Source organism: Zingiber officinale, chromosome 5A (assembly GCF_018446385.1).
Source record: "Zingiber officinale cultivar Zhangliang chromosome 5A, Zo_v1.1, whole genome shotgun sequence".
NCBI classification, from domain to species: domain Eukaryota; kingdom Viridiplantae; phylum Streptophyta; class Magnoliopsida; order Zingiberales; family Zingiberaceae; genus Zingiber; species Zingiber officinale.
Genome location: NC_055994.1, coordinates 148,081,417 through 148,152,915, shown reverse-complemented (window position 1 = coordinate 148,152,915; position 71,499 = coordinate 148,081,417). Strand labels below are relative to the sequence as shown.

At 41.8% G+C, this 71,499-nt stretch overlaps 1 protein-coding gene across 1 annotated transcript; it reads right to left on the bottom strand.

Annotated features, from left to right (window-relative positions):
- Window positions 1-34,987: 34,987 nt before the first annotated feature.
- Window positions 34,988-36,071, bottom strand: LOC121983372 (BRI1 kinase inhibitor 1-like). The gene has a single exon (XM_042536313.1). The coding sequence runs from the start codon at window positions 36,003-36,005 to the stop codon at window positions 35,112-35,114; it is 894 nt and encodes a 297-aa protein (XP_042392247.1). The 5' UTR covers window positions 36,006-36,071; the 3' UTR covers window positions 34,988-35,111.
- Window positions 36,072-71,499: the final 35,428 nt, after the last annotated feature.

Sequence of the window (71,499 nt, the reverse complement as noted above, 5' to 3'; positions counted from 1 at the left end):
CACATACGCAACACTCTTCATGTTCATTCTATTACTAAAAATTTACTTTCCGTCCGTCAGTTTGCTCTTGATAATAATGTGTTCTTTAAATTTCATCCTCATCATTATCTTGTGAAGAATCCCACAACAGGAAATATTCTATTTCGAGAAAATACTAAAGACGGTCTTTATCATTTTCAACCCACCTATACTAATGCGTTTGTTGGAGAACGCATTGATAAATTCTCTTGTCACGCATGTCTTGGTCATTCGTCTCTATATGTTGTTCAGAATATCATTAACCAATATGGGTTACTAATTTCTTTAGCCTCCTCTTCTCATTTATGTGAAGCATGCATGAAAACAAAATCTCATAAATTACCTTTTGTGTCTTCTTCTCGCACTTCTAGTTTTCCTTTAGAAATTATTCACTATGATGTGTGGGGTCCTGCTCCTATTCTATCTAATCAATGTTTTCTTTATTATATTATTTTTATTAACAATTTCAACAAGTTTACTTGGATTTTTTCCTATGAAAAGAAAGTCTGATCTCTTTGATATTTTTTGTTGCTTTCAAAAACAGGTTGAGCGCTATTTTGATCGTAAAATCCTCTCCCTTCATTCTGATTGGGATGGAGAGTATCAAGCGCTTCATCGTCATCTTACTTCCTCTGGCATCATCCATCGAGTCTCTTGTCCCCACACTCCTGAACAAAATGGATCCACCGAGAGAAACCACATCGTCATGTGGTTAAAACTGCCTTAGGTCTTCTTAATCATGCCTCGGTTCCTCTTAAATTTTGGGATGAGCCATCCAAACCGCAGTCTACCTTATCAATCATTTACCCACTCCACTACTTCAAAATAAGTGTCCCTTGGAAAGACTTTATAATTGTCTTCCAGATTACTCCTTCTTTCGTATCTTTGGTTGCACATGTTATCCTTGGCTACGACCTTACTCTAAGCACAAGTTAAACCCTTGCTCTTTACAATGTGTTTTCCTTGGTTATAGTAATTTGCATCATGGGTACCGTTGCCTCCATATTTCGACCGACCGGATATATATTTCTCGACATGTTACTTTTGATGAATCTTTATTTCCGTTTGCAGTTGCTACCTCAGATCCTCCTTCGGATAATCAAGACAACTATCTAATATCACCAAGAAACATACTAGAATCCCCACATATTGATTCATTAGGAGATATTGAAAGTACAAGGGGGGATGGTATCTTGGGTCCTACTCCATCTCCACAAGTTCTTGTAGACTCGATGGTTAGTGGTGATCCACTCTCTAGTTCTGATTCTCATTCGTCTGACCACTCATCTCCGAGTAGCTCTGATGATGATATTCCTTGACGGATGCTTCCTCTAAGCGATATTTATGCACAATGTCAACCAGTTTCCACTCATTATTCTCTTCCACGTGCTCTTATTGCTTCCTCAAATTTTGTTGAACCTTCTAGTTATACACATGTAATCAAAGATCCAAATTGGCGTGCTGGGATGACTACAGAATTTGATGCTCTTCTTCATAATACAACTTGGAGTTTAGTCCCTCGTACCCCATCTATGAATATTGTGGGATCTAAATGGATTTACGGAATTAAGTTTTGTGCAGATGGTTCTATTGAACATTACAAAGCTCGTCTTTTTGCTAAAGGCTTTAATCAACAACCAGACATTGACTTCAATGATACTTTTAGTCCAGTCGTCAAAATTACAACTATCAGATTGCTACTATCTATAATTGTAAGATCCAATTGGCCAATATGCTAATTAGATGATTCCAATGCTTTCCTTCATGGACACCTTGAACAAACTATTTATATGGAGCAACCTTTTGGATTCATCCATCCGTAACTTTCAACACATGTGTGTCAACTTCAGAAATCTATATATGGTCTTCGACAAGCACCTTGTGCATGGTTGCATCGTCTATCTACCTGGCTTCATACTCAAGGATTTTCTGGCTCAAAAATAGACTCTTCCCTATTCTACAAATGTCATGAGAATTTTCAATATTTGTTCTGATTTATGTGGATGATATATTAATAACTAATAGTGATCAAAATGGCATTACTACTTTACTACATCTTCTCCGTCAAGAGTTTCCTATTCGGGATCTTGGCAATGCTCATTTTTACCTTGGCATAGAGTTTCTCTCATATTATGAAAGTTGTCTTCTCTCTCAGAGCAAATACATTACTGAACTCCTACAACGAGCTAAAATAGATGGTGTACGTCCTATCTCCACACCAATCATTGAGGGTGGTTTCATTACACCTTCATCCTCTTCTTCGATATCTGACCCCAGATCTACCGTAGTATTGTTGGTGTCCTACAATATGTCACAATTACATGACCTGATATTGCTTTCGCTGTGAATTATGCCTGTCAATTTATGCATGCTCCTACTTGTTGGAGTGTATACTGAAAGCCTAAGCTTTGTAAACATTCATTATGAATAAAGAATCACATTTGGTCAAATTATCTACATTTGTTTGTAGTTGTTCAATTAATTTATATTGTAGATAACATAGTATGTGGTGTTACATGCAGAAGATGATGTTATCAGTACCTTATAAATTATAGACAGTAGCTCACGACCAAATTGGAAAGGAACAAACCATTAGAAGGTCGTAGTGTAATTAGGTATTAGTTTATCTTGACTATATAATTACACTAGTACACTTAGAGTGTAATGAGTAGGACCATTTGAGGTCGTTTCTTTTATACTGACTTTATAAAGGAACAAAGACCTCAGTTATTATGGAAGTGTGTGCTCTTAATCCTAATATAATAACAAGCACATATATTTGATATTTATTTCTTTAATTTATCAATGGGTGAGATTTAGTTCGATGAATCAATAAACCCGATAAGTTGGGAAATGATATCACTTATAGTGTGTGTTGTTGATTATAGAAGGAAACTGTGTCCTAGAGATACTAGGTTGATAATGCCCCAAGAGGAGCTCATAAGGATTGTCATGTTAAACCCTGCAGGTGGACTTAGTCCGACATGACAATAAGGTTGAGTGGTACTACTCTTGGACTTAGATATTAATTAAATGAGTTGTCAGTAACTCACTTAATTAGTGGACATTTGATATCTTAAACACAGGGAGACTAACACACTCATAATAAGAAGGAGCCCAAAAAAATGTAATTTGGGATTGATGCGGTAGTTCAATAATAGTTCTCTAGTGGAATGAATTATTATTGATAAAATTAAGTTGTGTGTTTGGGGCGAACACGGGATGCTTAATTTTATCGGGAGACCAAAACCAATTCCTCCTCTCGGTCTCTATCGTAGCCTCTTATTTATAAAGTACTATACCCACCTATACCCACCTAAAGGGGGTCGGCCAAGCTAGCTTGGAACCAAGCTAGGGCCGGCCTAGGTATAAATTGGGGTGGCCGGCCCTAGCTTGAACCCAAGCTAGAGGGGCCGGCCAAATTAAATTAAAAAAGAATTTTAATTTTAATTTTTATTATGTGGAAGATATAATTTATTAAAGAGAATTAAAATTAAATTATCTCTCTTGTAAAAGATCTACAAAAGATTAAAAGAAAGAGATTAGATCTCTTTCCTTATTTGTAGATTGGTGAGATATTTTATTTTCTCTTTAAAAATTATTCACATATTGTAAAATTAAAATTATGGAAAATTTTTTTTATCAACCATGAAGAGATTTTGAAGAGAAATTTTAATTTTAAAATTTCCGGAAACAAATTAGGAAGTTTTAATTGTTGATTGAAACTTGTCTAATTTGATTTCATGATGTGGCCGACCATTAGAATTTAATTGGGGAAATTTTATTTTATTTTTCTCAATTAAATCATGTCAAGGAAATTAAGGAAATTTTATTATAATTAAATTTCCTAATTTGCCTAGGCCAAGGAATATAAAAGAAGGGGTGAGAGTGCCTTCATGAGGGACAACCTCTATTATTTCTCTCCCTCTTTTGTTCCTTGGTGTGGCCGGCCATCATCATCCTCTCCCTCTCTTCCTCTTGTGGTGGCCGAACCTCTCTCTCCCCTTGGAGCTCTTGCGGTGGCCGGATACTACTTGGAGAAGAAGAAGAAGAAGGAGAGAAAGCTTGCATCTCTTGGAGCTTGGTTGGTGTTTCATTCTTCATCCTTGGTAAATCTTCTTTGTGGCTGAACCTAGCTAGGAGGAGAAGAAGGTGGTTGGTGGTTTCTCATCTTGGAAGATCGTTGCCCACACAACGTCCGAGGTTAGAAGAGGAATACGGTAGAAGATCAAGAGGTCTTTCTAGAAGGTATAACTAGTAGTTTTTTCCTTTTCCGCATCATACTAGTTATTTATGGAAATAATACCAAATACAAGAGGCTTACGTTCTAGTATTTCGAATATGATTTTCGAAGTTGTGTTCTTTTGTTTTATTTTTCCTTGTGATTTGATTGTTCTTTTCGGTTAACCTAAAGTTATTTTAGGAAATTAAATATTAGATTTCTATAAAAGGTTTTGTCTAGTCGGTGGTGGTTGCTCCCATATCCAAGAAGGTCGTGTGCCTCGCCACGTCAGTACTGGGAACCAATTATGGAAATTAATATTTAATGAAATTAATAACTTAAGGTGATTTGGGTCGAACGTGTTAAGTTTCGCAGGAGATCCAAGTCAAAACCTAAAAGAACAAATAGATTAAGTTTTGGATCAAACGTGTTAAGTTCCGCAAGCGATCCAAAATTTAATTTAAAAGAACACATGGTAGCTAGGAAAAAGTTCAGATCTTTGTACAAAATTTTTGTACAGTGGAACCTCTAGGTTTTCCGAGTAGCAACCAACACTACTGAACATCATTGGGAAGGTGTTAAGCGAATTCTTCGATATCTCAAAGGTATTATTTTACATGGTATTCTTTTATATCGTCAGTCTTCACAAGAGTTGATTGCCTACAGTGATGTAGATTGGGCTAGATCTCCCGAAGATAGACGTTCAACTAGTGGATATGTTATATTTCTTGAGTGAAATCTTGTTTCCTAGCTTTCGAATAAGCAACCTATAGTCTCTTGCTCGAGTACTGAAGCTGAATATAAAGCTATCGCTAACGCAACGTCAGAAATTATTTGGCTACAATATCTTCTTTCAGAATTATACTTTTTCCCAACTGCTACGCCTAAAATATGGTGTGATAATATTGGAGCAACTTATCTTGCGACAAATTCGATTTTTCATGCTCGTACCAAGCATGTAGAGATTGATTTTCATTTTGTTCGCGAGTGTGTAGTGACTCGACAACTTTCGATTTCTTATATCTCTACGGAAGATCAAATTGTTGATATATTTACTAAGTCATTATCTAGACAACGTTTCACCAAGTTAGCACTTAAACTCAACGTTCAGACACTCTCGTTGAATTTGTCGGGGGTAATAACAATAATGGAAATAATCTTTAATTGATTTCAATCAATTGAGGTTTATTATATTTGACACCAATCAAGATCGACATGAATTAAACAGGAAAAATAATATTTTCAAGTCTATTATATATCTATGTTTATAATTATTATAATTGTATGTTTATTTAATCTTTTCATTATTGTGTTGGACAATTTGTATAAATAAATCTATTAGATTTAGTAATAAGATCATCAAAAAGTTTTATATTATTTCTTTCCTCTACCTATTGATTTCAACAGAAAGAACAAGTCGATTTCGTGGCGAATGGTAAAGCAGAATTCCACCTACTAAGTGTTCTTTGGCCCAGGAGGTCAATCGAATCGGCAACTACGACTCCGCCAAAGAGCTCTGGGAGAAATTCCTGGAACTCCACGAAGGCACTTCGGAAGCAAAGTTAGCAAGGCAAGACCTCCTCCGAATCCAGCTAACAAACCTACAGATGAACAATGGAGAAAAGGTAGCACAACTCCAAGCATGGATCAAAGAACTCATCACTCAACTCAACAATCTTGAAGAATTGGTAACGAACTAAGATTCAATCCGGTATGCACTCAACGTCTTCCCGAGAACTCCAGAATGATCATCCTGTTAGGATCCTTCGTACGGAGGCTAGAGAGGGGGGTGTGAATAGCCGACACCAAATCGTCGCGTTTCTACAAACTAGGTTAGCGCAGCGGAAAATAACACGTAGAAACGAAGGAAAAGAAGACAAACCTCAAACAAACCGATGTAACGAGGTTCGGAGATTAGGGCTCCTACTCCTCGGCGTGTCCGTAAGGTGGACGAGTCCAGTCAATCCGTCAGTGGATGAGTCCCCGGAAAACCGGCTAAAAATAACTCCTTATGGGTGGAGAAACCTCGCCACAATACTTGTAACAACAAGAAGTACAAGAAAGCAGAAGACAATACAAGTGTAAAAACAATCTTGCCTTCTCGTCGACTGGAAGAAGCAACAGCTCCAAGCGCCTACAACAGCAGATGGTCCAACCGGAAGCTCACGCGAAGCTTTGGAGGAGCTCAATCAAAGCTCAAGCACAGCAGCAGTTAGGGACAGGAAGAAGGAAAAAGAAGTAGTAGCACCAAAGCCTTGATCCCCTTTTATAACCTGCGAACCTGCACAGCGAAGACAGAAGCCAGCGGAGAAGAAGGAGCGACCCGTTGTGACTCAACGGTCGAATGTGGACCGATCAGCTCCACCGATCGGTCCAGACCTTCCGATCGGTCCGGGAGCGATCAGCTCGGGCTGATCGGTCCCTAGACCGATCAGAATGCTTACGAAGAAAGGCTGATCGGTCAGGACCGATCAGTTACACCGGATCGGTCCACGTATCGATCCCACCTCTCGTGAGATCTCCTGATCGGTCGTGGAGACCGATCAGGCTTGCCGATCGGTCCCCGACCGATCAGTAAGCTCACGGAACCGATGCGCTTTGCCTTCTATTTGTTATCCGATCGGTCACCGCACCGATCGATACACAACGATCATCGATCGGTCTGCATCGATCCAGAGCTTGGTTTTTGCCCAAACCAAGTCCCAAGTCTCCCAAACCATCATCCGGTCAACCTTGACCTGTTGGTACATCATGCTTAGCATCCGGTCACTCCCTTGACCTGCTAAGACTCTCCACCAAGTGTCCGGTCAATCCCTTTGACCCACTTGGACTTTTCTCTTCGTGTCAAGTATCCGGTCACACCCTTGACCTGCTTGACCTTCTTAACACCAGATGTCCGATCACCCTTAATCCATCTGGATTTTCCCTTGCCCGACTTCACTCACCAGGACTTTCACCTAGCTTCACTCACTAGGGTTTTCACCTGGCTTCACTCACCAGGATTTCCAATCTGCCTGGCTTCACTCACCAGGACTTTCAAACTGCCTGGCTTCACTCACCAGGACTTTCCCGAATGCTTGGCTTCACTCACCAGGACTTCCACTTTCACCTAGCTTCACTCACTAGGATTTTCACCTGGCTTCTCTCACCAGGATTTCCCGACTGCCTGGCTTCACTCACCAGGACTTCTCCGACTGCCTGGCTTCACTCACCAGGACTTTTCCCCGTGCCAAACTCCCTGTTTGGACTTTCCCCGTGCCATGTCTCCATACTTGGACTTTCCGCGTGCCAAGCTACCTGCTTGGACTTTTCCCCGTGCCAAGTCTCCATACTTGGACTTTTCGCGTGCCAAGCTCCCTGCTTGGACTTTTCCCGAATCAGGTCAACCAGGTCAACCTTGACCTAAGGTTGCACCTACAATCTCCCAAACACCTATTCTTGTCAAACATCAAGAATACAACTCTCTTCTCGTCAAACATCGTCAAACATCAAAACACAACTCGAGTCAGGTCAACCAGGTCAACCTTGACCTAAGGTTGCACCAACACATCCTTAGTAGACGCATACTACATTTCTAAGGACTTCGTGGTAAGTACACTAGAGAATTTGTTTTCTACTTTTGAACTTCATGAAACTCGATGTGCAGATTCTAATTAAGAAATCGATAAGTCGAACAACAATCTTGCCTTGAAAGCCAAGAAGGAAGACTCTGACTCTGAAGCATCAATCGATGAAGACGAAGCAACTCTACTGGTAAGAAAATTCAATAAATTTATTAATCTAATAAATTTAATAAGTCACAGGCAAAGAAGCATTATTGAAATAAAAGGAACGTTCGATGTTACAACTACAACGAAGTAAGATACATCAAGGGTGACTGTCCAAAATTGAAGAACAAGGAAAAGGAAAAGAACAAGAACAAGAAGACAACCTGACCCAAGCATAATCTAAAGGCGATGTGGAATGACACATCATCCAAATCCGAAGTCGAAACCTATGTCGGACTAGCCCTAATGGGAAACCATCAAAAAGAAGACAAAAGCTGTTCAGAGATGAACATCGATGAAAAGGGAGGATCATCAGATGAAAATTATGATTAAGGAGGAGCATCAGAATACGAGATAAGTCAGATACATGCCTTATCTCCTGAAAAGTCGTTTAAATTTACTAAGATTCTTTCCAAGGATTTTGTTAAACTAGAAAAAGAAAATATAGTCTTGAAAAGACAATTAGCCAATGCATGCCCTTTAGATTTGTTTGATAATTTGAAATTAGAAAATGATAAATTAAAAATAGAAATAGAATATTGAAAAAATCGTGCATGCTTAAATAATCAAAATATTAGGAGATATAATAGTTTAAACTGATATTTTAAATACCATAAGGGCCAAATTAGGGCAATATCATGAAAATATATTCCACGGAAATTTTTAATTAATCCTGTAGAAAGGAACCTATTTTGGGTTCCAAAATCATATTTAGACTAATTTTTTCAAGAGTTTAAAAAGAAAAATTAAATGTTTAAATTCTTTAAGAGGCTTTATCTAGAAGTGGTTGATGATCCAATAACCAAGAAGACCTAGTGCCTCACCACAACGTAGAAGTCAATTACTGAATTGAATATTTAATTGACTTACTGTTAAGCAATTAGTGGTTATAAACATGCTTTAAAAGGTATGTCAAAATTTTTAGAAATTATTTAAAAGTTAACTTTACGAGAACTGTGAAATTTTTTTTTGCTTTAAATATGTTAATTTTTTTTTAAAAAAAATGTAAACCTTATTTTTCCTTAGACTTTTTATCATTGTTAAGTAGAATTTCTTTTGTTGTACCCCATTTTTACAAAAGGGGGAGTAGTAAAGATTAAGTCTAGGGGAGGGTAGTATGATTTAAAATTTTGTACTTAAAGTTTTTAAAATTTTTGTACTTAATTTTTGTACTTGTAATTTTTTTACAAACATTATAACTATTATTTGTTTTTAGTTTACCCTAACTTAACTTAGGTTTGATCACTGATAACTAGCATTTTTATATGTTATTTTTGTTCTTGGACTTGATATTTTTACCCTTTCATATGCTTAATTACATATTTATATCATGTTTTACGAGTTGAGATTTATTTGGAGCATCGATCTAATTTTTCCTATATTTTCTGGTATTTCATCTAAAAGGTGCATCATGTTTTGTAGGGAAGTAATCTGGACCGTTGATCAAGATCAAATAATCAAGGGTTCATCCAAGAAGTGGAGCTCCAATTCAAACCCAATCCAAAAGCCCACTCTTAAAGCCTAATTCGAAAAAAACCCAATTTCAATTTCTCTTATTGGATCCGGATCTTTTCTCTTAATCCAAAACCTAACTCCATAACCCGATCCATTAAGAAACCAAAACCTCTTCTCACACGGATGAACAGGGACGCGACATCTCTCAGCTCGGGTTTTCTTCTTGCGCGGCTAGGGCACAGCGCACCTCCTTCTTCCCTCTTCTTCCTCACCACCGGCCGGTGGCACTCTTCTCGTCACTGCCGCTAGTCGGCCATCTATCCACAGCCCACCACTTCCTCTTCCCTTGATTCTAGCGGCGTGCGACAGCAGCAATCGGACAAGCGGCAAGCGACGACAACGATCTTCACCTAGCCGGAGAGGGTTTCTCCGGCAAGACATCCACCTTCCGACAATGTCTTCCGACTGGGGTTCAAGCGGCAGATTTCAGAGGAGCGGCGGTTCTTCCATTTCATAGTAGTTCATTTTCATCTCCGGCAAACGTCCAGCGAAGGGGTTCTTCGTTGGAAGTTTGCGTTAATCCCATCGTTGTTGAAGCAAGTAGCACCTGCAGAGTTAGTTGTTGTTCATCAGTTCTGGGGGTTTTGGAGCTGGTGTTTCATGTGACATAGGGAGAGTTGGAGGAGGAAGCTAGGGCACGCGACTTCAATTCCAGCTTGACTTCCTTCATCCGGACTAGATTTGGGAAGACTTAGATCCATCTTCTATAGATCTGATCTTCTTCAAGCTCCAGTGGCCATTCTCTTCGTTCCGGCGAGTCCAAGCAGCAGATCTTCACCAGATTTCGCCAGTCACAGCTCCACCTTTTCTTCCAACAGCATATCTTCTTCCGAACAGATTCCACCAGCTTTTGATCTTTGCATTTCTTCACTTGATTCGTATTGATATGTTGATTTGTATGATTGATTGTTTGATGCTTGTACTAAATTGTTCTCCCATGTTTTAGTGCACGTACTCATGTCATTTTGATTTATGCTCGTAAGGTGTTCGACAAAATGTTTCTTACAACAGTAGGGTTAAATTCGTGCATTTTATTTCACTTAATGTTTGCTTATCTTGTCTTTTGCAATTGCTATAAGTTTTGTTCTTCGTTTAAATACAATTAGGCTAGGGTAGATTAGCTTTCTTTAATGCTCTAAGTTACATTCCATGCTTAGTTTCATTATTTGTTTACTCTATGTTGTCTTTAATTTCCTTGCAATCATAGTTTAATTAGACTAGGTTTTCTTATTTGCATCGTCTTTCATTTACTAGGTTAGGTTTATTTTATACTTTGTTATTTCATTCCTTAGATTAATTCTATTATTAGTGAAATCGTAGCGTAGAGTGACAATGCGTTATGATATCACTATTAATGGATAGATAGGATGTCTTTCATTAATTAGGATTAGCTTTCATACTTGCTTTGCTCTTTTGTTCTTTAGGTTTAATTTCATACTTGTTTTGTTATTTCATATCGTAGTTCAAAATTCAAAACCCAAACCCCCAGTTTCATATCAAAAATCCAAAAGTCATAACCAATCCTGAAGTTATCATCTTATTGTTACATTTTTTGGGAGACGACCCAAGTCATCTCTATACTACTTTAGTGTAGAGGGGTTCAATAACTTTAATTGTAATTTGATAAGCTCTCGTAGCACGACACTCGAGCTCACATCAATCACATCAAAGGGGAGAGATCGTTGGTACTCCAAGGTAGTTTTGATGTGATCAACCAAGTAAAGTTAGGTCCTGTTGATTTTCAACCCTAACATAACCAAGTGTGCAGGAACTTAAGAGCACAAGAAGTCGAGCAAAAGACGCAGCTAGCGAGAACGACGACACGGGAGAGAGCTGTTGGTTGCTACTCGGAAAGCCTAGAGGTTCCACTGTACAAAAATTTTGTACAAAGGTCTGAACCTTTTCCTAGCTACCATGTGTTCTTTTAAATTAAATTTTGGATCGCCTGCGGAACTTAACACGTTTGATCCAAAACTTAATCTATTCGTTCTTTTAGGTTTTGACTTGGGTCTCCTGCGGAACTTAACACGTTCGACCCAAATCACCTTAAGTTATTAATTCCATTAAATATTAATTTCCATAATCGGTTCCCAGTACTGACGTGGCGAGGCACATGGCCTTCTTGGATATGGGAGCAACCACCACCGACTAGACAAAACCTTTTATAGAAAGCTAATATTTAATTTCCTAAAATAACTTTAGGTTAACCGAAAAGAACAATCAAATCACAAGGAAAAGAAAAACAAAAGAACACTATATCGAAAACAAATTCGAAACTCTAGAATCGTACGCCTCTTGTATTTAGTATTATTTCCAAAAATAACTAGTATGATGCGGAAAGAAAAATTACTAGTTATACCTTTTAGAAAGACCTCTTGATCTTCTACCGTATTCCTCTTCTAACCTCGGACGTTGTGTGGGCAACGATCTTCCGAGATGAGAACCACCAAGCACCTTCTTCTTCCTTGCAAGTTTCAGCCATCAAAACTTCTTCTAGGATGAAGAGGTTCGGCCACCACCACCATGCTCCAAGGGATGCTAGAAAAGAAGCTTCTTTTCTCTCCTTCTTCTCCTTCTTAGATCCGGCCACCAAAGCTAACTCCACCATGAGAAAGTTTCGGCCACACAAAGGAGAGGAAAGAAAAGAAAGGGCCGGCCACACCCAAAGAAGAAAAGAGGGAGAAAAATAAATAGAGACATTCACCTTGAAGCCTCCTCTACCCCCTCTTTTATAATCCTTGGTCTTGGCAAATAAGGAAATTTAAATAAAAATTTCCTTAATTCCTTTGCCATGAAAAAGAAAAATTATTTTAATTAAAACAATTTTCTTTTTTTAATTGCAATGGCCGGCCACCACTTTCCCCAAAACAAGGAGAGTTTTAATTAAAACAAAAATTAAAACTTCCTAATTTGTTTTTAGAAATTTATAAAAATTTCTCCAATAATTTTCATCCCTTCATGATTGGTTAATAAAAAGAAATTTTATAAATTAAAATCTTTCTTTTAAACATGTGGATAATTTCCAAAAAGGAAAGTTATCTCTAAAAATTAAAATCTCCTTTCAATCTACAAATAAGGAAAGATATTAAATCTTTTCTTAATCTTTTGTAGAAACTAATAAAAGAGAATTTTTAATTTTTAAACTTTCTTTTAAATCATGAATATAATTAAAAGGAAAGTTTTTACCAAAATTAAAATCAACCTTTTAATCTACAAATAAGGAAAGAGATTTTAACTCTTCTCTTAATCTTTTGTAGAATCTTATAAAAGGAAGGATTTAAATTTTTAAACTCTCTTTTAAATTATATTATCCACATAAGAACAAATTTTAAAATTAAAATTCCTTTTTATTTTAATAGGGTCGGCCACATGAATTCACCCATGAACATACCCATGGCCGGCCCTAGCTTGGTCTCCAAGCTAGCTTGGTCGACCCCTATAGGATGGGTAAGAAGGTGGGTATAGGTGGGTATAAATCTCTATATACTAGAGGCTACGATAGGGACCGAGAGAAGGAATTGGTTTTGGTCTCCCGATGAAAATAAGCATCTCGTGTTCGCCCCGAACACACAACTTAATTTCATCAATAATAATTCATTCCACTAAAGAACTATTATTGAACTACCGCACCAATCCCAAATTACATTTTGGGCTCCTTCTTATTATGAGTGTGTTAGTCTCCCTGTATTTAAGATACCAAATGTCCACTAATTAAGTAAGTTACTGACAACTCACTTAATTAATATCTAGCTCCAAGAGTAGTACCACTCAACTTCATCATCATGTCGGACTAGGTCTACCTGCAGGGTTTAACATGACAATCCTTATGAGCTCCTCTTGAGGACATTACCAACCTAGTATCTCTAGGACACAGTTTCCTTCTATAATCAACAACACACACTATAAGTGATACCATTTCCCAACTTATCGGGCTTATTGATTCATCGAACTAAATCTCACCCATTGATAAATTAAAGAAATAAATATCAAATATATGTGCTTGTTATTATATTAGGATTAAGAGCACACACTTCCATAATAACCGAGGTCTTTGTTTCTTTATAAAATCAGTATAAAAGAAACGACCTCAAATGGTCCTACTCACTACACTTTAAGTGTACTAGTGTAATTATATAGTTAAGATAAACTAATACCTAATTACACTACGACCTTCCAATGGTTTATTCCTTTCCATCTTGGTCGTGAGCTACTGTTTATAATTTATAAGGTACTGATAACATGATCTTCTGTGTGTGACACCACACACCATGTTATCTACAATATAAATTAATTGAACAACTACATTTATCATAAATGTAGTCATTTGACAAATGTGATTCTTATTTCTAGATAAATGTTTATACCAAAAGCTAGGCTTTTAGTATACACTCTAACAATCTCCCACTTATACTAAAAGACTAAGCTGCCATATCTGCTGCCATACATCTGATTCCCATCCCTTCAATCATGCCCATCAAAAGCTCTTGCCTTAAGGACCTTAGTGAAAAGATCTATAGGTCATCACCTGATGCAATCTAGGCGGCAACAACTTCTCCTCGTTTATACGATTCCTCGTATTGGGTGGTACTTGCGCTCTATTGTGTTTACTTGCCTTATAGACTTATGGTTTCTTCGAGTTTGCTACTGCACCAACATTATTACAATAAATTGTAATAATTTTTGGACAAACCAGAAATCATATCTAAGTCTATTTTGAGGTTATTGAGTCATTCAGCTTTTATGGCTATCTCAGAGGCTTGCCATATACTAAGCTTCTATGGTGGAGTCCAGAAAAACACTTATGCTTATCACTCTTCCATAGTTATGACTTTACCTCTCTAAAGTAAACACAAAACCCCGAGGTTGACTTATTATTGTCCCTATCTGATTGGAAGTCAAAATCCATGCAACCCACAAGGACTAAATTAACTGCCTTGTAAGTTAGCATATAATCTCTAGTGCCTCTAAGGTACTACAATATATGCTTTACTATAGTCCATTGTCCTTGTCCAGGGTTACTTTGATATCTGCTAACTATGCCCTTGGCAAAATAGATTTCTGAACTCGTGCATAGCATACATTAGGCTTCCAGCAGTCGTAGCACAAAGAACTGCCTTTATTTCCTTTATCTCCTTTGATGTCTACAGAGACATATCTTTAGATAAAGTTACTCCATCCTGAAAAGGTAAGAAACCTTTCTTGGAGTTTTGTATGCTTAAAACGAGCAAGGATTTTTCCGATGTATGAAGCTTGGGATAAGTAAAATATTCTTTTCTTGCGATCCCTTATTACTTTGATCTCAAGAATATATACATTCTCCTAAGTCCTTTATATCGAATTGTTTGGACAACCATACCCTTACTTCTGACAACATTTTGATATTGTTTCCAACTACCAAAAATGTTATCTAAGTATAGTACAAGAAATACCACCACGTTTCCATCACATCTTTTGTATACACAAGACTTATCCGGTTACTAAATCCATAGATCTGGATTACTTTGATAAACCGGATGTTCCAAGACCTTAAAGCTTTGCCTCAGTCCATAGACTGATTGAGCTTGCACACAAGATGCTCTTAGCCCTTTGCAATGAACCCTTCTGGTTGATTTATATGGATGTTTTCTTCAAGACTTCCATTAAGGAATGCTGTCTTGACATCCACTTGCCAAATAGATAAAAGAATCCGGATAGACTTAAGCATGGCTACCAGTGAAAAAGTTTCCTTTTTCATCTAGTCTTGCTTTGAAAGTTTCTACCTTCCTGTCTATCCCTCTTTTCCTAATATAGACCTTTTTACACCCAAAGGCTTTTATACCATTTGGTGGTTCTATAAGCTTCCAGATTTTATTAGAATACATATATTCTAATTTATTCATTACTCTTTGCCAAGATATTGCATCTTTATCTTGGAGTGTTTCGTCATATGTCCGGAGATCAGGTTCATGTCCTCCAGGAATCGAGTCCAAAAACTCTCCCAAAACAAAACATGAATCTTTTTAGGTTGCCTAACAACCCTCCCACTACGACAAGACACTTTCTGCAATTGTGTATCATTTGTGATACGTGTTGCAGTTTCCTTGTGGTATCTCGTCTTGTACAGTTGGTACTAGATTAGACATGTCTTTTATTATTTCCTTAAGAACAAATTTTCTTATGGGCACATGGTTTATTACATAGTCCTTTTCTAAAAATCGGTCATTGATGCTAACAATGACCTTCTGATTTTTAAGACTATAAACCTACTTTCATTTCACTAGGATAACCCACAAACAAGTGAATTCCTGTCCAACTTATCATTGTCTCTCTTCTGCATATGTGCTGGACTACCCGAATCCGAATATGCTTCGAAATAGGCTTACGCCTATTCAACAATTCTATATGAGTAGAGAGTTCTGACTTTAGAAGGTACTATATTCACTCCCGTTTCCAGAGTATATCCTTAAAATGATTTTGATAATATTCTTAATAACTCATCAATCTACTTATTTCCATAAGAGTCCTATACCTTCCTTTTCCTACATCATTCTGTTGGATTGTACCAAGGTGCAGTTAGTTGGGATTGAATCCCTACTTCTGATAAATGACTCCTAAATTCTCCCAAAAGGTACTTGTCACTACGATCTTACCGTAGTGTCTTGATATTTTTACTTTGTCGTTTCTCCACATCAGCCTCGTACTCTTTGAACTAATCAAAGCACTTAGACTTGCAGCACATCAAGTAAATATATCCATATCTCAAATAGTTGTCTATAAAATAGATGAAATATTTGAAACAACTTCTTGCCTGGATGCTCATAGGATCACACAAATCAGAATGAACCAATTCCTATATATCTTTGGCTCTATACCCCTTAGACTTAAAAGCTCCTTGGTTATTTTCCTTCCAAGTAAGACTCGCAGGTTGGAAAGATTTCCACTACTAATGAACCCAAAAGTTCATCAGCTACCAATGAATCCTACTTAAGTTAATATAACCTAACCTTAGATGTCAAAGATATAATTGGTTCATTTTCGAAGGTTGCTTTCTCTTAAGTTAGAAGATGTGTTATTAATTTCCATTTGTTGCATCGTGGGAGTTATTGGATTATAAATTGTCAACCAACATACCAGAATAGATAACTTGCCTATTTTTCTTGATAACAACTTTGTTTATCAAAATAGACACAATATCTATTCTATAATAGTTTAGAAACTGAAATCAGGTTCTTTCTAAACTTAATATGTAAAAACAATTCCTAATAATCCAAATTTTATTCCTATTAGAGAATAAACCTCTCCCACTGCAACAGCTGCTACTTTTGCAGTAGTGCCCATGTGGACGGTGTTTTTTATTTTCATTTAGTTGTCGGGTTTCCTAGAACCCTGCAATGAATTGCAGACATGATCAGTGGCTCCCATATCTACACACCAGGTACCGGTAGATAACTCCACTAAACATGTATCAACTAATGAATAAAATACACCTATATTGTTCTTAGTTCTAAGAGGACAGTCTACCTTAATGTCTAAATTCTATTTCCAATCAATTATAATTGGGACCACTAAGTCTATCCTAAAGTATATCAGCTAGGGATTGACCATCATCCTAAGAATCACAAAAATATTTGGTTAAGACCAACTCCTTAAAAATCCCCATGAATTTTGTATGTCACGTTAGTGTGGACGTATACAAATTCAAAGAGGAAATTTTATCATTTAATTTTATTATCTCGTCAACCTTACTTTATGACAAATAAAATTAATAGTTGGTCTATCTTTAATCAAATATTTGGTCAAGACTCTAAATTTAAAATAATATTGATTCCTCTAACAATACTATTTAAATTTACCAACACCTCAAAACACCGTGAATTTTACATGCCACGTTAGTGTGGACGTATACAAAATCAACATTTGTAAGAGGAGGGTTTTACCCATTAACTATCTTGTCAACGTAACTTTATGACAAATAAAATTATCTCAAACACCGTTAATTTTGTATGCCACGTTAGTGTGGACGTATACAAAATCAATCATTTGTAAGAGGGGTTTTAACCCTTTAATTTTATTATCTTGTCAACCTAGTTTTATGACAAATTAATAGTTGGTTTCATTTGGTCACACAAATAATAACAGTGACTCCGATGGGGAGGATACTATTAGATGTGTCTAAGTGTATACCATTACTTGACACTAAGTCCATTAATAAGATTATGCCCCTTCCGTTGGGGAAGATCACACGCTCTTAATTAACTTCCTATAGTCATCCAAAATTGGAAGTCTGTTCTAGTGATCCGCAAACAAGCTCATCCGTTATGGAGGAAGGCACTCAGAGCCAACGCGCAAGCTTGTTTGCATCACTTACAAACCAGTAATGGAGACCATGGGATTTACTTAAAAATCCCTCTCCCACTTAGTTATTTATAAATGAGGAATTTTAAACTATGCTAGCCTACTAAACTTGTAAACTAACATGCACGACAATATAAAAGCAATAAATAGAAAATCTAATTTTCAACTATTATGGCTTTTATCTCTAGTTGTCCTCCGTATGTTGTCATCCCAAGCTACGCCATATTTGGCCACCACCACCGGGTCAAGCTGTCGCCTCCATCTTGCTCCTAGTTCCACTGCACCTCTGGTCCTTAGAAGGTTCCACGCTTTGCAAGATTCGATCCATGACATAAATAGAATTTTACATTTTGATCCTATATTCCATAAAAGGAATGTACATGTATCTAGATCAAAATAAAATCCTAATAAAACTAAATACAGACAGTATTTTATAATACAATCATGCACACACAATAAAATGCCCTTGACATGTCCAAGGGTCCAATCACACACATAATAACTATAAGCCATAATAGTTGGATCCTGATCCACAAAGTTAGCACATCCTACTATTATCCTGCCTAAATTATGTATGACATGTGCATAATTAAACTAATACCAAATACACAGAGGCAAAACCCTAGCTCTGATACCAATTGTTGGTTGCTACTCGGAAAGCCTAGAGGTTCCACTGTACAAAAATTTTGTACAAAGGTCTGAACCTTTTCCTAGCTACCATGTGTTCTTTTAAATTAAATTTTGGATCGCCTGCGGAACTTAACACGTTTGATCCAAAACTTAATCTATTCGTTCTTTTAGGTTTTGACTTGGGTCTCCTGCGGAACTTAACACGTTCGACCCAAATCACCTTAAGTTATTAATTCCATTAAATATTAATTTCCATAATCGGTTCCCAGTACTGACGTGGCGAGGCACATGGCCTTCTTGGATATGGGAGCAACCACCACCGGCTAGACAAAACCTTTTATAGAAAGCTAATATTTAATTTCCTAAAATAACTTTAGGTTAACCGAAAAGAACAATCAAATCACAAGGAAAAGAAAAACAAAAGAACACTATATCGAAAACAAATTCGAAACTCTAGAATCGTACGCCTCTTGTATTTAGTATTATTTCCAAAAATAACTAGTATGATGCGGAAAGAAAATTACTAGTTATACCTTTTAGAAAGACCTCTTGATCTTCTACCGTATTCCTCTTCTAACCTCGGACGTTGTGTGGGCAATGATCTTCCGAGATGAGAACCACCAAGCACCTTCTTCTTCCTTGCAAGTTTCGGCCATCAAAACTTCTTCTAGGATGAAGAGGTTCGGCCACCACCACCATGCTCCAAGGGATGCTAGAAAAGAAGCTTCTTTTCTCTCCTTCTTCTCCTTCTTAGATCCGGCCACCAAAGCTAACTCCACCATGAGAAAGTTTCGGCCACACAAAGGAGAGGAAAGAAAAGAAAGGGCCGGCCACACCCAAAGAAGAAAAGAGGGAGAAAAATAAATAGAGACATTCACCTTGAAGCCTCCTCTACCCCCTCTTTTATAATCCTTGGTCTTGGCAAATAAGGAAATTTAAATAAAAATTTCCTTAATTCCTTTGCCATGAAAAAGAAAAATTATTTTAATTAAAACAATTTTCTTTTTTTTAATTGCAATGGCCGGCCACCACTTTCCCCAAAACAAGGAGAGTTTTAATTAAAACAAAAATTAAAACTTCCTAATTTGTTTTTAGAAATTTATAAAAATTTCTCCAATAATTTTCATCCCTTCATGATTGGTTAATAAAAAGAAATTTTATAAATTAAAATCTTTCTTTTAAACATGTGGATAATTTCCAAAAAGGAAAGTTATCTCTAAAAATTAAAATCTCCTTTCAATCTACAAATAAGGAAAGATATTAAATCTTTTCTTAATCTTTTGTAGAAACTAATAAAAGAGAATTTTTAATTTTTAAACTTTCTTTTAAATCATGAATATAATTAAAAGGAAAGTTTTTACCAAAATTAAAATCAACCTTTTAATCTACAAATAAGGAAAGAGATTTTAACTCTTCTCTTAATCTTTTGTAGAATCTTATAAAAGGAAGGATTTAAATTTTTAAACTCTCTTTTAAATTATATTATCCACATAAGAAAAATTTTTAAAATTAAAATTCCTTTTTATTTTAATAGGGTCGGCCACATGAATTCACCCATGAACATACCCATGACCGGCCCTAGCTTGGTCTCCAAGCTAGCTTGGCCGGCCCCTATAGGATGGGTAAGAAGGTGGGTATAGGTGGGTATAAATCTCTATATACTAGAGGCTACGATAGGGACCGAGAGGAGGAATTGGTTTTGGTCTCCCGATGAAAATAAGCATCTCGTGTTCGCCTCGAACACACAACTTAATTTCATCAATAATAATTCATTCCACTAAAGAACTATTATTGAACTACCGCACCAATCCCAAATTACATTTTGGGCTCCTTCTTATTATGAGTGTGTTAGTCTCCCTGTATTTAAGATACCAAATGTCCACTAATTAAGTAAGTTACTGACAACTCACTTAATTAATATCTAGCTCCAAGAGTAGTACCACTCAACTTCATCATCATGTCGGACTAGGTCCACCTGCAGGGTTTAACATGACAATCCTTATGAGCTCCTCTTGAGGACATTATCAACCTAGTATCTCTAGGACACAGTTTCCTTCTATAATCAACAACACACACTATAAGTGATACCATTTCCCAACTTATCGGGCTTATTGATTCATCGAACTAAATCTCACCCATTGATAAATTAAAGAAATAAATATCAAATATATGTGCTTGTTATTATATTAGGATTAAGAGCACACACTTCTATAATAACCGAGGTCTTTGTTTCTTTATAAAATCAGTATAAAAGAAACGACCTCAAATGGTCCTACTCACTACACTTTAAGTGTACTAGTGTAATTATATAGTTAAGATAAACTAATACCTAATTACACTACGACCTTCCAATGGTTTATTCCTTTCCATCTTGGTCGTGAGCTACTGTTTATAATTTATAAGGTACTGATAACATGATCTTCTGTGTGTGACACCACACACCATGTTATCTACAATATAAATTAATTGAACAACTACATTTATCATAAATGTAGTCATTTGACTAATGTGATTCTTATTTCTAGATAAATGTTTATACCAAAAGCTAGGCTTTTAGTATACACTCTAACAAGAGCCAACGGGCTCAGTGCGTTTGAGGGACGAGGTGCTACGAAAGAGTACGCGGGCGGACGAGAATGAGGGGCGCGACATTTTCGAGGGACGGGAAGCCAGAGCAGAAGTTTGCTCGAAGGTCTGAAGTTAGGTTTGAGTGAGTACTATTCAGGATGACCGAGATCACCCAAGTGAAGCCGAACCAAGGTGAGCGGAACCGGAGCTGAAAATCGGGACTGAAAGTCAACAAGAGGTTGACCTTCTTGGTTCGGGCACCTGGACCCAATCCGAGCGCTTGGACTAGGATTCTTATCCCGAACACATCAAACATGACTCGTTTTGACGAGGATAAAGTCTTATTCCCCTCCAGATGCTTGAAACCTTTCCAGGCCCCCTGACCAGGGGTACAAATACAACCCTAGTCTCAGAAGCCGAGATAGAACACTTGTAAACAACTTCTTCTGTCTAGCTTTGATTTTTTGAGTGCTGTTATTTGTAACGCCCCGCCTTCTACTGGCTAAGCTGTAAGGCCAGGGGTTACATTATGCTAAACTATACTGTGCGGAAAACTAAAAGAATTTAAAATTTTGCTAGGCTGATGTAAATTCTTTTAACAATCGCTATAGAATCTAAAATTCATGTCGGAACTACATCTTGAATTGTAGTAGCTATGCTAGAGGAGGTTTTCTGAGCTTCAACTATCCTCAAGAGCTGGACTGAGGTGTTTACAGCTGATATCAGCCCTCTGATCGATCCACGGATCGATTCAGCTCGTTATTGTATTCGGGTTAAACTCTGGATCGATCGGCTGATCGATCCAGGCTAACCAATCGATCGAATGATCGATTCGGGAGCTCTCTGTTCACGAGAGCTGATCCTCTGATCGATCCCTTGATCGATCCAGCGTGCTTCTGTGCATGGAAGAATTTATGGATCGATCGGTTGATCGATCCAGCTACATCAATCGATCTAGTGATCGATCCCAGAGCTCTCTATTCGGAACAGAACGCGTCCGGATCGATCGGCTGATCGATCCCGGAGCTTACTGTTCGTGGTACAAACTCCTCAATCGATCCGCTGATGGATAGAGAAGCCTCCAATCGATCGGTTGATCGATTGGGTTTCTGATTTCGTATCAGGAGTCTGATTTTAGCACTGTTTCGTGCCCAAATCGCATACATAGGTTCTAAATGGCTGGGAAATCATCCTAATATCAAGCAACTAGTATTTCAAGCATAGCAACGTACATAATTCAATAGTTCATGACATTTAACATGCTAAGGTGCGGAATAATAAGATGCTATAGAGTTCTAATGCTCAAAACAAAACTTGCTGGATCCCTAAGATCTTTATTCCAAGTTCCCGCCCACACACATCTTCGTAGCATTGTCCTCTAGCCTCCGCTATTCCATCTTTCCTTTACCTTTATCTACAGTATAAGGAAAAAGAAGTATTTGTAATCTTACGCTTAGTAAGAAACCATCTACCTCACAAAACATGCAAACGATGCATTTTATGACTTTAAAACATGCCACTTAAATATATATGCTGTCAATCGAAATCCAAGCTGAAGATCATGACGAAACACTAAACATGGCATAACATTAATCTAGGCATGATAACAAGTGCTAATCATAACTATTGTATTGTACCAACAAGAACTAGACTGATACAAAAGTTGAGCTAAGCTAGTACTAAACTAATGCTAAAGCTGTATTGAATTCACATAACTATTTTGTGAAGTTTTAAAAACTATTATCATAAATAGGTTAAAATACATAATCATGCTGCTGTTGGGCCCGACACCTGTACTTGTTATGCGCGCATCCCTAACTAGATCCGGAGTTGCAAATTCCGAATTTAGTAGAGGGTACTAGGTTATCTAAACGTAGGGACGACTATGGGGGCCTAGCCCAATGGACATCTAGTCCAGTACAGTGCCACTGCTGAAAATAAAATACTGGTTATAACTGAATTTTCTTATCTTGTTATTTCCAGGTTATCTGAACCTAGAGCTAGATTGTCTGAACCTAGAGGCGACTGTGGGAGCCCACCCATTGGACCGTAGTCCCATCAAAGCTGTAATAAAACTGAACATGCTGTAAAAAAAAAATGCTTCTATTGCATTTACCAAGCTATTAAAAATGCCTATGGTGGCATTTAACTGAACTACACATTTTATCAAACATATGGTGTGCACCAATTCACACCCTACATACTAAGATTCTGCATACAACTAAACTAATGCGTAGAACCTCGAAAGAGCTACTTATACTGCAGGTGAGGGGTTTCTTACCTCCTGCTCGAAGTTTCTTACAAATCTAAACGCTAGGTTTCCGGTGAAGAAGATCCCTTTGTCGATTTCCTCGCGTCTACGTGCCCTTCTCGCGGAGAGGAACGTTCTCGTGCCGGAGTCGTCGCCGGAAAGTGTTCTTAGAGCCTTTGGGATGGAACCCTAGCCCTTGGGGCTTGGTGCGCCGAGAGGATGAGGGAGAGAAGAGGGTTCGGCGGAATTAGGTTGAGGGGAGGAAAAGTCACGATCCAAAATAACTCCTCACTTAATTATTTTCCCTATTTATATTAAGTGGTTAACTCGCCCAACTTAAGTATAAATATAATTGATTCCCTCTTCTTTCAGCATGACCCTGCTGGGTTCACTTGGTTACTAGAGTCCACCATAAGTCGTAGGACCCAATAGGTCTCGGGTTCAATACCCGCGTAGGCTATTTTACGTTCCTATTTATTTTGCTATTTTCGCTACTCTAAAAATTCTGTAAAAATATCCTAAAATTCCAGAAAAATACTAGGATATTTCTAATACTTATTTTGAGAATTTTTGGGCGTTACATTATTACTGTAAAGAGGCTTCTCCGCCTGAAGGAGAACTTAGTGCACTTTTTAACTTTCTTTGATTAATAACCTCACCGCTTGTAACCAAGTAGACTCTTTTGTGCCTTTTTTTTTCTTATTTGCTGAAAAAGAGGGGTCCGATCGCCCGAAAGGAGTCCGGGCGCCCGAACTAGCTCGCCCTGGAAGCTGTCGCAACACCCTGGTGATCCGGGCACCCAGAATCAGTCCAGGGGCCCGGACCGCAAAAATCATCCATAAGCTGATGTAGAGATCGTCGACTAGGCGAGCCACGTGGTCCAGGCGCCCGGAGTGGTTCCAGGCACCCGGAATGGACCTATTTAAAGGCCTTTAACTAGGAGCTTCAGAACAATAACTGCTACGACTTTCACTCTCGCTTGGTGCTATGAAAAAGCTCCTGCAACGCTGTGATGCTCCTTCGACAACCGACGATCAAGATTTTCTTACTTTCTTTGTTGTAGATAATTTTCATATATAGTTCATGTACTCAATTTGTAACCATTCGAATTGTTAGTGGGTTGTCCAATGAAAGCACTCGTCGAGTGCGGGCCTTGGAGTAGGAGTCATCGAAGGCTCCGAACCAAATAAAACCAACTTGTGTTAGTACTTGACTTCTTTATTTTCTTTTCCTCTTTTATTCTTCCGCTGCGTACCTGTTTTAATTCAGTCTCGATTTTTTCAACGATCGCTATTCACCCTTCCCCTCTAGCATCTTTTCAATCCTACAGAACAGCTGAAGAATCATGTAGAAGATGTTGTTTGGAGGCTGACCGAAGACCTTTTTTTAAATAGTGTTGGAGGTACCTCCAACAACCAGAGGCGTCTCTAATGATGTTTATCTGATTCCAAGACTTTGGTCTTTATTCGCATGAGGGTGCCTCCATTAAGCTCTGAGGTGCCTCCAATGTGCTCCGAGGCGTCTCCAATGCGCTCCAAGGCACCTCCCCACAAGGAAGTTTTATCCTCGAATTCTGTCCGGGTGAGGGCACCTCCGCCCTATCCAAGAAGCCTCCATTCATCTCTGAGGCACCTCAAGCATTGTTCATTCGAGCCTAAGTTATGTATTTTAGCTCCTGTAAAATATATTAATCCAAATAACAAAGATACCGTACAAAACAGAGTTAGCACATGAATAAAATAAATAAATTTATGATTTAGATCATGTCTTACCAAGACTAGAATCTAGTCATGGTCTTAACTTTGGTGGAGTTTGGTTAAATGATTAGAATGACTATGAGTATGGATTTGATAGTAAGGTGGAATGAGAATGAGTATGGAAATGAAACCCAACTAGTTATATATGTTTAGCTGATTTCCATAAATCTGGAAATCATTCTCAAATTATCATTTCCAAACTTATAATCTAAAAATTATCTTTTACTATCATTCTATTCCCTCATTCCTAAACTCATCAACTAAAGACTTTCAAAATGAATCTAACCTAGACTAGCGCCTACAACCCCACTGGGCTCGTCCTAATTGGATCACTCTCCTCCAGTGCTTACGTCACTTTCCATTTGCTGACTTACTCAACACTTGACCCACCAGGACTTCATGTCAGATGCCATATCTGGACTTCAGCCAGTTGTCAGGTCTTACGGACCCAATTCGATTTCCTGCCAGTTGTCTAGTCCTCTCCGACTCAGCTGGACTTCCTGCCAATCGTCTACTCCTCCTTGACCCGACCAGACTTCAGCTTAGTGGCTGGTCCCTATCAAGTCTTTCAGTCCTGCACACTTGGTAAAAGCATTAGAACACAATATCTGACTTTAATCCATTTGTTATTCATCAAAACATAAGTTTGACTTATTAGTGCTAATTGCACCAACAACACCAATAAGTCATAGAAGGCTTCAGGTTGGACAAAGGAACCCTAAAACCAAGTTTAAGGGATTAAGGTTGGGCAATCAATTAGGGTAATTGATTGGTCCAAAGCCAATCAATTAGGGTAATTGATTGGTCCAAAGCCAATCAATTAGGTGATCTATTGATCTGAAGTCAATCAATCGGGTGATCAATTGGGAGTTTTCCTCATGAAATAGAAGGGTTCTGGATCGATTAGGTAATCGATCAAGAGCATCTCTAATCTATTGAGTAATCGATTGAGAGGAGTTTTTTGCGAAGCATAGTAATTTTCTATGCTGAATCGATTGGGGAGGTGCCTAATCGATTGAGGGTTGTTTGCGAAGAGGCTGAAAGAATTGTGAGTTTGTCCAATCTATTGGTAAGAGTTCACGAGTGAATAGTAGGCTTCTGAATTGATTGGTTGATCAATTAGAAGCTTCAGAATTGATCAACATAACTCACAATCAATTCAATATTCCAAAAGAGTCACTCTACAGGTTTGAACGGGTAAATCCTATGTGGAAATCGATTGGGAGTAAGCTCAATCGATTGGGAGGCATTAAAGAACCTTAGAAAATGATTTTCGTGAACATTTTGAAGGATATCGGTTCACATCAATTTTTGAGTTTTGGGCGACAAATGTTGTTATATTTTCCAAGTATCAAGAGGCCAACCAAAGTAAGAAAAGAGCAAGCAAAGTAAGATTCATGTTGTAAAGTTATTTTCTGTTGTGAAAGAGAGGGCAATACCTCTCAACCTTTCTGAACCGCGGAAGAAGAGGAAGAGAGAAAAGAGATCGCGCGGAACAACAAGACAAAGACGCACAAAAGAGAGCAAACACCAGGAAGGAGAAGAAGAAGAGAAAGAAAAAGAGTTACCGTGGTTCGGCGACTTGCCTACTCCACAAAACGGTTGAAGCTTTATTAGAATTCTCTTCTACACAAGAGAATCACATCTAATGATTCTTGTGTTGTCTGATCTACAATGGGTTTACAATGATCCCTATAAATACTGCTAAGCCCCCAGACCCGGTAAAATCGTAACAGAATTTGTTATGAAAAACATAACAAAATTCTGTTATATAAAATCTTAACAGAATTTTATTACGAAAAATCTTAACAGATTTTTCTTCCATGATATCCCTTCATCCAAATATGAGTCACTCGTCAACAATCTCCACCTTGGCGAATATTCACCCCTTCGAAGAATACGAATATCTGGACAAAACTCCATCTGGATCTCTGGGTCTGGGCTTCCTTCCTCTAGCATCTAGAGATATGGATCAAGTTCAAGCAATGCTTAAACTTCTCTGTGGTCACTGGCTTTGTCAGCATATCTGCAGCATTGTCTGCAGTGTGAACCTTCTCAAGTTGAATTTCCCCGGAAGCAATCAACTCTCTGATCTTGTGAAACCTCACATCAATGTGCTTGGTTCTCGCATGATACACCTGATTCTTCGCCAAATAGATAGCACTCTGACTATCGCATAACAACTTGACTCCACCTTGCTGAACACCCAGTTCTCTGACCAACCCTGTAAGCCATAAAGCTTCCTTCGCTGCTTCAGCTGCTGCCATGTACTCGGATTCCGTAGTAGACAATGCAACAATAGATTGTATCATAGATTTCCAACAAATAGGTCCTCCTGCCACAGTGAATACGTATCCTGTAGTAGACCTCCTGTTATCTAAATCTCCTGCATAGTCTGCATCTACGTACCCAGCAACTAAAGGATCTTCCGGTTGTCTACTGAACATGATACCATAATTAGTTGTATTTCTCAAGTATCTGAAAATCCATTTCACTGCATCCCAATGTGGTCGACCAGGATTTGAGAGAAACTTGCTTACCATACTAACTGCTTGCGCCAAATCTGGTCTCGTGCAAACCATGGCATACATCAGACAACCAACTACACTGGCATAAGGAACCTTTGACATCTCTTGGATCTCGTCATCCGTCTTTGGACATTGTGTACTGGATAACTTGAAGTGATGCGCCAGGGGTGTGCTCACCGACTTTGCATTCTTCATGTTGAACCTATCCAACACTTTCTCCACATAGCTACGTTGAGACAACCATAATCTCCCTGCAACTCTATTCCTGTGAATCTCCATCCTAAGAATCTTTTTGGCCTCTCCCAAATCTTTCGTGTCAAATTCCTTGCTCAGTAGCCTCTTCAATTTGTCAACCTCTCTCATCTTCTTCGCAACAATGAGCATGTCATCTACGTATAGTAGTAAGAAAATCAGTGATTCATCTTCAAGGCCCTTCACATATATGCAGCAGTCATACTCGCATCTCCTATATCCGTTTTGAATCATGTATGAATCAAAACATTTGTACCATTGCCTAGGAGATTGTTTCAGTCCATAGAGCGATTTCTTCAACTTACAAACCAACTGCTCTTGTCCGGACTGACTAAATCCCTCAGGTTGTGACATAAAAATCTGCTCCTCCAAATTTCCATGAAGAAATGCCGTCTTCACATCCATTTGCTCCAAATACAAATTGTGATGTGCCACCAAAGCCAATACCGCTCTAATTGACGTATGTCTTACCACTAGAGAGAAAATTTCTTCATAGTCAATCCCCTTTCTTTGTGAATACCCCTTTACTACCAACCGAGCCTTAAACTTCACTTCTTCTCCCTCTGACATTGCTTCTTTCTTCTTGAATATCCACTTGCACCCTATAGCTTTCTCTCCTTCAGGAAGTTCCACTAGATCCCACGTTTGGTTCTTATGCAACGACTCCATCTCCTCTGCCATAGCACCCGTCCACTTGTCCTTCTCAGAGCTATGTATTGCCTCCTGAAAAGATGTAGGGTCTCCGCTACTAGTGGTAAGTGCATAAGATACCAAGTCTTCGAATCCGTATCTAGTGGGTGGTTTTACGACTCGTCTCGTTCTACCACTAGCTATAGTGCGATGCTCCATGTGCTCTGAGCTAGAATCATCGAAGTCATGAGTCTCTAGCTCCACCTGCACAATATCTTTCTCTTTGTTGCTTTGTGGTGTTTCCTTTCCTTCTTCCTGAGTACGTTGTAACATAGCTTTCTCGTCAAACACCACATCTCTGCTGATCACCACCTTGTTTGCCTTAGGATCCCAAAGCTTGAAGCCTTTAACTCCTTTCTCATAGCCCAGAAAAATGCATTGCTTTGACTTTGCATCCAGCTTTGATATTTCCTCACTAGATATGTGCATATAGGCTGGACATCCAAAAACTCGAAGATGAGAGTATTCTACTTGATTCTCTGTCCATACTTTCTCCGATACTTTGCCTTCTAGTGCTGCCCTTGGTGATCTATTAATGAGATAACATGCCATGTTAATCGCTTCCGCCAGAAATTCTTTGCAAGCCCTGCATTCACCTGAGACATCTTGCCTTCTCATTGATTGTCCTGTTCAACCTTTCCGCTACCCCATTCTCTGAGGTGTCCTGCGAACCGAGAAGTGCCTCATTATCCCATGCCGCTCACAGAATTTCTGAAACTTTGAATGTGTACTCATTATCCGACCTAAGGCATTTGATCTTCCTTCCTGTCTCTACTTCATTTTCCACAATTTAAACTTTGCAAAATTTCGACTTGTGACGCATAAAGTATACTCATACCTTTCGTGAGAAATCATCAGTAAAACTCACAAAATACAAGTGCCCTCCACGTGATGCTACACTGGCCGGTCCCCAGAGATCCGTATGTACGTAGTCCAGAATCCCCTCCGTCTTGTTTGTTGCCGTCTTAAATTACACTTTGCTCTGTTTCCCAAGAACACAGAATTTGCAGAATTCAAGCTTGCACGTTTTGACACCCTTCAACAAATCTCTTTTGTAAAGTTCTAGCATCCCACGTTCTCCCATATGCCCTAGCCGCATATGCCACAAGACAGTACTATCTGATTCAGACTCCACCGAGGCGACTCCACCTACAACTGTAGTCCCTATCAACTTGTAGATGTTTCCTGCTACCTTTTGTCCTTTCATTACCGTCAGAGCTCCCTTGCTGACTTTCATCACCCCGCTTACTAATTTGTAATTACAACCAATACCATCCTAGGGGTGTCAAAAATGAACCCGACCCGACGACCCAACCCGAGTCGACCCGAAAAAAATCGGGTTCGGGTTGGGCATTTTCGGGTTCGGGTCGGGTTCGGGTTGGAGGGTTGGAGAGTAAAAAAATTTCGGGTTGGGTTCGGGTTGACCCGGGTTGACCCGGGTTGGCTTAAATATAGGGTTTTGTGGGTTTTTTTAGAGTTAAATCAAATTTTATTTTAAAAATTTAGATGTTTTTATGTATATTAATATCATGTTTGTATGATAATGATGGAATATTGAGATAAAAGTGAAGAATTATAGGGAAAATAGCCCAAAAAAGTCGTTTTGAATCGGATTTTCGGGTTATATGGGTCGGGTTCGGGTTGATCGGGTTGGTCGGGTTCGGGTTCGGGTTGAGGTGTTTTGGGTTGAACTCGGGTTCGGGTCGGGTTCGGGTTGGGTTAAAAAAAAAAAAAAAAAAACTCAACCCGACCCAACCCGACCCGACCCACCCGAATTGACACCCCTATACCATCCAGTGTGCCTAGTGAGATCAAGTTCTTCCTTAGCTCTGGTATATATCTGACATCACATAAAGTTCTGATCACACCATCAAATATCTTGATTCTGACATTCCCTATGCCGATAACCTTGCATGATGCATCGTTTCCCATCAACACTGACCCAGAATCCACTGCCCTATAGGTGTCAAACCAATCCTTGTTTGGAGTCATGTGATATGAACATGTAGAGTCTAAAATCCATGCATCCGTCAGCTGCTCCGAACTTGACATAACTGATAGCATATCTCCATCACCGCTTTCTGAATTTTCTTCTTCAACTATGTTTGCAGACTTTGCCGAACTACTTTTGTTCTCTGCAACATATTTCTTTATCTCTGGACAATTTCTCTTGATATGACCTTTACCTCCACATTTGTAGCACGTGATCACCTTCTTCCTTCTCGACTTAGAACGAGTCTTGTTGTTGTTGTCATATCCATGTCGAGATTTGCTCCTACCACGCTCTTGGTTGCTATTTACCACAAGTCCTTCTCCTTGAGAAATTTCATCGCTTGTTTTCTTCCTCTGGTGAAAACCTAGTAACGCATCTGTGATCTCCTTCAATTTGAGAGTTTCCTTACTCCACATCAAAGTAGTAACCAAATTCTCATACAGATGAAAGTAGAGAATTCAATAACATCAACTCCTTGTCTTCATCTTCAATCTTCACATCAACTTGTTTCAGATCACTTACAATCTGGTTGAATATGTTGATGTGTTGGCTAAGATCGGTTCCTTTTGTCATCTTCAGCCCGAATAATTTATGCTTGAGATACAATTTGTTTGTCAATGACTTTGATATGTACTGACTTTTTAACTTTTGCCAAACTACCACCGGTGACTCCTTGTCTATGACATGGTATATCACATCATCCGTAAGACAAAGCCCGATTGTTACCACTGCCTTCGCTGAAGTTCTTCCCAATCTGATTTCTCCATGCTTTCCGATTTTCTTTCTCCTAGCGCCTTCACCATGCCTTGTTGCACCAACAAGTCCTTGACCCTTCTCTGCCATAATCCAAAGTTTCCGGTTCCGTCAAACTTCACCATATCAAACTTCGCAGAAGTCGTCCCCGACATGTTGAAGAAATCTGCCAAAAACCTGGAGCTCTGATACCAATTGTTGTGCAAAGAGAGGGCAATACCTCTCAACCTTTCTGAACCGCGGAAGAAGAGGAAGAGAGAAAAGAGATCGCACGGAACAACAAGACAAAGACGCACAAAAGAGAGCAAACACCAGGAAGGAGAAGAAGAAGAGAAAGAAAAAGAGTTACCGTGGTTCGGCGACTTGCCTACTCCACAAAACGGCCGAAACTTTATTAGAATTCTCTTCTACACAAGAGAATCACATCTAATGATTCTTGTGTTGTCTGATCTACAATGGGTTTACAATGATCCCTATAAATACTGCTAAACCCCCAGACCCGGTAAAATCGTAACAGAATTTGTTATGAAAAACATAACAAAATTCTGTTATATAAAATCTTAACAGAATTGTATTACGAAAAATCTTAACAGATTTTTTTTCCATGATATCCCTTCATCCAAATATGAGCCACTCGTCAACATTTTCGATTTTATTTGTAACATAGTTTGCATTTCTTATTTGTATTCTCGTGCTTGAGATTATACGAAGCTTCTCCGCCACTAAGAAGGAGGTTTTCATATTACATCTATGAGTGAGGAGAGTGGACCCTTGGATTAGTCACCTCAAAGAGATAGATATCAAGTAAAACGACGGTGTTAGCATTACTTCGAATTTTTCGTTGCAACATCAACAAGAAGAAGAGAAAGAAGTTATTCGCCTCCCCCCTCTCTCTAGCTCTCAAGTGTCCTAAAAGATATCAGTCGACTAATGAGTTGAATCAATCATTTGATGATGATCAGAACCAAACAAAAACAAGTCGATTCAGTTGTTAAACTCAACCAATGACATTAGTCGATTAATGAGTTTCATCAATCAACTGATGGTGGTCAAATAAGTTAAGTAAGAAGTCGTTCTATAGGTTTCAATAGTCGGATTTTATATATCAATCGACTAATTGGTAAGATTAGTCAACTGATAAGCGAAAATCAACCCCGACTTGAAAGTTATAAAAGAATGTTAATTCTTGAAGAGATTTTGGATATTGGTTTTTAGGGATTTTGGAGGAAAGTCTTGTTGCATTTTCGGACCCGCAAGAAGAATTTCTAAGCAACAAAACAGTAAGCAAAGAAAGGTCTTATTTATAAAGTCATTTTTAATTTCGCTTGTATTTATTTTTTTGTTGTGTTCTTGTAAAATAGTTTGTAAGTGGCTTTTCCACCTTCGAAAGGTATCTGAAAAAAAAAATTCTAATAGAGGAAGATCGACTAGAAGTACGACTTAGATTAGTTGCTTAAGAGATACTAAATAAAATCTTGAAGTTGTACATATAGAGGTAATTTAAATTAATATTTCCACTATGCATTCAAATGATGAGCATGACAAGATTGAAAGAAACGAAATGATTAGCGTTATTTACCCTTCTCCTAACAATAACAACTAGCCAAACTATGTGATATGTTCTTCAAGATTGTTTTAGTACAATAACACAAAAGTAAACTAAATTGAGCTTAAAATTAATCAAACTACCAAAATAATGATAAAGCTGGTTTTGATTTGAACTTGATTCGGTGTAGACGTTATGAAACTGTTAATTTAAGTATAATTAATTATTTAAAACTTTTTTATATTTTTTTTATTTATTGTCAAGTGTTTTCATTTGCTTATAACCAATGTTATACTAGTTTCTTTATTTATTTATAGTAGATATCTGCATTTAATAATAATAAATATTATATATGTGCCTTACTTATAATATATATTTATTTAAAACAATAACTGAAATTCAAATATTTGTATCTTCTTTTAAAAAATAGAATGTAAATATTTTCATTAGATGTATTATTTATTTTATTTTTAATTAATAGTATTATATGATTTACATTAAATTATTTTAAAATCTATAAAATGATTTAGACATTTTACTTACATGGACAAAATGGGCCCTTAAATTCATCTAAACTTTTTCTTTGTTTTTTCTAAAAAATTGTAATAAAAAACAAACAAAAATATAGCAACCATTAATTAGTCCACACAAACACGTAAACCATTAATTCTCGCATAATTCCGAAGAAACACATCAAGTGCATTAATTGCTTTCATTAATCATTACAAATGACACTCACAATCCCTTGTTTTATGAGAAAATTTAAATGTAGTCCCCATTAATAAACACATAATTTTACATCTAACCCCTTTTAGAATAAATTTTTATTTTCACTCCCTAGTCAAATATACTTATTTAATTGTCCCTGATATTTTAAGTATAAAAAGTATAAAAATGAGTATAATTTCTCTTAAATTCAGTACATTAAATTATAATTTAGTATATTTTCTATCAAATTGAGTGCAATTCTTTTTACACCTATGGAAAATATACTAGATTTTCTTTAAATGGTACTCAATTGGATGGAAAATATACTAGATTTTTTTTTAAATGATACTCAATTGAATGGAAAATATACTAAATTTTTTTTCAAATTGTGCTGAATTTAGAAGGAATTATATTAAATAGGAAAAAAGTCGTACTCAATTTAATAGAAAATATACTCAATTCTAGTTTAAAATGCTGAATTGAATAGGAATTATACATATTTTTAGACTATTTATACCTGAAAAATATACTAGATTTTCTTTAAATGATACTCAATTGGATAGAAAATATACTAGATTTTCTTTAATGATACTTAATTTAAACTTTTTATACCTAAAAAATCTGAGGGGCAATTAGGTCACAATATTTGTATGAGGGAGTTGAAGCAAATAAAACTTCACATGCAGGGAGTGGAAATAAAATTTTTTATGAGTGAGAATTGTATGTAAAATTAAAATTGTGATTGAGAATTTTTTCTACTTTACTCTTGTTTTATTGAGAAATTTTTATGTTATTTTTTTTCCTTTTAAATTATGTTTTAAAATGTCAATTTTCAAACTTTTGTCATTTCATTTTGATTACTAAAATATTAATTTATAATGATGTGATAAATAAGTCACATAAATGCCATTATTAATTCAGACGTGTGCATCTCTGAGATGCCTAGCTGTGTCCGATGGATGAAAACTCTCATTCTCTAATCATTTATCATAATTTAATTGTGAGGAGCGATAAATATAATCATCCTTTGATAAATAATAAATAAAATTATTATTAAAAAAATGTAAAATAATAAAATTAAACTGTGAAACTTTAGATATTTTTGACCATTTTAAAATTAAAAAAAGGAAGAAGCGTATTTTTTTTTGGGCAAGATAAACTTCTTTTAACATTAAGAAAAAAAAAAATAAAAGATGGAATTGACAAAACCAATCTTTATTTTAAAATCATGAAAATAAACTATTTATGTTCTTTTAGTAAATAAAAAAAAATCATATTTTGAGTATTGACAATAGGAGCAATTTTTTTGGTGATTTTAAAAATAAGTGATATTTTTTCATAAATAAAAATTTGAGGAAAAAAACATATTTTTTCTGATTATATAGAAAATTTACCATCAAACTTTTTATCTAACTTTCGATGAAATTTTAATAACTTTTTAAAGATCATTCTCACTGAAGTAATCTGTAGAATTTTAGGAAGAAAACAATGGAAAACAAGCAAAATTAATTGGTTGACTTCCACGCGTCCTCTTCGTAGTTGCCGCCGTCCTGCCATCTCATCAACATCCGCCTCCACGTCACGTCTCGCCGGCTCTCTGCTTCGCCTCGACGGCGATGGAGTTTTTGCAGTGGGCGATCGCCGCCTGGATTGCGCTCTGCAGCTCCTCCATCGTGCTGCTGTCCGACGTGGAGGTCGACGAGATGGTCATCGAGGAGGCCGAGAGGAGGCCGCTGTTGGATGGCGACGTCCTCATCGACGCTGGGGCCGACATCTGTCCTTTCTTCCGCCGCCTCCACTCCCCCTGCGCCGCCACCTCGGCCTTACTGTTCCGGTTGGAGTGACCCGAGAAGGAGCACGGCCGCCGTCGCAGGTCGTCGTTCTCGTGGCGCCTCCGCTCCCTCTCCCTCTCCCCCGTTCTGAAGAAGAACAGGAGCTCCACCAGGTTCGCGTACTTCCGCAGAAGCCGAATCACGTCGATCCCCTTCCTCTTTCTGTTCTTCGTCGTCGTCGCAGCCGCCTCCACGCCCTCCTTCTCGTTGCGCCTCCTCAACTTCCCGAGGCCGAAGAAGGCAGCCAAAGCCGACGACGGCCTCGTCGCTCTGCTCTCCTCCTTGGCGCCGGCCTTGCCGGGATCGAAGTAGTTGAGATTGCGATCGCTGTCGGTATGGCCGAGGGGGAACCTAAAGTTTTCAAAGGAGATATCAGAATCCCGCGGGGGGCTGCCGGGGTGGGAGAGGAGGTGGAGGGGCAGGAGGTGGCCGTGGAGGAATATATCGTCGGCGGGGGCCAAGTCGAAGGCCCCGGAGGAGGCAGAGGGCGACTTGGTGGAGCTGCCTCCGAGCGTGGCCGGCGAGCTGAGAGTCTGGAAGGAGATGGTGAAGGAGAAATCGTGCGAGGGGGAAGTGATCGCCGACGGCGGCAGTGGATGCGGCGGTCGTGGTGGAGAAGTAACGTTATCCTCTATCTCCATGGCCCAGAATCAATCATAAACGCGATACCAGATGAGGTGGGAGGAGATATATCCATCCAATTTGAGTTTGGCCATGTATTTTTCATTAATTATTTCACAAGACAATTATATATATCTATATATCTTGTCTGTCCCTCATAGAATAGAAGAAAAGAGAAGGTGTGCAAGACAAGGACACCAAAAAGTAGTCTAGCTTCTGATTTGACTCAAAGCACATATATATATATATATATATATATCGAGCGGCCGACGTCATTTGGAATTAATGTTGCAGATGTTTGTCCTCGTGCATGAACCAGCATGTTCTCTTCGTCAGCATGCATGCACGTGTGCTGCTGAGTGCTTACTAACGGCGGGAGGAGGAAGCTCAGTCGTTACGTCACTGCTGCAGCAGCAGCATGGAGACGTGCCCTGCATCCTGCTTTTTTAAAAAATTTGGTTCTCCCTACGGTAGCTAGCTAGCTATATCCATTCCCATTCAAGTTGGAGTTGGGCTAGCTAGCTATAGCAAGCTAGATGCATCCGTCACACTATAAATACCTTAGGGACAGTACTGCGAAGCTATTTAGGAGACGCAGGGCAAAACAATAAATCAATAAAAATATACCTCAACTTTTTTTTAATAAAATATAAATCATTTACAATGATTTGTTTAATTTTTCTATTTATAAAAGCACCTATAATATTATTAATTTTAAAATTTTCTAAAATCTCTTTTTCAATAGATAAAATTATTAATCCATTTAATATCTTTTATAACATTGTTGATCTCATGTATGTTTTCAATGATTTTAATTTTAAAAATCTTCTTTCAACCGATTCTATTGTAACACAACATCTAATTAATTGTAATGCATAAAAGTAGATGTCATATTAACACAACATTTTTCTCAACTCATCATTATCCAATGATTTTAATATTTTTGAATCAAACAACAAATTAAATATATTTTCAAATATTTTCATTTCATCAATTCTACATTTCAAAGAAGAAATTGTTATGTCTACAACAGTCACAAAATAATCAATTCTAAAAAATTCTTCAGGTGATAATGAAATTTCATCATCTTCTTTCTCATCAAATTATTTTTTTCTAAAAATATGACGTTTCATTGAAAATATTGACTCTATATTCAGATCAGATGCAAGATTTTTAGCAATAGGCAAACTTATTGCAAAACCATCATTTCTATACTTTTCAAAATATGATATTACAACATCTAATTGTTTCATAGCAAAATCAATGCACATAGATTTTGATTGTAACTTTTTACTTATCATGTTTATAATAAATAAAATGTCATACCAAATAACCATACCAAATAAAAATTTAAAACTTTCAATTGAGTTAACTATACTTTCAACTTCACTCTTAGAGTTTGTATCATCACAAATGTTATATAACTCTAATAAAGCACTTCGCACTTCACGAGCTTGATCTCTAATAGCTTGAACACTTTTAATACAACTTTTCTAACGCGTATTTGAAAAAGATTTAACAGTTAATCCTTTCATATTATCAAGTAAGACTTTCCATCTTTTAAGAGAACTTGAAAATAATGCATATATGTGTTGGACTACTCCAAAAAATAAAATGGTTTTAACACAAGAATGTGTCATATCACTAAGAGTCAAATTAAGACTATAACAAGCACATGACATGTATAACGCTCTTGGCATTATTTCAAGCAACCTCTTTTAAACTCCTTGGTGTTTTCCTTTCATATTAGAACCATTATCGTAACCTTGACCTTCAATATTTTCAATACTAAGATCAAGTGATTTTAATATATTTTTTAATTCATAAAAAAGTCTAAAACCAGATGTATCATTAACTTTAGAAACTCTAAAAATTATTCTTCTATTTTCACATTGCTAGATGACATATTAACAAATCATACTATAAAAGTTATTTATTTTTGATGATTTATATCCAGAGTACAATCAAGAATTACTTAAAAAATATTTTAACTCCTTAATTTCCTTAATGATAATACTTCTAACATTATCAGCTAAAGAAAAATAAAGTCATTCTGAATTTTATGACCAAGATAATGATGATGAATTTCATAATTTTAAATGTGTCTAATATGATCTTGCATCACAACGTCAAATTAAGCAATCATTTCAATCAAGCCTAAAAAGTTTCCATTGCTTTCTTGATATAGTTTCTCATTAGATCCCTGAAAAGCCAAACAACATTTAGAAAAGACATTTTACAATTGCTAATATTCTTGTAAGAACTTGTCTTAAACTCTCTCTTTCTTTAGAGATTTCTCATTGTAGATTTTTATCAATTGTTTCAGTTTTATCTAATCTCACTTTTAATTCTTTCCAAGAGTTCATAATGGTTATATGTTCAATAGAATTTTCATGTTCTTTAAGTCGTTCATTGATATGTTTCCAATCTCTAAACCCATTATTTGTTAAAGAACTTCTATTGTTTTCAGATTTAAATAACTTAAAATAAAAGCAATACACTTTATCTATATGTTTACTATATACCAACCACTTTCGGTCTCTTATCTCCATTACTTAACTTTTTAAAATAATGAGCACTTGAAAAATGTCTAGAGTAGTGATCAAAAGGAAATGTGAAATCCATTTCTCTTGTAGGCCCCTTTTCAAGTAAAATATCATGTGCATTGTTATCAAGATTATCCAAATTTCTTAGATCAAGTGAAGGAATAAATTATTTATCAATATTAGTATTTTCATTATTTACTACATTAGTAACATTTCATGCTCTCTTAAATTATCTGTATCCTCATTAACATCATGAATTTCATTAAATTCATCATTACATCATGAATTTCATTAGACTCATCATTAACCGCATAAATTTCATTAGACTCATCTATATTATCCCTATTTAAAATTTCTATATTTTCATTAAAGAATTTATTAAGAGCACCTCTTTGTGATTCAGTTAAGTGCTCTAGTCTTTTCCTTTTCCCCTTATTTTTCTTTTTACACATCAAGAAATATGTTTTTTAGACAACATATTATAATTCACAAAATCGCAACACTTACAAAATTATAATTTAAATCAACTCAGTCTCAGTATAAATGGAATAATAGCACCTGGATTGAAATTATTAGCAGGCTTAGTAGGTTAAGCACCTTGGGTTCGGTAGATTGTATACAGTAGTCGGTAGTCACTGAGTCACTGATTCAAGACACAACTCACAAGACTTAACACCTATTTGTTAATTTAACAATTAAGTCAACATTAAATTCCAAATTTATAATTAACTAATTAACCAGAAAAATCCTATTCTATGAACATATGTGAACAGATGAACAATTAAGTTAATAACCTTGTCTAGTTGTCCTTGAATTGATTGATAAATGAACAAAGTCAGATAGATGAACAAAGTCGGCCAAAGCCTCAGCCACTGATGATGGAAAATGAAGATATAGACCGTCCAGAGTCTACAGACTTGTAGTCTTGCACTTGCAGTTGCATACGAAGAGTTGGAGATGAGTAGGTAGATGGCGCAACCATCGACTATCGCAACTCGTTGTTACTCACAAGTCGCAACGCAAAGGTTCAAAACCTTCAGGTGTAGCGTGCAAGAGGAGCAGCCGCGTAGAGCAGAGGAAAAGGACTAATGGAGCACTAGCGCAGCCGTGCAACGCCGCAACCTCACGGAGCGACGAAGAACCGGAGTTGTAGGCCGAGCAAACAAAATTGAAAAATGATTAATTAAATTTATTGCATTGTTGGGATTCTTGAAAAAGAGAAGACTCAGAAGCCAAGAGAGATTTAGAGAATGAAAGAGACAGAGACTTGAGAGGTGAAGATGTTGGAAATTAAACTTGATTTTTAGATAAAAGTTGTTGATAAATTTTTATGGAGATAGAATGGTGAGGTGACAAGTCTTGACTAGAGATAGGATAGAGATAGAACTTGATGAATTGATAATTTTGATAAGAGTTCGTGGAGATAGAATTTTTTTTTTTAAAATCATGATTATTTCATATTAGTGCTTATCCATGTAAGCCTATAAATATGTACTTCTTTTTCATGAATGAATAAGTTAAGTTTTCTATTTTCTTCTACTCCTCTTTCACATAGAGTTATTTCTCCTCTTCCACATTTTTCCTTCTATAATTCTTTTTTTCTTCTCCCATAATTTCTGTTTCCAACAAAGTGGTATCAGAGTCATGGCTAATGAAGGTATGGTTCCCTTCCAAATTACAGTACTCAAAGCGAGTAATTATGACAATTGGAGTATCAAGATGAAGACACTTCTTGGAGCTCATGATGTTTGGGAAGTTATAGAAAAAGGCTACGTTGAGCCTCGTGATAACTCGACGTTATCTCCAAATGAAAAAGACAGTCTGAGATATTTAAGAAAGAGAGACAAGAAGGCTCTCTTCCTCATTTATCAAACTTTAGATGAGGATGGTTTTGAGAAGATTTCAAGTGCTACTTCAACCAAGCAAGCATGGGAAAAGCTCCAAGTCTCATATCAAGGAGAAGAAAAGGTAAAAAAGGTACGACTTCAGACATTAAGAAGTCAATTTGATGCTCTTCGTATGAAAGAAGGTGAGTTAGTATCAGATTATTTTTCTAGAGTCTCTACCATTTCCAATCAACTAAAGAGAAATGGTGAGAAACTAGAAGAAGTAACTATTATTGAGAAAATTCTTCGATCATTGGATTCAAGATTTGATAGCATTACAACCATCATCGAAGAGACCAAGGATCTACAAGTCATGACGATTGAGCAACTCCTGGGTTCATTACAAGCCCATGAAGAAAAGAAGAAGATAAATGAAGAAATTACTCAACAACTCCTAAAGACGACTCTTCAACCGACAAAGAAAGATGAAAGCTCCAGTAACAATAGAAGTCAACGTGGAAGAGGTCGTGGATATGGACGAGGCCGTTCTAATGAGCAAGGATGAGTTTCCAACAACAACAATGAAAGAGGAGAACATTCAACAAGAGGACGTGGAAGAGGGTACACAAACTCGAGGTACGATAAATCTCAAGTTAAGTGCTACAATTGTGACAAATTTGGATATTATGTAAAAGAATGTAGATTGCCCAAGAATAAAGTATATGAAAGAGCAAATTATATGGAAGAAAGAAAAGAAGAAGATGACACCCTACTACTAGCGTATAAAGATAATGAAAGAGAAAAAGATACAATTTGGTATCTCGACACTGGTGCGAGCAATCATATGTGCGGCAAAAGAAACATGTTCGTAGAGCTTGATGAATCAGTTGGTGGTAATGTAGCCTTCGGAGATGAATCAAAGATTGAGGTAAAAGGCAAAGGTAACATTCTCATCCGTTTAAAGAATGGAAAACATGAATTTATCTCAAATGTTTTCTTTGTGCCAAATATGAAGAGCAACATCCTAAGCTTAGGACAACTTTTGGCAAAAGGATATGATATTCATCTAAAAGATGGTATGCTCATCTTGAAAGATCATATTGGTTGCTTAATTGCTAAGGTGCCTATGTCAAAAAAATAGAATGTTCTTACTTAATATTCAAAATGATGTTGTCAACTGTCTCAAAGCTTGTTATAAAGACATCACTTGGCTATGACATCTTCGATTTGGACATCTCAATTTCGGAGGACTAGAACTGCTTTCAAAGAAAGAGATGGTGAGAGGACTACCTTGCATCAAACATCCTGATCAAGTTTGTGAAGCATGTCTACGTGGAAAGCAATTTAGAAGAGGTTTTCCAAAGGAGTCAAGTTCAAGATCTCAAAAGCCTCTTGAACTTATACATACATATGTTTGTGGTTCGATAAAGTCAAGTTCACTTGGTAAGAGCAATTATTTCATTCTTTTCATAGATGATTTTTCTCAGAAAACTTGGGTATACTTCTTGAAGCAAAACTCGGAGGTCTTCGGCATATTCAAGAATTTAAAGCTACCATAGAAAAGGAGAGCGGTCTCGAGGTCAAAGCTATGCGTTCTGATCGAGGAGGAGAATTTACCTAAAAGGAGTTTCAAGAATTTTGTGAAGCCAACGGAATACGACGACCCTTGACAGTTCCAAGATCCCCTCAACAAAATGGAGTGGCAGAAAGAAAGAATCGAACCATCCTTGACATGACAAGGAGCATTCTCAAAAGCAAGAGGCTACCAAAGGAACTTTAGGCAGAAGTGGTTGCATGTGCAGTATACTTATCCAGCCGATCACCAACAAGGAGTGTGTGGGGCAAGACACCACAAGAAGCGTGGAGCGGAAGGAAGCCTGGGATTTCTCATCTAAAAGTTTTTGGAAGTATAGCCCACGTTCATGTGCCTGATCAATCAAAAAGCAAATTGGATGATAAAAGTAAGAAGTTTATTTTTATTGGTTATGATGCTAACTCAAAAGGGTATAAGCTATACAATCCAGATACTGGGAAGACAATCATCAACCGAGATGTCATATTTAATGAAGAAGAATAATGGAATTGGGAATCTCGAAATGAAGATTACAACCTCTTCCTGTGCTTTGAAGAAGAAGATGTGGAGCAACTAAGGGTGGTGGAGCAAACAAGAGAGGAACCTACTACTCCACTAGTAACACCAACATTAAGTACTCAAGGAAATTCATCTACATCAACTTCAAGTGAGAGAGTACCACGTTTTAGAAGCTTACGAGACATTTATGAGGTAACTGAAAATCAAGATAATATTACTCTATTTTATCTTTTTACGGATTGCGAGCCTATAGATTTCCAAGAAGCTATAAAGAGCAAAAGGTGGAAAGATGCGATAGATGAAGAAATCAAGGTGATAGAAAAGAATGACACATGGAAGTTAACTGCACTTCCTAAAGGACATAAGACGATTGGTGTGAAGTGGGTGTACAAAATAAAGAAGAATGCCAAAGGAGAAGTTGAAAGATATAAAGTAAGATTAGTGGCAAAAGGCTACAGTCAAAGATCTGACATTGATTATGATGAGATATTCGCTCCTGTTGCTCGATTAGAAACTGTCAGACTAATCATTGCTTTAGCAGCTCAAAATAAGTGAAAAATACATCAAATGGATGTAAAATCTGCTTTTTTAAATGGAGATCTTGAAGAAGAAGTCTATATTCAGCAACCATCAGGTTATAAAGTTAAAGGACAAGTAGATAGAGTTCTAAAATTGAAGAAGGCTCTCTACGGGCTAAAGTAAGCACCAAGGGCATGAAATAACCGAATAGACAAGCACCTGTAAGAGAAAGGTTTCATCAAATGTCCTTATGAACATGCATTATACATTCAGAGTAAGGATAAAGATGTTTTGATTGTATGCCTATATGTCGATGACTTGATCTTCACAGGAAGCAATCCAAGTATGTTTGGAGAATTTAAAGAAGCGATGACTAAAGAGTTTGAAATGACTAATATTGGGCTCATGACATACTATCTGGGCATTGAAGTGAACCAAAGGGAAAATGGAAGCTTCATCTCACAAGCAGGTTATGCAAGAGATATATTAAAGAAGTTCAGGATGGATAACAGTAAGTTTATAAATACCCCAGTAGAATGTGGAGTCAAGCTATCAAAGCATGATGAAGAAGAAAAAGTTGATCCAACATTTTTTAAGAGTTTGGTTGGAAGTTTACGATACTTGACATGCACAAGACCTGATATTCTTTATGCTGTTGGACTTGTTAGTCGCTACATGGAAGATCCAACTACTACCCACCTTAAGATCGCTAAGAGAATTTTGCGCTATATCAAAGGTACGATAGATTTTGGATTACTTTATTCAACATCTAACCACTTCAAACTTGAAGGATATAGTGACAGTGATTGGGGTTGAGAATATAGATGATAGAAAGAGCACTACATGATTTGTGTTCTTTATGGGAGATACAGCTTTCACTTGGATGTCGAAAAAACAGCCTATTGTCACACTTTCTACTTGTGAAGCAGAGTATGTGGCTGGGACTTCATGTGTTTGTCATGCTGTTTGACTCAAAAATTTATTGAATGAGTTAAGTTTACCACAAGAAGAGGCAACCAAGATACGAGTTGATAACAAGTCTACAATAGCACTAGCAAAAAATCTAGTCTTCCATGATAGAAGCAAGCACATCGATACGCGCATTCACTATATCAGAGAATGTATTACAAGAAAAGAGGTGCAAGTGGAATACATAAAGTCTGATCAAGATCAAGTTGTTGATATTTTTACCAAACCACTCAAATTTGAAAACTTTATCAAAATGTGATATTTGCTTGGAGTCACAAAATCAAGTTTAAGAGAAGGTGTTGGAAATTAAACTTGATTTTTAGATAAAAGTTGTTGATAAAATTTTATGGAGATAGAATGGTGAGGTGACAAGTCTTGACTAGAGATAAGATAGAGATAGAACTTGATGAATTGATAATTTTGATAAGAATTCGTAGAGATAATTTTTTTTTTTAAAAAAATCATGATTATCTCATATTAATGTTTATCCAATAAGCCTATAAATATGTACTTCTTTTTCATGAATGAACAAGTTGAGTTTTCTATTTTCTTCTACTCCTTTTCTACGTAGAGTTATTTCACCTCTTCCACATTTTTCCTTCTATAATTCTTTTTTTCTTCTCCCATAATTTCTATTTCCAACAGAAGAGTGGGGTGAAATCAACAGAGAGGATCGGCAGCCGATAAATGAAAACTTGATTGAGGAATTACAACGTGTAAAATGGTAAAACTTAACCTAATTCCTATATATATTCCCTGGGTAGTCGCTCAGGACCACCCCGCCTTGAGCCGGGCCTGATGGTGTGTCCCGCATTTGTCTTCATGATTAGGAGAGAAGAGAGAATCAAATTAAGCGACTCCTACGTGGTCCTGTCCTAACTAGATAAAAATTTCTTGGTGAAGCACATGCACAGGCTCACAAGAAGAGCTGTCAGATATTGCAGGAGAATCTGAGTAGGGTAAGGAATGGACCCGTCGATCGAGCTTTGAGCAAGTGGATATGAAGCACATGCACAAGCTCACAAGAATAATTGATTATCGTGTTGCAGGTGATGGATGATTCATGGAAGGCAAGCAGGTTCATGAAGACAAGAAATTAAAGGGGATGTTCGAGTCAAAAAGAGTTGATGATTTGATGGGCTCGTAAGAATTATACTGTATGCCGGTGCAAAAAGAAATTTGTAGTTTTCAAAAGAGGCCACTTAAGTTTTAAAATTTCTGAAAGGGCACACCATATATACTTTTTATATTTACTAGATAAAATATTTTTTTTTTCTCAAAATATAGTTTTTATTAAATTATTAATAATAATAATAATAATAAAAGGTAGGCGGATCAATTGGGCCAAAAAGCCTTCGTTGGGATCCTCTACTCCATAATTTGTGGACCAAGGGATAACCTATTACATGAGAATCTTTGATTTAGATAGACTTCACTCATAAATAGATGGGATCCATCTAAATCAAAGATCTAAAAAAATAAATCATCTTCTGATCTGTAAATTACGGACTAGAAAATATGTGCTCAAAAGGCTTAGGCATCTATTCATCGAATGAATGAAGGTGGATCTAGAAAATGCTGCTTTAATCCTCAGAGATGTTTGGAAATACTGACAGGCAATAAACGAATTGATGGAGGAGAATAAAGACGCATGATAAATGGAGCTTTCACCTTTATGGGAAGATAAGGAAACCTTGGTGGAACATTCACATCCAGTGAAGTGATGGATGAGCTGCTCTTTTCAGCTTTGCTCATCATTAAATCTTCAATCATCATGTCTAAAAACTATATATATATATATATATATATATATATATATATATATATATATATATATATATATATATATATGCCTTTAGTTCATTGTCACAATTTGGCTTTTGATATGGTATCTCTTCAATTAATTTGTTTCTTTCGATCATAATTTTGTTACTATTGTTCCTTCTTTGGAAAATCTTAATTTAGATCAGTTGCTAATTAAACTAATTCTGCATGCTTAATATTTTCCCCAAATGATTAATTCCACTGTCAAGTTATTTTAAGTTACGAGCTGAATGAATTACAAAGATGCAATCAATCCATTACCTGATCAGTTTGCCGCGCGAACTCTATCGTAAACCAAATGAAGAAGAGCAACCCTGAGCCAGGATATGAGAAAGAGGATGATGAGAGCCGTGAAGCAATGAAGGAGAGCAATGAAGGAGAGAAGGAGAAGCTCTCCTTGTAAATTTTGAACGTGCCATTGTAGGTATCAAGGATTCTTCTCTGTTTTTGCTCCGAGACCTTGGAAGGATGAGCCACCAGACAGCTGGAGGGGATGTTGATTGGAGTCGCTGAATGCCATGAGAAGAGGATCCGTATGAGAATATGTCAAGTCGGAGAGGGAGAAAAATGAGGAGAAGAGACTTAGAATGAGGGGTGTCTTGGCATTGCCACTCTGATATTCAAATAAGTTTTAACACTTGAGCAGCTGTTCAAAAGGCACAACTATCCATGTTTGAGGCTGGTATTCCAGCTGAAGCATTTAAGAGTTTTTGGACAAAACATTATAGGAAATCTTGGGTTGTAAAGTTAGACGCTTCATCATCTGCTGGGGAATTGATTCAGATTCTCCAGAGAGTTGCAAATCTCATCGTCGACATCTACCCATTAACTTCCATCTCCCTCATTGTCTATTGCTTCCTATCGACACTCTCATTGTTCACGGGCAGTTCATCAACTTCTACCCCACGATCACACGAGCTCAATTTGAGGAGCTCAATGGACCCGTTCACAAAGTGCATGGAGTTGGTGGAGAAGTACTTGAAGGATTCGAAGATTGATTAGAATTCAGAATGCTCTGGAACTCAAGCCTGATTTCTGGAATTGATTTTGAAATCGTACATTGTAGAGATTGATTCCGTATTGGAGTTTTCACTGCTGATGTTGGTGGGAATGCTGAAATACTGAAGAAAGTACCAAATGTTCAGTTAAAAAAAAACAGTGATGCCAAAATTCTGGAATCGAATGCAACTTCTTGTGCCAAACTGTTCTAGGTGTTTACTAAACAACAATAAGCCAAAACTGAGCCATATTTTGCAGTGTCATTTAGTGTTCACATCTTATTCCTTGAGTTCATTTTCCAGTGACTCAAAGCCTTGGAGAAGATGGTTACTGCAGAATGTGAACTCTGCAAAACTGTCAGTTGCAGTGACAGATTTGAATTGCTGATTTCTGAACTGTGCTGTTCCTGTGAAACCAAATTTTGGTTACCTTTCCAACTATATACAGACGAGTGTATCTTCCCAGCTAATCGAGGAATAAGCACCATCTACAAAATGGGAAGCACATCTGAATAAAGTATTGGGAATTTTTAAAACCGAGGGAAACCAGGATTAAGAATGCAGAACTGGAAATTTTCAAGTTCCGGAATTGCTGTTGTGGTGTTGCATCAATGTCGTTGGGTTCTTATTCTATGTGATATGAATACACTTATCAAGTTGGTTGGGAAATGAAGTAATAAAATCTGATTTCTGAAATCAGATTCAGTTGTTGTAGTCTGAAACCAGGAACTGATAGGCGCAGAAATGGTTGGAAGCTGAGTTCCATCAGCTGCTGAACGGCTGAATCAAATTGAGTTGTTCTCCATTATTTTGCAAGAGCACAACCAGGAGGGAGGCTGAAAGAAAAAAAAAAACAGTAGCTTAAAGAGACGAGTTGCTGAATTTGAAATGGCTACTGAATTACTGCAAGTTGTAAACTGCAGAGAAGATTCCTAATTCAGAGTATCATTTGTGTGCCAAGCTTTTCTTGTAACCCTCTGATCAGTAAATGATGCAAATAAAGCCCTTATTTCCTCATTTTCAATTGGTGTCTTACCTTTTCCAAGCTCCTTTGAGTTCCAAAACCTTAAATTTCCTGGTCTGGAATTCTGAACTATGTTAACAGAGAAGGAAAAAAAAACAGATTATGTGCCAAATCTTTATATTGTTCCTTACCAGTAAATAACTTGAGTTTGAGCTCCTGTTTATTCCGTACTGAATGAGATCCTTTGTTAAGCTGAGATCTCCATGCTTCAATCCGAAACTTCCTTAAATTTCAAAGTCTGAATTGAAGTCTGAAAAACCAAAAGCCAGATATGAAGAGCAAAACAATTGCGGCTATCTTTTCCAATCTTGAATTCAAGCAGGGAAGATTAGACAACATTAACATCCCTTGTTGATGTCTAAGTAACATGTATAATAAAAAAAATTGATGCAAATCAAAATCAGATATAGAAGATTTGAAGTCTTGAGTGACAATACTCACGTTAAAAATATATTAAAATTTGGACCACTTATTAGAAGATTTGTTCAAGTATTGTAAAGGAAATATACAAACAAATTCTTCAAAGAAAAACCTTATAGTTATTTCTAATCTTCAGTGCAATGGTAGTAAAACATAATCACTACAATAAAGAATCGCAGCGATCTAAAGGAAGTCCAGTGGTGCTATAATTTACATATGCTTAGCATTTGGTCCATATTTTGCAAACTGAACGACAATATTCTGACCATCCATATTCTTCCCTACAATATCCATTAAAAAAAATAATCAAATTACAAGTTGATTTCCAAAAGATCAAACACCATCAGAATTTTTTTTATCAAAATTTAAAATACACGAGAAACTTGCCATCAAGCCTATCCACAACCTTCTGAACCTCATCAGTATACTCATACCTCACAAAAGCAAAACCCATGAATCGCCATTTCTTCTAGTCACCAAAAGATGAACAAACAATTTACTAAACATTTGAAACTCCAAAATCGTATCAAGAACAAGAATCTCACCTTCAGTCCCTTGGTATTAAATAATTAAAACTCATTAAATACAAAAACTTGGCAATTAAATGGTATGACCATAAGACAATGACACAAAACACAAAGCTTACTCTAACATCATCCGATGGTATCAAAAACATGAGTAAGAAATATATGTAATGCATACCGCAACCTTTACAAGCAGTGGATGCACCCATTTAAATAAGAACATCAAGAATAGAAGGTTAGGATCATACTAAGAGATGAAATAACCAAACAAGAATTTTGTCACATAACATCCATGCGGTAGCAATGGAAATCTTAATCTCTTAACAGTATTGATCTCGTCCGGAGGCTGAGTCGGACGAAGGCCGGTCGCGGTGGACTGGGCGTTGACGGAAAGTCGCGGGCGACGCAGGCTCCCCACGGGTGGCTGATGCGGCTGCAGGACCCTGCACACACTCAGACGATCTCCCCTTCTCACGTTAGGGACCGAAACCCAGAGAAAAAGTCCCCGGATCAGGCCCTCCGACGCTCAAGTCAGGTCCTTTTTCCCCAGAAAGAACAGACAGAAGCAGAAGGGAAAAACAGTTGTGGAAAGAAGTGACGAGAGAGTGTGTGCGCGTACCTGCCTACGAGGGATTTCTCCCCTTTTATGCATCCTCCTGCTAGAACCTGCCCTCCTGTCAGAAAACGTTAGACGCCTCGCTTTGTCCGCTAGTCCTGGACACCTGTCGCGCTCCTATTTGCTGTGAGAGCATCTTTCTGTTTAGGAACCTCCGCCTTCGCGCTTGGGTTTTGTCCTGTAGTGAGAGACAGTTGTCAGGCTACTACTGGCTATGAGGGCATCTTTTCGTTTTAGGAACCTTCGCCTTCGCTCGCATCGTTGGTATGTAATGATTACCCCTGACGGACCGTTGAGATTCTCCGCTCCCGTATTACCTAGCTCCTCCGCTTCATGGTGTCCTCGCACCAGCCTGCGCCTGTGGTTCGCCTTTCCAGGCTTCCAACTCGCAGACCTGTAGCCCTAACTGTCTAGACATAGCTACGCTGATCTCCATCCTGCATCCTGCGCTTTATACTTCCTGGCCCTCAACCGCAGGTCTGTAGCTCGGGCTGCTTCCGCTCAGCTCTGCCAACCCTGACCCATTGGCCTATACTTCCAATTCTTGGCTTCTGCTTAGCTCTGCCGATACCAACTTGCATCCTGCACTTTGTACTTCCTGGCCCTCTACTGTAGGTCTGTAGCTCGGGCTGGCCCTGCTTAGCTCTGCTGATCCTGACCCATTGGCCTATACTTCCAATTCTTGGCTTCTTCTTAGCTCTGCCGATACCAACTTGCATCCTGCACTTTGTACTTCCTGGCCCTCTACTGCAGGTCTGTAGCTCTGGCTGGCCCTGCTTAGCTCTGCTGATCCTGACCCATTGGCCTATACTTCCAATTCTTGGCTTCTGCTTAGCTCTGCCGATACCAACTTGCATCCTGCACTTTGTACTTCCTGGCCCTCTACCGCAGGTCTGTAGCTCGGGCTGGCCCTGCTTAGCTCTGCTGATCCTGACATGTCTCCGCCGGGTCCTGCCGATGCTGAGCCCTGACTGCCCTGTTAACTTGCCTTTTCGAGCGCCAGTTAGGCATGACTATTGACCGCCACCTCCTCGTGACTTTTGACCGTCACGCGGCCTTGACTCTTCTCTTGGGCCCCTCCGATACCAACCGTATCACAAGCCTCCCCCACAAATCTAGTCGAAGGAAGACGAGAGTCTGACTGACTAGACCTCCGCGCATTTCTGTGACTTCGGCATATCTTTGTGATCTCAGCAGATCTCTGTGTATTTACCTCAGCGTATCTCCATGACCTCGGCATATCTCTGCGCTCTTCTGCTTCCTGCGCCACGCACCTACTTTTGTGTCGCGTCGCTTGGGATACCCTGCCTTTTTCATTATGTCGCCAGTCGCTTGGAGTGTTGCGCCCATGCCTTTGCTTTGACTTGTCCACCCGCCCTCTTTATAAAGAGCCTCATGGTCACTTCTTCGATCTATCCTGCTTCGTTCCTGCTTCCCTACTATCTTCTGCCCACCCGCGCTTTACCTGCTTCTTTCCTCCGAAATGCGTTCTCCTTCCTCTGACGAAGTCGATCAACTGCCTTCCCAAATACGGATAGATCAGCTCACCTCGCAACTTGCCGAGAAAGAGCGTAAACTGGAGCGCTCGTCCAGGGATCAAGCTCGTCTGCTGGCTGTCTTGCATGACATGGACTCCCTGTATCGTCTTACAAAATCTCGCGTGCATGCAGAAAAGGCGATGAAAGATGAATACCAGTTTGATCTGCAGCACCAAATTAGCCGCCAAGACCGTTTGCAACGAGAACATGAGACAGAGTTATCTCTCCTCCGTGCGGTTCTTGAGGACAAGCAAGACACGCTCGCTCGGCAGCAAACAGTCATCGACTCCCTTTACGCGGAGCTGGCCAGGGCCGCGGGCGCGCCTGAATCTCCTGACAGGTCCTCGCGCGGGAGTGCTCATTCCCCCGGGCCCATCCTTTCCCCGAGTAAAAGCTGGCCTGGGGAATAGTTGTCTCAGTGGCTCCTTTGCCAAACGGCGCTTCTGCTTGTGGCCTAGGCTGTATCCCTCCTTTGCCGCACGGCGTTGCTGCTCTCGTCGATCCGTCCCCTTTTGGCCCTCTTCTCCTGCTTAATTTTCATCTAGCAAACACGTTCTTAGTGATTGGTCCTTATGTAGGAACCTAGAGTCACTTCATGATTTCTTTTCATGCATGTATTTTGGGATGATAAAGTAAACGTAGTGCTTGAAAATTGTAACTGTGATGACCGGGTAAAACCTGATTTCGTAGTCAATATTGGCGCTGTAGGAGTAGGGTAGATGGCCTTTCACGCCCCTTGCCCTTGGTATTTGCTGCATATTTGTAATTTGCATAAAATAAATCCAGATATAGCTGACCTGATTATGGAAAATGCTCTGCTCCAGGTGAGACACATTTCTCGGAAAGGTAGTTAGGCGTATGCACTGAGTTCGCTTATGATTTTCGCAGAGGAGCTGATTTTTGGTTCCCGTATGGGGCTGACCTGAAAGGTCGTTGGGCGCGAGCATAGGGCTCGCTTTTAATTCTCGCATGGGAGCCGACCTAAAAAGGTCGTTGGGCGTGAGAGCAGAGCTCACTTATAACTCGCACTGGGCGAGAGTCTGGGACTACCGACCTAAAAGGTCGTTGGGCGTGAGCAGGGCTCACTTTTAATTCTCATATGGGAGCTGACCTAGAAAAGGTCGTTGGGCGTGAGAGCAGAGCTCACTTATAACTCGCACTGGGGCGAGAGTCTGGGACTACCGACCTAAAAGGTCGTTGGGCGTGAGCACAGGGCTCACTTATAACTCGCACTGGGGCGAGAGTCTGGGACTACCGACCTAAAAGGTCGTTGGGCGTGAGCACAGGGCTCACTTTTAATTCTCGCATGGGAGCCGACCTAAAAAAGGTCGTTGGGCGTGAGAGCAGAGCTCACTTATAACTCGCACTGGGGCGAGAGTCTGGGACTACCGACCTAAAAGGTCGTTGGGCGTGAGCAGGGCTCACTTTTAATTCTCGCATGGGAGCCGACCTAAAAAAGGTCGTTGGGCGTGAGAGCAGAGCTCACTTATAACTTCGACCTGAAGGTCAGGGACTGAGACCTAAAGGTCGTTGGGTGAGCAGGGCTCACTTATAACTCGACCGGGCGGCACAAGAGACCAACCTAAAAGGTCGTTGGGCGTGAGCACAGGGCTCACTTTTAATTCTCGCATGGGAGCCGACCTAAAAAAGGTCGTTGGGCGTGAGAGCAGAGCTCACTTATAACTCGCACTGGGCGAGAGTCTGGGACTACCGACCTAAAAGGTCGTTGGGCGTGAGCACAGGGCTCACTTATAATTCTCGCATGGGAGCTGACCTAGAAAAGGTCGTTGGGCGTGAGAGCAGAGCTCACTTATAACTCGCACTGGGGCGAGAGTCTGGGACTACCGACCTAAACAGAGCTCACTTATAACTCGCACTGAGGCGAGAGTCTGGGACTACCGACCTAAAAGGTCGTTGGGCGTGAGCACGGGGCTCACTTTTAATTCTCGCATGGGAGCCGACCTGAAAGGTCGTTGGGCGTGAGAGCAGAGCTCACTTATAACTCGCACTGGGGCGAGAGTCTGGGACTACCGACCTAAAAGGTCGTTGGGCGTGAGCACAGGGCTCACTTATAACTCGCACTGGGGCGAGAGTCTGGGACTACCGACCTAAAAGGTCGTTGGGCGTGAGCACAGGGCTCACTTTTAATTCTCGCATGGGAGCCGACCTAAAAAAGGTCGTTGGGCGTGAGAGCATAGCTCACTTATAACTCGCACTGGGGCGAGAGTCTGGGACTACCGACTTAAAAGGTCGTTGGGCGTGAGCAGGGCTCACTTTTAATTCTCGCATGGGAGCCGACCTAAAAAAGGTCGTTGGGCGTGAGAGCAGAGCTCACTTATAACTCGCACTGGGGCGAGAGTCTGGGTGAGAGCAGAGCTCACTTATAACTCGCACTGGGGCGAGAGTCTGGGACTACTGACCTAAAAGGTCGTTGGGCGTGAGCACAGGGCTCACTTTTAATTCTCGTATGGGAGCCGACCTAAAAAAGGTCGTTGGGCGTGAGAGCATAGCTCACTTATAACTCGCACTGGGGTGAGAGTCTGGGTACTCCGGTCCGAGACCGGTGGCGATGGCGCTGGTCCGAGACCAGTAATGGCACTCCGGTCCGAGACCAGTGGCGATGGCGCTGGTCCGAGACCAGTAATGGCACTCCGGTCCGAGACCGGTGGCGATGGCGCTGGTCCGAGACCCGCTGGACCCTCCTCGCCAATAACGCATATGTGATGCTCTCTTCATCCTCCATCTGCTCCACCCGAACCGCCTTAATTGCTTCTACCGAGCCGGGCGTTAGTCGCCAATTTTGTATTCGCTCCGCCGTGTCCCTCATCTTCCTGCAAGCATATCACGCATAGTATAGGATGTGGGCGGGAAAGAGGGAACATGAACCTTATTCGGCCCTGGGTACACAACGCTCTTCTAGCTTGTGGGAGCTTCGCGTGCCTTTGCATGCTGGTGTGGTTAATGAACCGGTCCGGGGGTTGTCTCCACCGAGATGCTTGCCTAGCTACTTCGAGTGAGCAGCTCTCCTGATCGCCAACCCCTGCCTTCCTAACTTTCGCTGATCAGCCCTGTTCCCTGCGCGACCTCGAGGGATGCCTCTTTTTTAGAGCCACACCTTGCCATGATTACCCCGCCGTGCTCATCTTTAATAGGTTTATTCTTATGCTGACACCTGTCCGTTGCATTTATGGTCCATGCTTCCTGACGTCAGTTTCCATACCCTTTTCGTACGCCTCCGTGCTTACTCCCCCTTATACGGCGCGAGGCGGGTTACCCAAAAAGATACTCGGCCCGACTCTCGATGCTTCCTAGGCCTGAATGGGCTTTATAAACCCTAAAGGTCATCTGCCGCTTCCTTTCCAACGCTTCGGTCTCCTCCTCTCCTCCTCTGTGCTCGTCCTTGTTAGTGCAACTTGCCATCTTCCGGCCTGAGCTTGCGACCCCTCTTCCCTTTTGATCGTCCCTGGCCTGTGATCCTTCTCGCCTCCACCCTTCTGGCTTGCTTCTTCCCCGCAACGATGGATGGTAAGGACCTCCCCTGGTATTCATGCTATCTTTCGGATTTAGACCACCACGACCTGTCGGTATTACAATCCCTTCTGCGATTGGATTCCTCCTATGAGCTTCGACTCCCATCACCTAATGAACATCCTTCGTCCTTTCCTGAAGGTTGTATCACTGTCTTTAAAGATCAGATTATGGGCGGTCTTCGCTTTCCTTTGCATCCCTTTATTTCAGACTTATGCTAGTATTGTGGCATCAGCGTCTCCCAATTTGCCCCCAATGTATTTCGAGCTATCTGTGGAACTGTCATCTTATGTCGTATCTATCGGATTCCCTTGACGCCTCACCTATTCCAGCACTTCTATTCTTTCCGGCAAGCCGAGGCAGGGATATTCAACGTTCAGGCCAAGCCGGGCTTTAAGTTCTTTGACGGCCTACCTTCTTCTAATAAGGGCTGGAGGTCCCGCTTTTTCTTTCTTAAACCACCTTCCCCCTTGGCCGGGCCTTCTCGGTGGTGCCCTCTCCCGGCTTTTCCCCCACATGTTCACGAATCTGCCTGCTTTGCAGCTGCGGACAAGTTGACCGGTGTTCTGGTTCGCTTGTCTGTGTTGATGCTGGAAGGCATCTTATACACCTTCGGTCTTAGTCCCGTCCTTGCAGAAATCGGCGCTCCCTTTGGTAAGTTATCTATTCTTGCACACCGCTCTTCGCTAACTGAGGTGCCTTTTCTTTTTTATTCTTGTAGCTGCCGCTATCCTCCGTTCTTTCACCTGCCAAGAGACGCCCGCAGTTGCTGTCCTTGAAGCTTTGCATCAGGAGTTGACACCCGGTCTACCTTCTGATCCGGCTGCTACCCTCGATCCCCAACTTCCAGCACCCCCAACTTCTGATGTTGTGGTTGTCCCGCCCCTCTCAGTGCTACCTTCCCCCAGCGCTGCCGGCCCAGCATTGTCCCACACCTTCGATCAAACGGCGGCTGCTTCCTTGCCCACTAGACAGGATCCTCCTCTCCGTCCTACTCTGCGGCTGCGTGTGACGCGCAATAGCAAACGGACGGCCCCGGTCCCCGCCACTTCTCCTCCACCTTCACAGCGCCAACGCGTGGTGGTTCTTTCTTCGCCCTCCAAGTCTTCGGGCACGAGCTCGGCTCAGGAGCCAAGTTTAGGCCTGGAACAGGCCTATGACATAGAGGTGGTAGGCCCGCCATCAGACCAACTTACTGCGGCGCCACTCCAGAGCGCACTACCTACCCCACCTTGACCTTCTGGTGGCCAACCCCTGGATTTGCTGACTCCTCCAGCCTCCTCTCCTCTGATGCCAACGAGCTCGACCGTGCCCATTTCTGAATCGCCTTCCCCGGACCGGGCCTTTAGGGCCCTCTGGAAGCTTCCTTCGGCGACTGACCCGGCGAACGTGCCGGCTGCCACCTCATCCCCTTTTTTCGACAGGGTCGACTTCCACGGGGCCTTGGCCAATTCCTGGCAATCAGCTCATCGACAGTTCTGGGAAAGCGAATACCCTCTGGAAGAGCTCGATCAAGTTGCTTGCTCTCTGGTCGCGGTGAGCCCCTTTTTCCCTCCTTTCCTTTTTATTGGCCGTGCGTGTGTGTTTCCATAACCTCCTTTCCCTTCCTATGGGCACTCGCAGACCTGCTCGGCGAGTCTGAGTGTAGTCCAACGAGCGGCCGAGCTAGAACGGGAGAATGCGGCACTCAAGGCCCGTCTTCGGGAACTGGAACCCCCTTTATCTTCCACAGCTCCTTCTGAGCCCTCTCTGGAAGGCCTGGACTCCGGTCCGCCTGCCGCCGGGGAATCAGCGGCCTCCGCCCGGGCCCTTTCTGACGCCGCCTTAAACAAACTGCGAGCATTGGAGGCGGCCTTACAGGCGAGTGAGTCCTCTTTGGCTTCTGAAGTGGAACGCCGTCAGGCGGCGACCTCTAAACTGAAAGACCGAGAGGCAGAGCTGCTTGGCCAGTCCAGGGAATTGGCTCTACTGAAGCAAGGTCGGGAACTCCTACAAATGGGACTGGCTGAGGCCCAAACCGCGTCCAGTGCTGCTGTGGGTCGGGAAACCATCCTGCGAGCTCAGTGGGAAGCCTGCCAAGCCCAGCTTCAATCTTTGCAGGAGGAGCTTTCGCGGGCCCAGGAGGCAGTGTCTCAGGGCCAGAGTGACCTGGCTACAGCTCGCGCGGAGGCTACCCAGGACAAGGACGCCCTGGCAGAGTACCTGGCGGGAGAGCTCGGGCGGCTGAAGGCCTACCGATTGGCCTATGTTCGTTCTTCCTTTTTTCTTCAGAAGTTGGGGCGCTGGATGGTCCTGTTCTGAGTTACGGAGTTGCTGGCGGGGTGAGACAAGCTTTCAAGCAAGGTTATTTGCGCGCGGTGCCCCCCGCCACTTTCTTGGATACTGCTCGCCTGGCCCGGGAATTATCGCAGGACACCTTCCCCTCCTTCGAGGCAGATGACGGACTCTTCTTCCAGGCTGCTCCTCCTCCTGCCGCCGTTCCAATTCCCGTAGAGGTGTCTCCCCAGGATCTTCCTGCCGCCTTCTCCGAAGCTTCTGAAGCCCTTGCCCTTCCTCCTGCTGAACCAACCGCCCCGGCTTCTCCTCGGTCGGCTTCTGATAACTTGTCTCCTCCTTCTCCGAATGCAGTGTAACTAAAACTATGCTATGCCGCTTGCCTTTTGACGCGTGGCTACCAGCTTCTCTTTGGTGGTATTTGTGTAATCGTACTGACCTCGGTCTGCTTATCTCCGCCTTCCCCTGCGATCCTACAACTGCGCCGCGTCCCCTTCGCGTGCTCGTAGCTTGTTTTCTGTGGCCAGTCGTTCGTTGATTTCAGCCGAGCTCTGATGATCAGATTTCCCTTGTCCATTTTCCTTCGCTACGTAGCTTTTCCCCTTCTCGCTGCCCTTCTACTGAGCTGGCCTGGGCTAAAGGCTACCTCGCGTGTCCATGCAGCTCACTGGTTTTGACTTATCCGCCTTCTGGTGGACCCTTCCGTACACTTTTGTCCCGTTTGACACAATTTCCTAGGGAGGCACTTCGTATATCGAACCCTTGCCTTTCCCTTAATACCCCTGGCTATCTTCTCGAAGACCATCGCCGAGCGTTCCTCATCTACTCCAAACCCTGCATCTACCGTTTGTTGCTGACTTACGAAAATGTCCCGCACCCACCATACCTATAAGTATCATCTGTCTCTTTCCTTCTCCATCACAGTAGAGCGCTCCAACGCCGCCGCCGCCGATTAATTTCCTTCGAGGCCCTGCTGTGATCCGTCCCTTCTCCTTCGGCGTTCCTTTGTGATTGCCCTCTCCACCCCCTAAGGGGTTATCTTCCTCCATGGCCTCTGCTTCCTGGTCCTCTCTGTTGGCTGAGCATTTCCCAGGTGTTTCAAACTTTGCCGAGTTAGATTGGGATGACCTACGGTACACTTATGAAATCCCTGTAAGCTTCCACCCTATCATCCCCACTGTTGCAAATTTTTACTTCGATCCTCCGCCGGGTTCGTGTACTTTCTTCACTGAGCAATTTGTGTCTGGCCTTCGTCTACCTCCACATCCTTTCCTATCTGGAGTGTGCCGCTACTTCAACATCCCCCTAGGTCAGTTAACTCCCGACTCCATAAAGATTTTATGTGGCTTCGTGATACTCTGTGAGGTTTGCGAAGTTTCCTGGTCTGCTCCCCTCTTTCACTGCTTCTTCGCCCTCGCTCGGCGCGCCGATGGCCTTTTTGAATTTCAAGCTCGTAGTCAAACTACCTTCTTCTCCCGTCTTCCCCCTCCTCGCGCCAACTGGAGGAAAAAATTCTTTTTTCTCCGGTTTCCTGAAGAGACAGGCTGGCCCATGTGTTGGCAACCTGGACTTCCTCCGCCCCCGGCGTTGGAAGAGTATCATATGGACCTCTCCTATGCTGCAGCGGCGACAAGAATGGAGCTTTGGCGCTTGGATCTGACGAGACTGCTGTCTGGAGATATGCTTTCTTTTTTCCGTCTGAATCCCTCCTTCTCTGGGGCGCCGCGCTCACTGGGTAAATCAGCGCTTGACTCTTCTCTCCTGTTTACGCCTGTTTTATCTGCAAAGATAACTTTCCGTGTCGACGCCTACAGCGGAGGCCCTGTATCGTGCTTCCGAGGTTCTACCCCTGCCCCTAGACGACCTGGAGATAATGCGGCGTGGCCGAGTAATCTTGGAGAGGAGGCTACTCCCCTACCCTGGCCCCGTTTTTCCCGGGGCAGCAGTCCGACCCGTTTCCGCCCCCATCGCGCAAGAAACTCCTCCTCCACCTGTTGCTCCGAGCGGGGATCGGGATCACGCTCAGACCAGCCCTCGAGCTAGGCGGGTCTTCCGATGAGCCCCCCGGGCCTCTCGACGGGGTCGCGCAGCTCTTCGTTGCGCGGGTCAAAACCTGTCCGGTCGAGGTGTTCCGGGTGACAATGCCACAACCCCCCCTCAGGGCTTACCGCGTTTTGACGACTCCGGCTCTGACGATCAGCCCCAACTTCAAAGACGGCGCCAAAGACCAGGTCTGACTTCTCGCAGACTCGAGGCTGCTCTCTTATCACTGCGGCGGTCCCTGCCGTCATCATGGCTGGTACTAACATTACTTCCTCATGTTATTGTTGCGTTATTTACGTGGCAGCCTCCCCCAACCCCTACAGGGGAAGACCCTCTGCCACTCGTTCCATCCCCATTCCTCAGGAGGACAGCCCCGGTGAGCGACGTAGCCCGGCACCAGGCGGGCCCACTCCCGAGTCGCCTCCTGCTCCTCCCGGCTCGGGCGCGGGCCCTTCTCACCCCGCCGGCTCTCCTCAACCTGCCCGCCATTGTTATAGGACCACTATCCCCTCTGAAGCAGCTCAGGCTCGACGACATGACGTCTCTACTAGCGTCTTGGCGATGAAAGGCTACCTTGGCAGCTTGTGGGCAGAGAGCATGCATCAAATGGGTAATTTGTCGCCCTTAGCTCAGATGGATAGGTTCTCGAAGTCTTGGGCTAAAGTAAGTACCTTGCTCCTTTTCCTGAACGCGAGTTTGCTTTAACTGAGGGTTATTATTCGTGGTCCAGACTCACGCAGAATCCCTGGTGTTGAACCAATCCTTCCACACCCTCCATCATGAGAGCAAAGACCTGCGGGACAAAGTCTCTGAACTGGAGCTACAACTGAATGATCCTGATCAAGCCAGTCACGCCCTACGTGCCGAGATTCGAGCTCTAACCAACCAGACTGAGCGGCAAAAAGGGGCTTTGATGCAGGTCAGAGGGGAACTCCGAGCTGCGTGTGGAGAAAAAGCTGCACAAGAGGCGGGATATCAGCAACAGCTTGCCTACCAGGTTGGGGAGATTCAGTCCAGAGATACCCTGCTTCGGGAGAAGGACAATAAGCTGGAGGCTCAGGCAGCTAAGTTGGCAGCCCAGGAAGCAGAGCTGCAGGCCCTAAGGGAGGAACTGTCCCAGTCTCGGGCGACTCTGGCGGGAGTGTCTACCGCTTTGTCAACCTATCAAGAGGGAGAAGAAGCTCGTTGCCTGCGAAGTCGAATATCGTATCTGACCTCCCCCGAATTTCTATCCCAGGGTGGGGCACGCTTTGCCATGACTGTGCCACACACAGCGGCGGGAGTTATCAGGCAACTGAACGCGCAGGGCTTCTTGAGCTCCATCCCCGCGGCAGATTTCTTGAATCATAACCTAATTATTCAAGGCCTTCCGGATGAGATTTTTGCTCCTTTCAAATGATCTGTACTAGCCACTTAAACTGGGAACTCGTTACATGTACATATGTCTCTTCGAGTTTTCACTTGACTATCTTACCGCTTTCACGCCCCTCGTTTGATCCAGCCTACGTCCACAAAGCCAGCCCCTTCAAACTTGATAGGGCCGCAGGTAATTAGCACTCCAAGGTCGATCCAGCTTCCTTCCTTGAGCATCTTGCAATTAATAGGCTCCTGATGCCAATTTCTTGATCACCTTGTATGGTCCATCCCATTGAGGAGCCAACTTCGTTACTTCCCCTAAGGGCTTTATCTGCTTCCAGACCAGATCACCTTCTCCGAAGAACCGAGGGATCACCTTCCTATTATAGTTCTGTCTCATCCTCTGTCTGTAGGCTTCCAACCTGGCAGCTGCTTGCTCACGAATTTCGCTGATGAAATCCAGTTCCGCCAGCCCCGCTCGGTGTTTTCTCCGTCGTACATCATCCTTCTTACAGAAGGTATCCTGACTTCCAGGGGAACCACCGCTTCATTACCGTAGACCAGACGGAAAGGTGTCAGACCTGTACTTTCTCGGGGCGTCGTACGGTAGGCCCACAAAATGCCTGGGAGCTCATCTACCCAGCTGCCTCCCACGTGATCCAGCTTGACTTTAAGCCCGCGTACTATCTCCCGATTGACCACCTCGGTCTGACCATTACTTTGAGGATGAGCCACTGAGGTGAAGGCCTGAGCTATGCCAAACCCCTTGCACCAATTCTGTATCCTGTGTCCCTGGAATTGTCGGCCATTATCCGACACTAACTTGTGGGGTAAGCCAAATCTGCAAAAGATATTTTTCCATAAGAACTGGATCACCGCATCTTCAGTGATTCTGGCTAAAGCCTCCGCTTCTACCCACTTAGAGAAGTAGTCTACTGCAACCAACAAGAAACGCCTCTGCCCAATAGCCATCGGGAAAGGCCCCACGATATCCATACCCCATTGGTCAAAAGGGCAGGATACTGTAGAAGTTCTCAGCAGCTCTGTAGGTCTATGCGTCAGGTTCTGGTACTTCTGGCATGATAGACAGGTATTCACCAACCTCTGTGCGTCCTTCTGCAAGGTAGGCCAGAAATAACCAGTCAGCAGTACCTTCCGAGCCAGCGTTCTTCCCCCAGCATGATTACCACAGCACCCCGAATGTATCTCTCGCAAGGCCTGGTCCGCCTCCTCCATATTCAGGCACTTGAGTAGAGGCCGGGAGAAATACCTCTTGTACAGCTGATCCCCAATCATTGCATAAGAGTGGGCTTGCCTTCTGATCATACGCGCTTCCTCAGGGCTGGTGGGTATGGCTCCTCGCTGAAGAAAGCTCATTATGGGCGCTCTCCAATCAATTACTTCTCCCGCGTTATTCTGTAAATCTACCTGGGCTACAAGAAAGGTCTGCGCTATAGATTGGTCGAGCGTCCATGTACCCAGAGAACTAGCCATTTTAGCCAACTCATCCGCTCTTTCATTTTCAGTTCTAGGAATCTTCGTGACTGTGATCTCTTTGAATTCTCCCTTCATCTTTTCATAAGCCTCCTTATAAACTTGCATCCTCTCGCTATTTACCCCAAATTGCCCGGTTGTCTGCTGAGTTACCAGCTGGGAATCGGAATGTATGATGACTCGCCTCGCCCCCACATGCCGAGCTGCTTGCAGACCCGTTAGTAGAGCTTCATATTCTGCTTCATTGTTGGTAGCTCTGAAATTTAACCGCACGACCAACTGCATGATATCTCCCTGTGGGGATATGAGTAGTGCCCCTACACCATTCCCACGATGGGTAGCCGACCCGTCCACGTAAATTTTCCAGACCTCTTCTGAGTCCACTGGGTATACTTCTGTCAGGAAATCCGCCAGAGCCTGTGCTTTGATTGCGGTTCGAGACTGATATTGTATGTCATACTCCCCTAGCTCAGTTGCCCACTTGATAAGCCGGCCCGCCACTTCTACCTTGGTGAGGGCTCGGCCCATTGTACTATTCGTCAAGACTGTAATAGGGTGCGCCAAGAAATACGGTCGGAGACGCCGAGCCATGAGAACAAGTCCATAGACCAACTTTTCCAGGGCCGTATATCGAGACTCAACCCCCTTCAATAGATGACTGAAAAAATACACTGGTCGCTGTACATTGTCCTGTTCTTTAACCAGCACAGCCCCCACGGCCTCAGGGGTAGCTGACAAGTAGACCCAAAGAGGCTCTCCCACAACAGGCTTAAACAGCGATGGCAGAGACTCCAGGTACTGCTTCAGCTCTCCAAAGGCCTGTGTACATTCTTCCGTCCACTAAAACTTGGCCGCTTTCCTGAGCACTTTGAAAAAGGGCGCCGCTCTATCTGCGGATTTAGAGATAAATCGGGACAGGGCTGTTATCCTGTCGACCAGCTTCTGCGTCTCCTTCAGAGTTTGAGGGATCTGCATGTTCCGAAGGGCTTGCACTTTTTCAGGGTTGGCCTCTATCCCTCGTTCGGTCACCAGATAGCCCAGAAACTTCCCTCCTTTGGCCCCAAACAGACATTTCAAGGGATTCAGCTTCACCCCATATTGCCTCAGAGTCCCACAGGTTTCTTCTACATCCTTTATCAGACTGGACGCCAGAGGAGACTTGATCAGGATGTCATCAACATAAACCTCTACGTTCCGCCCGATCTGAGCCCGAAAGACTTTGTCCATCATCCTTTGGTAGGTAGCCCCAGCGTTCCGGAGTCCAAATGGCATGACGGTATAGCAGAAAGTACCGTCGGCCGTTATGAAGCTGACCTTCTCCTGATCTTCCTGGGCTAAGGGTATTTGGTGATATCCCTGATAAGCGTCCATCATGCATACCCTTTCACAACCAGCTGTTGAGTCCACTACCTGATCGATGCGCGGGAGCGGATAACAGTCCTTTGGAGTGGCTTTGTTGAGGTCGCGAAAGTCTATGCACACCCTCCATTTGTTGTTTGGCTTCTTCACCAACACGATGTTAGAGAGCCAAGACAGGAACTGCACCTCTCGGACGTGTCCAGCCTTCAGGAGCTGCTCTACTTCAGCTCGGATAATTTTATTCTGCTCAACAGGGAAGTTTCTCTTCTTCTGCTTGACTGGCTTAGCCTCGGGCATGATATGCAATTTGTGCTCGGCTACTTCTGGTCTGACCCCGGGCAACTCCTCTGGCGACCAAGCAAAGACGTCTCGGTTGCGACGTAGACACTGTACCAGCTCCGCTTTAAGCTCCGGGGGTAAATCACTGGCGATGCGAGTGATGCTCTCCGATCTGTCGGGGTGTAGCTGAACCTCCTCCCAAGAAATTGATTCTTCGGTGATAGGTAGTGGTTCCTCTTGGATAGTGTGTACTTCCCCATCTTGCGTCCTCCGGCTTTTGCGCGCCTCTACTCGGACCATGTCTATGTAGCAGCTATGAGATGCTTTCTGCTCCCCCTTGACCTCCCCGACCTGCTCGCCGACCGGGAACTTGATCTTCTGGTGAAACGTGGAAACGGCAGCCCGGAACTCATGCAGGGCTGGCCTCCCCAGGATAACGTTGTAGGAGGAGGGCGAATCCACCACAATGAAAGTGCTCCTCCGCGTGCGCACCAACGGCTCAGTGCCCATGGAAATGGCCAGCTTGATCTGCCCCATGGGTTTGACTTCATTACCTGTGAATCCGTACAAGGAAGTGGTTACAGGTTGGAGCTCAGCGGCGTCGATCTCCTCAAACGCATATCTGAATAAAATGTTGACCGAGCTCCCAGTATCCACAAAGACCCGAGCCACTCGGCTATTAGCAATGACGACCATTATGAGGGCGTCATCGTGGGGCAACTCTAACCCTCCAAGTCTTGGGGCCGAGGCTGAGGACAGGGCCGGATGAGCTGCATCCCACGGCCCCCACATATAGTCGCCGGCTATGTGCTTTACGAGCCCGGCCCGAGTCCCTTAGTGGGCCCTCCCGAGATCATACCGATCTCTCGCCCAGCCACGTTGCCCCGATTATCAAGTTCTTGGCTTCTCTTCGCTGGGGCCAGCTTGGCTAGATGGGCCGGCTAGGTCGAGCCGGGTCTGACCGCGGCCCGTTCTTCCTCCATCCTCTATATTTGGCGCCGGGGGAGGCAAGCCTTGCTCTGCGGCTCGCACGGAATCCGGCGGTGGAAGCGATTGCTAAGATCGTCGTCTGGACCGGTGATCGTGCAATATGGTGTGCCTTGGTCCGGCACAGGCGCTTGTATGGCGGCGACTTGCGGAGCTGGTCTGGCTCCCTGAGCGGGCTGGGGGCAAGCCTGTTGGAAGGGCTGGGGTGGCTGGGGTGCTCTTCTTTCAGGTCGGTTGCCTGATGCCATCGTCTTCTCGGCTTTCCGCCTGGCGGCCTGCGCTTCCTCCACTTTGATGTAGCACGAAGCTTTCTCCACCATGTCGTCAAAACTCCGGGCGGGGTTTTTGATGAGATCTCTGAAGAATTCTCCTTCTCGCAATCCGTGGGAGAAGGCGCTCATCAGTATCTCAGAGGTGGCAGAGGGGACGTCGTTGGCTACCTGACTGAATCGATTGATGTAGCTTCGTAGGGGCTCGGTTGACTCCTGCTTGAGAGCAAAAAGACAATGGTCGATTTTCTGGTACTTACGACTGCTGGCGAAACGGCGTAGGAAGGTCGTTTTGAAGTCCCTGAAGCGACTGATGGATTCTGGGGGCAATCCATCGAACCACTTTTGCGCCGATCCAGACAGAGTGTGCAGGAAGACTCAGCATTTGACGGCATCGCTATATTGGTACAATATAGCCGCGTTCTTGAACTTTCTCAGATGCTCTTCTGGGTCCTTGCTCCCATCGTATTCTCTAATGTTTGGGGCTCGGTAACCCCTCGACAGGCTTTCTTTTAAGATCTGGGCAGAGAAAGGTACCTTATCGTCAGGATCTTCGGGCAGATCTTCAGCCAGGATCACGGTCTTCCCCTTTACTGAATCCCGAGGCGGGTGTAGAGAGCTTTCCGCCACTGAGGCTGGCGGCTCCTCCTTCTTTGGACTACGCCCGCGAGGCTCGGCCCGCTGGTAATCGCGACGGGGCTCTCGGAATGAAGCACGCGGGAGTTCTTCTGGCTGCTTCCTCTTCGAGCTTCTATCGGAAGCGGGAGCTAATTCTTTGGATACCTCGGGGGCTAAGCGAGGTCGTGAAACAGTGCCTTGTCTTTCGGAGGCGGCCTGCTTCCTAACCTCCTTGAAGAGCTCGTACTCCCCCGCAGTCATAGTTACGTTGATCCTCCGACTAGAGCTTCGACCGGAGTCCTCCATCTTCACGCTCCGGAACAGGTTCTTGTGTTTCCCACAGACGGCGCCAAATTTGATCCCGTCCGGAGGCTGAGTCGGACGAAGGCCGGTCGCGGTGGACTGGGCGTTGACGGAAAGTCGTGGGCGACGCAGGCTCCCCACGGGTGGCTGATGCGGCTGCAGGACCCTCCACACACTCAGACGATCTCCCCTTCTCACGTTAGGGACCGAAACCCAGGGAAAAAGTCCCCGGATCAGGCCCTCCGACGCTCAAGTCAGGTCCTTTTTCCCCAGAAAGAACAGACAGAAGAAGAAGGGAAAAACAGTTGTGGAAAGAAGTGACGAGAGAGTGTGTGCGCGTACCTGCCTACGAGGGATTTCTCCCCTTTTATGCATCCTCCTGCTAGAACCTGCCCTCCTGTCAGAAAACGTTAGATGCCTCGCTTTGTTCGCTAGTCCTGGACACCTGTCGCGCTCCTATTTGCTGTGAGAGCATCTTTCTGTTTAGGAACCTCCGCCTTCGCGCTTGGGTTTTGTCCTGTAGTGAGAGACAGTTGTCAGGCTACTACTGGCTATGAGGGCATCTTTTCGTTTTAGGAACCTTCGCCTTCGCTCGCATCGTTGGTATGTAATGATTACCCCTGACGGACCGTTGAGATTCTCCGCTCCCGTATTACCTAGCTCCTCCGCTTCATGGTGTCCTCGCACCAGCCTGCGCCTGTGGTTCGCCTTTCCAGGCTTCCAACTCGCAGACCTGTAGCCCTAACTGTCTAGACATAGCTACGCTGATCTCCATCCTGCATCCTGCGCTTTATACTTCCTGGCCCTCAACCGCAGGTCTGTAGCTCGGGCTGCTTCCGCTCAGCTCTGCCAACCCTGACCCATTGGCCTATACTTCCAATTCTTGGCTTTTGCTTAGCTCTGCCGATACCAACTTGCATCCTGCACTTTGTACTTCCTGGCCCTCTACCGCAGGTCTGTAGCTCGGGCTGGCCCTGCTTAGCTCTGCTGATCCTGACCCATTGGCCTATACTTCCAATTCTTGGCTTCTGCTTAGCTCTGCCGATACCAACTTGCATCCTACACTTTGTACTTCCTGGCCCTCTACTGCAGGTCTGTAGCTCTGGCTGGCCCTGCTTAGCTCTGCTGATCCTGACCCATTGGCCTATATTTCCAATTCTTGGCTTCTGCTTAGCTCTGCCGATACCAACTTGCATCCTGCACTTTGTACTTCCTGGCCCTCTACCGCAGGTCTGTAGCTCGGGCTGGCCCTGCTTAGCTCTGCTGATCCTGACATGTCTCCGCCGGGTCCTGCCGATGCTGAGCCCTGACTGCCCTGTTAACTTGCCTTTTCGAGCGCCAGTTAGGCATGACTATTGACCGCCACCTCCTCGTGACTTTTGACCGTCACGCGGCCTTGACTCTTCTCTTGGGCCCCTCCGATACCAACCGTATCAAGTATAATCATGTACTAAATAAAATTACAATACTATTTTTAATGTTGGTATAATCTCAACAGTACATTGGATATCAAAATAGCTCTGCAGAGATAAAGTAGACAAAGATGATAACTCTTACTCTGAGATCCTGAAATTCAGGACTATCCCACGAGATCTAGAAGGAAAGTAAATCATGAGAGACTTCATCCAATATAACAGTCCTTTGCCTAAGGTCAAATTACCAATAAGATAATGCGCACATGCTAGAGATATGACTTTATGACCTATTAAAATCAACCATTCAAATCACATAACCAAACTTAATGCTTTTATATAATATTTAAACCTTAATGTAATTTCAACAATAACATTAATCAGTTATAATGTAATTTAGAAAACTATACAATATATTTCAATGTTCAATTTTTATTTAATGTAAAATAGTTAACAAAATTAACTAGATATAATCATTTAGATTGTAAATAGGATTTATTGATTTTATCCTACACATTGGACTTCATATAACAAAATGATTAACAAAGTTATTTAAAAATAATCATTTTGATACCAATAAAGTTATTCTACCCATTTTGATAGGACATAAATTAGAGTGAAAATAGAGAAAAGATACATATTAAAGTAACTTATGAAGATCAATAATTAGGGTCGTTCCAAAAGCCATGACTGTGTGCCTCCCTAGAGCTACCTTCAAAAATCCACATGGGCAGACTGTGCCATAAGGCACGAGCATGCCTCATCCTCAGTAAGACCCATGGTCGATAGTGCCTCTCATCCATAGGCCAAGACACAACCCGGTCATGCCAAAAGGCACAGTCCTGCGTTACTTCCCTAATGAAGGCCACGAGTCAGACGTGCCCTGAGACACGACCGTGACAAATGCGGGTTTGGACTTGCTCTTCAAACCCGTTGGGAGATCTATAAATAGATCTAGGTTGGAAAGAAATTAAGATATGGAGAAATTAAAAAAACCCAAAACCTAATTTGATTAGGTTTAGTTTTTCTTTTTCCTTCTCTCTCCTTTCTTTTCTCCTCTGTTGCTTTCTGCTGCGCACGAAAGGAAAAGGCGCTACCTTTCTCCCTTCAGCAGCTGTACAAAGGCAGCCCACCACCTGACTTGTCGCCATCGGAAATGATGTTGCTGTAGTTGTTGAGACCAACAATTATCTCTTTCAGCTTTGTGTGCAGTTGATCAACCATTTCTCGTTTTTTCAACCAAAGTTTGAAGAGGCATTTCCGAGCAACAGGAGATCAAGCAAAACACGGTTCTTCATTGTAAACAACAAGATATAAGAGAAGGCGGACAGTAGTGGCTTTGCCACAAGACTAAAATTGTCAGTATAGTCAAGAACTGGGCGCTGATGAAATCCCTTAGCAACTAGATGAGATTTGTAGCGGTCAACAGAGCCATCAGACTTTCGCTTAAGCCGAAACACCCACTTGCAACCAACGACATTCTGAGAGGTATCAGATGGGACAAGATCCCAAGTTTCATTACGAAGGAGAGCATTGAACTCCTTAGACATGACTGCACACCAATGGATATCCTTGAGAACCACAATATGTATTGTAGGTTTAGATGGAGTAGTGTCAGTGATAGCGGTGAGATCAAAACGTGGATGAGGCTTGAAGACATTGTTTTTGCAACGGGTCACCATAGAATGGGTGTTGGTGCTAGAAGCAGATTGAACTGGAGGAGCAGGTGAGGGTGGAGCTACAACTTTGGTTGGCACAACAAGAAGCGGTTCGGCAGGGAGAGGTTCAGCAGGTGGAGGCTCTGTAGGGACTAATTGGTGAACAATCTTTGGTACGGGACATGGGTTAAAGGAGAAAATAGGTGAAGAATCAGCATCAAGGGAATCCTCCAAGGCATACTAGGTAGTGCTCTAAGAAAGGGTCCAGCACTAGAACAACAATTGGAAAAAGGAAATACAGACTCAACAAAAATAATATGACTAGAGACAAAGATTTTTTTTCAAAAGAGGACTCATAACACAGATAGACACTATGTGTAAGAGAGTAACCAAGGAAGACACAGGGTGAAGATCAGTGTGCAAGTTTATGAGAAGCATAGGAACAAAGCCAGGGATAGCAGAGACAACCAAAAATGAGAAGTTTGGAGAGATTTGGTAGGAAGGAAAAGAGACACTCAAAGAAAGATTTGTAGAAAAGATTGTGTTTGGGTAGTCGATTAATAAGATAGGTGGCAGTGGCAAAGGCAAAGGGCCAGAACTGAGTAGGAACAGACATCCGATGAAGAAGCATAAGACTGGTTTCGACAATATGAAAGTATGAGGAGTGGTTAGATGAGAGATTTCATACAAACTAAGAAATTCTTTAAGTACAAGAAACTCTCCACTATTGTCAGTATATAAGGTGAGGAGAGGATGATTAAATTGTTGGCGCAATATCTCCTAGGTCAGGTTTGTCAGATTGACTAAGCTTGAGTTGACTCAAGCTTGAATTTTGATGTTTAGGTTTCAATGTTTGATAATACATGGATATTACAAATGCAATCGTCCGATTGAGGAGATTGTTGATACAATTCCCCTCTAGTTAAGGACTGACCAGTTAGATCGTCCGATTGAGGAAATTGTTGATACAATTCCCCTTTGGTTAAGGACTGACCAGTTAGATGTGAAGAAGAGTCAAGTAGGTCAAGGTTGACTGGATACTTGACTGAGAAAGTCCTAACTAAAGGTTAGGCAAAGGAAAATCCTGGTGAGTGAAGCCAGGTGAAAAACCTAGTGAGTAAAGCTAGGCAGTTGAGAAATTCTGATGAGTGAAGTCAGGTGAAAAACCTAGTGAGTAAAGCTAGGAAGGTGAAAGTCCCAGTGAGTGAAGCCTGACAGTGAAAAAATCCAAGTGTGTGAAGCTAGGTGAAAGTCTTGGTGAGTGAACCCAGGCAGATGAAAAGTCCTGGTGAGTTAATCCAAGTAGATGGAAAGTCCCGGTGAGTGAAGCGGGGCAGTGGAAAAATCCTAGTGAGTGAGGCAAGGTGAAAACCCTAGTAAGTGAAGCTAGGTGAAAGTCCTGGTGAGTGAAGCCAAGCAGATGGAAAGATCTGGTGAGTGAAGTCAGACACGTGGAAATCCAGGTGGATCAAGGTTGACCGAACACTTAGTGTTGGGAAGCCCAAGTAGGTCAAAGGATTGATCGGATACTTGGCACGAGGAAATCCAGATGAGTGAAGGGTGACCGGACATCTGGTAGATGTCTAAGTTGGTTATGGAGGACCGGACACTTGGTACGAGACGATAAGTCCAAGTGGGTCAAAATTAATCAGACACTTGGCACGAAGGAAAAAGTCTAAGTACGTCAAAAGATTGACCGAACACTTGGTGAAGGAGTTCCAATAGATCATAATTGACCGGATGTTGAAATTGGAGATCCCAGACTTGATTTAAGCAAGTCAAAGGTGTTAGGACCTTCAGATGCGGCTAGAGAGGGGGGGTGTGAATAGCCGACCTCAAATTCGCGTTTCTTTCTACAAATCAAGTTAGCGCAACGGAAATACAATGTAGAAACGAAAGTGGAGAGGATCAAACCTCAAACACGATGATGTAACGAGGTTCGGAGATGATACTCCTACTCCTCGGCGTGTCCGTAAGGTGGACGAAGCCTATCAATCCGTCGGTGGATGAGACCCCGAATAACCGGCTAATATGAACTCCTTCTGGGTGGAGAAACCTCGCCACAATCTCTTGCAACAGCAAGATAGGAGCACAAGAAAGAAAGCAAGAAACAAAAAGCAATACGAATGTAAAAACACTTTGCCTTCTCGTCGACGGGAGTCCGTTGATGAAGCAGCAACTTCACGGATGCCCAACAGCAGCTGAACCAGCCGAAGGAAGCTCACTCGAAGCTTCAAGAAGTATGAGCTCAGTAAACCTCAGTAAAAGCAGAAGGAACCAGGAAGTAGTGTCGTTACTGTAGAAGCCCTCGACCTCTTTATAACCTGCACCTGCTCACCTGGTGACAAAGTTCTGCGAAGAAGACAGAGATAGCCGTTGAGACTCAACGGCTATGCTTGGACCGATCACCTGATCGGTCGGGCTCTGATCGGTCCACGCACCGATCGAGGCTACTGGACCGATCGAGACCATATCTGATCGGTCCGGGAGGATCGATCGGTCCACTGGACCGATCGGTCCTTTCTCCTTTTCCTCTGTGATGCTTCACGATCGGTCTCGGACGATCGGATAACTCCTGATACCACACGATTGGTTCTTGATCGGTGCGGATCGATCAGTAGTATCCGGATCGGTTTGCGAGGCCGATCCAATTTCCGACCTTAATCCTAAAGCCTTCGGTCTAGAGCGAGCTCAGGGCCCTTTCGGCCTAGTGGGAGAGCGAGCTGGGCCCTCTCGACCTAGTCCGGAGGCCAGAGCTCAGGCCCTCTCCAACTTCCTCATCCGGTCCGGAGGCGAGCTCACGAGCCCTCTCGGCCTGGTCAGGAGAGCAGCTGAGGCCCTCTCCGACTTTGTCGGTCCGGAGAACCACTCTGAGCCCTCTCGGCCTAGTCACGAGCAGTGCAGAGCCCTCTCGACTTTGTCGGTCCGAGAGCGAGCTACCAAGCCCTCTCGGACCTAGTCGCGACAGCTCGAGCCCTCTCCGACTTTGTCGGTTCGAGAGAGAGCTACGAGCCCTCTCGACCTAGTCAGGAGGCAGT

What these genes read in the sequence shown, in the direction of transcription:
- LOC121983372 (XM_042536313.1), bottom strand. Translation starts at nt 36,005, where the DNA reads ATGGAGATAGAGGATAACGTTACTTCTCCACCACGACCGCCGCATCCA.